This window comes from Poecilia mexicana, unplaced genomic scaffold (assembly GCF_051168715.1).
Source record: "Poecilia mexicana isolate PSO_F unplaced genomic scaffold, ASM5116871v1 scaffold_15, whole genome shotgun sequence".
Lineage (NCBI taxonomy): Eukaryota > Metazoa > Chordata > Actinopteri > Cyprinodontiformes > Poeciliidae > Poecilia > Poecilia mexicana.
In genome coordinates, this window is record NW_028263384.1 from 15900444 (window position 1) to 15972532 (window position 72089).

At 39.8% G+C, this 72089-nt stretch overlaps 1 protein-coding gene across 1 annotated transcript; it reads right to left on the minus strand.

The window, feature by feature from the left end:
- Positions 1–15563: 15563 nt before the first annotated feature.
- Positions 15564–51248, minus strand: pax2a (paired box 2a; the record flags this gene model as incomplete). Its single annotated transcript, XM_014970216.2, has 11 exons — positions 15564–19548; positions 21170–21256; positions 22527–22628; positions 24166–24381; positions 31061–31181; positions 34331–34506; positions 46530–46649; positions 46770–46855; positions 49932–50129; positions 50530–50550; positions 51043–51248. Coding segments are annotated over 11 exons (1455 nt in total), but the record flags the coding sequence as incomplete, so codon positions are not given.
- Positions 51249–72089: the final 20841 nt, after the last annotated feature.

Genomic DNA, 72089 nt, shown 5'->3' on the forward strand with positions numbered 1-72089 from the left:
AGAAGAATACTTTGATTCACTAATTTCAATCAAATTGTTTTTTTGTTTTTTTTTGTTCTTTTCATGCTTGTAGAACTGGAGGTGAAATTCACACAGTGGCTTCTAGGGAAAAAACAAACAAACAAAAAGTTCATTTTGAAATGGGGTAACAGGAGTGTTGCAGTGGACTAAATGCCACAATGAAACCTGGACTGTCTAAATGTCTGCAGCAGGTTTTTTTTTTTTTCAAAAGAGGTTTAGTTTGCATCTTTTATCTTTTAATGGTGCACTGTCACACCGGTTTGGTATGCATCAGGTTTTGGTGGGTTGTCAGAATGATTACATTAGGTGCACAATGAATTTTTTTTTCTTTTTGCTTTCTTTTACCAGGAAACTAATTTAATAAATATATATGTAATTTTAAATGATTAAAAAAATGCTTAAGATGGATTGTAAAAAATAAAAAAAAGGAGAGAGAGAACAACTTTGAATTATTTACTTTCCCCGAAACACTGCATGTATTTTAATGGACCTTTTGATGACCTCTTGTGATGGACAAGCTGCTACTTTTCAGTTAAATAGTTTATACTTAGCCAACATCTTAACTCCCTTAAGCTGAGGAGCAGCAGCAGTCAAGTGGTTTCCTTTTTCACAGGACACTTCCTCTTTTTCAAAATTACTCCTGTGGGCTAAACAGCTGCTACAGACAAACACTTTACATCAAAATAACACAAAAGCAGCATCGCATTAAATACACATTATATAGATTAGCTGGCTGAAACTGACTGTGTTTTTTTTAAATCTTTGAACAATTTTATGTCATATACCTTTGAAGCCTCTCTAAAAAAACAGAAGTAAATCTTGAACAAGATGAATTTGGGTCTGAACGCAGAAGCAGCTTCTCTTTCATGCACTACAAAGTTTAATTGTTATCTATTAGAACTGATTAGGAAAAATGGAAAGTCACTTTTTGGAACAGTAAAAATAATCTTCATCCGCCGTAGATGAGAACATTTCCGTTTGTTTTGCTCAAACTGCAGAACTTTTCGGTGGTGGAAAAATTCCAAGAGATAAGTCAGTGATCAGGAAAATAATTTCAAAATATTATTTTTCCAATATCACACTTCACAGGGCAACTTCTGGTGTGCCAGGCTATAAAAGCCACCAGGTTTTTTTTGTTCAACGATTGGATGTGCTGGAATTGGAAATTATTAAATAAAGTTAAACGAAAAGGACCAAAACTGAACAATTGACACATTGGTATGTAGATTTTGCTTTTAGATAAATTGAATATGAATACATATTTTATTGTATTGTAAATTTTTAGCTCAAAACAAAGTAAATGCTATTACATTATTATACAACATGTATCATAAACTAACATAAAGCATGCGAGTATATCAGCATGTTACTGTGAAGAGCTCTTCACGATATAATTTTCAGGGTGAATTTTTATTTTTTTTGCCACATTGCTAATAATGGGGGAACAAGGATGAAACGGCAACTGTTTTGTAATTTGATTGTAAAGTTTTGACACTAAATATTAGAACGTCAACAGTTTCAAATGTTTTGATTTATTTCGATTACTATTAACCTACATCAAATGAGGGAAGTCAAAAATGTCTGATATAACTGAGTCAAGGAAAGTGCAGCGATGTAGTAAACTTAAAAGCAAACTAAACTTAATGCGACATGTTGAGAAAGCTCTGCAGCTCACTCAGATTGTGTATTTGTTTGGCTTTCAACCTACAGATTGGTGATTCAATGTCACAAATTACACAGTTTTAACTGCATCAGGATCCACTCTAAAAGCAAAAAACACAAAGACAGGGTAACTGTGAGGGCCCATCGAGGCCCCCAGACCAGCAGGTTGAGATTAGAGGACATTTGTTCCACAATATTGCTGCCTCCTGGTTTCCTAAGGCTGGCGCGTTTGCACAGAAGGTGCAAGCAGATATTTGGGCAGCGGCCAAAGCCTTTCCTTGCTTGCGGGCGACCTTGCTGGAGCTGCAGGTGCTGAGGAGGACTCCCTACTGCTTCCTAGCGTGGTCTGTGACCCTACAGGCTGATGGAACAAATGCCGGTCTGGGGAAAATAAACTTATCTCATTTGGATGACAACACACAGCCTCTGGCTACCGTGTAGTGTTGCACCAGTTTCCTGGAGGATCAGGTCAGTGGGTCCTCCTCTGCACCGCATGTTTAACGGGGGTGAGACGTTTCTTTTTGTCTGTATCTCTTCCAAAGAGAAAATTAATATATTATCATATATAAATTTTAGCATTGTCTTAAAACATCAAGATGGGAACTCATTCTAACTTCAGGTGTAACCTTTTTGTTTGTCATAATTGGTATCATGTATAATTTAAGCCAATGTTTTTCTATTTATTCCTCAGCAGAAAAATTTAATCAAATTGTATAAAAGTTGTAAAACTATTTTGCTCAGTTTTAATTGCTGCGTAATTTTACTTGGATTTTAATACTCTTGACATTTATTGATGTACACATATTTCCAAATATGCTAGAAAATCGCACAGACTCAAATGCTGTGTGATAGGGTATGTTTGCTCAAAAATCATATATATAATTTTTTTTTCTTCATTATGTCAGTTGTCATTTTAACCTGTCCAGCATCAGATCTCTGCCCATAAACATGCACGTTCAGGTATGTCCAGCAATGAAATGTACAAAGGTTTCAAATGCGCAAAATCATGAAATGCCTAGAATAAGAGGGTAAAAAAATAGTTTTTTTGTTTGAAATATTTGCTGTATTGACACCAAGCCTTTTGTAGCGGTCACTGCATGCTCTGCTGTGGCCTGTGACATTGGACCGCCCCAGCAGATAAGAGGCAGACAACAGCCTCTACAGAAGGAGTCTCTCCTGACTGACCCGGCCCTGACCCCTGAGGTGAACCCCATCATGCAGAGGCGTTAGTATGCCACCGCACATGATGGATCACTCCTCGGATTCCTGTGATCTTATAATCAGGGCCAATCATCGGGACTCTCTCTGTTGCTATAATGATCGCCGATGATTCCTGCCTGGAGTATTCAGATGATGGATGGGAACTAATGCCGGGTCCTGAGAGAGGATGAGTCAGGCTTTCAGAGACTATCGAGAGTGTTAGTAGGCTGGGTGGTTGTTCACATCTTTATCATAATGAAGAGGAGATACTTGACCCTGCAGTGGGCCAGGGTCTCTTGGTGCCTTAATGCTGATGTTTAAGGTGACCTCCCTCTGGGAGACACCCACTCAGTGGATAACAGTTTTGCCAGATGATATGCTAATTCCAGTGACCCCAGGCTGAAGAGGTTACTCCCACGTTAAGTGTTAAAGCGGATGATTAACTCAACGCTGGTTGTTTTTAGATTTTATTTACCGCTCATTTGAATACGTGATCGTATTACATATAGGCAAAAACGTGAGTTGAATCACTGGAAAAGAAAGCGCAGTACTAAAACGTCTGAAGCCAGGCTCCGTTTCTCCGTATCACAACAGCATGCAGCATCTCTTCTCTGGCCCCGGATTTTGGGTAAAGGCTGTCACAAGCTCACATGAGTGCATGCATCACGGAGCAGGGGTACTCATCCAAACCCCACCCAAAAAACCCAGTTCCCCGGTGCGGGGAATTACTGGGCCTCTTCCAGCTCCTGGTAACCCCTTCATTATCCACACACCAATGAGTCCAGATCAGATTCAGCTTTACTGCAGGGTGGGGATGGGAGGGGGGAGGAAATGGAAATTGGAAGGCAAAGGCTGCAGTTCTCGCATCAGAACAATGCCTCAATGTTTCAAAGGGGGGCTTCTTCATCCAAAAGAGATAGCGCTCACTCGCAAGGGGTCTTACCTTCTATTTCTCTACATTGAGGCTCGATGCGCTACCTTTTGAAGTCTTTCAGCCTACTTTATCCTGACACACCAAACTATGTATATATATCTTGTTAGATGATTTAAGAAGATGTTTTGCAATTTCAGAAATTTGTGTCTCTGACACCACGTCCTCTCTGTTTCTGTCCTCTTTTCTCTCTGTTATGTCCTCTCTTCATCTTTAAATTAACCTCCAAATGGACCTCATCTGTCCTGAGAGAGCCTATTATCTAGTCCCCGTACTCTCATCCAGAGTCCCTGCTAGAGAGGGTTGCAAACCTATCCCTCTTTACCCATAAACCCATCCTTACACATCGGAGGACTTAAAAAAAAAATCCCAACCAGTTGAAAAAATGCAAAAGTAACAAAGGAATTGCATTATATATAGTTAATTACCTACTGGCCTTATATGGGGTGCAGAATTAGATGTTTTTAATTGCTTTATCACCTGGGCTTGTGAGGGCAGCAACTCAGCAATCAGCCTGATTCGTTTTAAATGAGCTGCCATGAGGATGTGGTGGAAGCTTGATGGTGTCTCTCTGCCCTCCGGCTCCTGGACCACAGAGGCCGAAAGGTTCCTGAATCGTAAATTGAATGTCTGTAAATGAATGGAAATCAACAGTGGCAGTCCCTGAAGCTCTCTAACATTTTCCTGTGACCAAAAAAAAAGAAAAAAAAGAAAAGAAAAACGAAAAAGAGGTTGGCCATAATGAAATACTGTGTTCAAAGGGCTCTTTTTATTAAACAGAAAAGCCCAATGCCTTAACTCCCTGAGGATGCTACAGAGGTGGCCTTGGGATTTGAACACCAGTGTTACTCAGACAATTAGCATATTCCTGTATTAAAGGAGGGAAGCGTGACAGTGTTTTCCAGGATGTCAGTATGTATCATTAAAAGGCATATTTTAATTAGGGATGTGTTAGTTCGTTACACTAAATGGATTAACATTGCTTGTCAAGGCTGGAGATGTGTTTTACATTCAGGTCCACTGGGGAACAAGGTCTCAGTTTAACAAGACATCTTAAGTTGAGATGGCTCTTGTTAGTGGAGACTCGGATTTGGCAGACAGTCTAATATTTGGAAAATGTGGAGGCTGATGTTTTGCATGAAATCAATTATTGAATTGTGGAAATCTGCATCATGAGTCGCTATTATTTGCAACACCACTGTATTAACAATGGAAAGTGTTTAATTTTACTGTGCCTTGCAAACATAAGCATACACCCTAAAAGTGTGTAAGTATGGCAGATCAGTGCATTTCAATATGATTTCACCTATATTCAAAAGAACTATGATAGTCATTTGTAGAATTATATATTTGATGTTGAAAGAATATGATTCACAATTTTCTACTTTTAAACAAATGTAAATCTTAAAATGTGGTTTTAATGTATTTGGTCACCCTTGGAATATCTCTTCCAGATTTTTACATCTTGACTGAACTTTTTTTTGCCCAATCTCCTTTGTAGAAATAGCTCAATCAAAAATGAATTAAAAGCATCAGTTAACATCAATTTTTTTTAAAGTTTTGCATTAAACATTACCAGTAAGGACTATGACTGGGCCATTCTAACTCTGGACTTCCGCAGCTTCTATATCCAGGGTTGATGAACCAGTCACAAGTCTTTATGCACGCTAACAGTTTCTTGTCTAAGATAAGTTTGCATCTAGTTCCACTCATCCTCCAGCCCTTTATGACCATGTTCCTACCCAAGTTCAAGATAAGCATCCCCACAGCATGCTCCCGTCACCACCATGCTTCACAGTGGGGACAGGTGTAGCCGACATGATGTGCAGTTTGTTTTTCCCCCATACAGCATCTTGGATGTAGACCAAAAAGGTTAGAGCTTGATTTATGTGACTCGCAGTGTCCTCTATGCTGCGTGTGGCAAACTGCATTATTTCTTCCTTTTTGCCACTCTTTCATTAAGTAGTGTTAGGAAACACACTAATTTCTATATATATATATATATATATATATATATATATATATGGTTGAAATTGATATATTGCCCTATAAATACTCCATCACCTGTTATCCCAACAAACAAATAAAGATTGTGGTTACAACATGTTGGAGTGTGAGAAAGTCCTAGGAGCACGAATACTTTAAGACGCCATGTAACACCAGTGAGAATGCACATTACGTCATGATGCTCTGGTTGTTTAAAGTTTTTGAGAAGAGACTTAAAAGCAAGAAGCTCAACTGTGCACTTTCTGATGATGCAGCGAGTACAGGTTCTGCATGACCGTTTGGATCAAAGAGTGGTTATCTCCCGTATTGAGCTGTTCTCACCTCTGTCTTCTCTCATTATGGTTTGGACAACAAGAATTTCCCTCCCATTAATCAGAACCTGATCCCCAGGTCAGCCATCACAGATCTCCTAACAAGCCAAAATGCAAAAAGAAGCGTGAAAACAAAGAAGGAAAAAAACAAAGAATAAAAAACAAGACAAGCATCTCTTGAATGTCATAGATGGCAGAGAATTGATTTCTTCCCTGTTAGTGGGGAAAATGGGTGAGGAACTACTGCTTAGCCAGAGGTTCTACTAAATTAGATTCACTTTGTGTGTTCAGTCAGCAGTCAGTCAGCAAAGTCAACTTGAACTGGGGGTGAAGTAAGCACACATTCATATTAATTGGCTTTTTTGCTTTTTTTTTGCTTTTCTGCTGTGAATGAAATAATCCTCCAACCTCACTGTCCCGGACACAGATCTGCATACATTCAGACAAGTTGTTTTAATCCATGTATGAGTAACACCTCGTGTTGGAGAGCGTGCTCACCGAGAGCCCTATAAAAGCACGCCGGAGGAATTTGTGCCCTTTAGGACGGTTGTTGGGAGGTGAACCCTGCAGCTGTGTTTTCGCACACACCTGCAGGGATTACGGCCAAGAGGATTTGTGGAGGGGGAAAAAAAAAAAAAAGGGTTTCTTGAATTCCTGACAAGCACTGTGAAGTTTTAAATAAAAGATTAAATTAAGTCTGACACGTTCAAATGTAAACACGATGACATTATGCCAAACCGAAACGGTTTTAAGTCCTGTTAAAACAGAAAACGTCTGCGAGCAGAACTTTAAAACGGCTTTCTGCGCTTTGCCACATTCCAGTTTAGGCGTAATGTCCTGCCCTACTTTGCCAGTTCTTGATTAAAATGTTGACTTTTTGCAGGGTAATAACGTGATTAATGTAATTGAATGTAAAAGGGCGTAGCTCAGCAGCACTGCTGATCACTGGAGATGGATTAGGAGAGAAGGCTTTCAAATTGAATACAGTTCTCCCTCCTCAGCTTGTTAATTGTGCCGTTTACCTCTACCTGAGTCAGTGACCACTGCTATTTAGTCTCTCTAATGATGATGCACAGTCGGACCCAACCACAGATAATTAAAAAAGCCTTCCCTGCACCCAACCTCCCCTACTCCCCATCCTCTCCCTGTCTAGAGTTTGGTGTTGCATTGACAAGCTGCACTAAGGCCAGATATTGAGCTGTCTGCTCTACAGAGCCTTAGCTGCAGGATCATGTAGCCCCTCTTACTGCTGTTATGTTGTGTGCTTTCAAGAAAGAAACCACCACACAGATTCTATTTGTCTGTTTGGAAACTCAAAATGTTCACTCACTTTTATTTGAACAAAGTGTTGCTCTTTTTTCCTTGAGCCAGCAATACAACTTTCAATGGGAGTGATACCTTTTGAAAAATGTAATTCATAGTTATAAATATTTTAGCTGTGAGTGGAATGATTTTAGACAGAGCTGATGAAAGAAATGTCAAGCACCGCTGTGCAACATAACACACACAAGCACAATCTGCTCCTTCAAACATGAAGTCCACGAAAGACACGACATGCCGGCCCGCACCCACAAGAAACTAACACCGGCGTCGTGTGAAGTGCGATGCGGCAGAAGCAGGTGAAGACCAGGAGAAGCCATGATGTAAAAGCTAAGAGGAAGAGAGAGCTTTTAGTGTTGCTGCTGCCAAATTATGGAATGATTTTCTACTACAAGGATAATAGAAAAGCTGGTTGCTGCTGATTCAGAGCTGCTTTACTGCATTCATGATTGTCCTAAATGTCACTTACTTTAAGCATTCTCTACAGATTTGCATTGAAATTTAGCTAATTTGTGCATAACTATCTTATTGAAGTGATGGTTTAAAAGGCTGTGTTGTTTTCTAGCAATAATTCAAAAGTAACATATTGGGTTTTTGGAGGGGATTAGAGCAATCTTTAAAGATGACTTGATTTCAGTATATTTATACATTTATTTAGTTGCCAGTGATGTTTTTGTCTAGCTCAACGTGGTTCAATAAATTAAGGGTGAGAAACAAAACTAGTTTGGACAATAACCATTTTTTTCACCTTCTTTCTTATATTTTCTTTGCAAAAGAGAAAGTTGCTCGTATTAATGCAAATAATTGAGATTTTATTTTTAAGTTAGAATTTTGCTTAAAGACACAAAATGTCTTTTACATGACTTAAACACCATTGCGTCCTTATGCATCTTTTCGTCTTCTACATCAGGGAGAGCATTCATTTCTTAAAATTTCCGTCTCTTTCAGGTTTATTAAATTTTTATTCTTCATTCCAAATCGACCCTTCTGAAACAGCCTCAGCCTGAGGAGCATTTTAACAGGCTCTAGAGGAGGAAAACCTGTGAATTACACAGCTTGCCGTCTCGAGTAAGCTGAAATAATTAGGGAAGAGAAATCTTTGGCTTGTGCAAACTTCCTTCCACCGCTGCAGAACAAAATAATAAAGAGAATGTGTGTGAGACAAAGGAACAGGAGACCCCCGTGGAGCCTGGGTCTCTGCTTCCTGTCATGAGTATTCCTGCGGGGTTTCACATGACAAAACGCAGAAAGTTGTTTTGTCCCCATGCCTGTCACCATCCACCCTCATAACCGCAGCTGTGTATATGTGTGCACATATGTGTGAGTGTGTGTGTGTTTGTGACTGTGCTTTTTTTTTCTTTTAGTTTTTTTTTTCTTTTTAGTGCAGGCATGTTGTCTTGCTGTCTTCCCTGTCAGTGTATAGCCTGGCACCTGCTCTCATGTTCCTAATTAGTCTCATTTATTTAATTATATTCTACTGCACATATCTTCGCTTTTTTAAAGACATTTTCTTCACATACGTTTCTCCCCAAAATAGCTCTAAAGGAGGAGACTGAGCTGCAGAACAGAGAGGCTTTAGGCAGCTTGGTTGTCATCCTCTCAGAACATACGCGTTGTAACTTTTTCTCCGGCAAAATTAGACACCAAACTGGAGGTTTTTTTTTTTTGTTTTTTTCCCCCTCCTAAGATAACCTGACAACCAGCTGACTCACAGGCAGAATCTCGCCAGTAAGCTGCAGGAAAACAAGTCAGGTTTCAAGGCTGGTGAGTAAACAGAAATCAGAAAAGCACTTTACCTGTGACAGTTGGCCTAAGCACCTCTTTCTTCTCTGTTAGCTCTTCCGTTCCATTTGTCAGGTTCACTTGGCCTGTACGCCACTGTTATCTATTAGGTGTGTTTTCACTGCGCTTAGCACTACAGTAAAGCACCAGGTGGAGGCAAAGCAAGGCTGAAGGAGAAAGGAATTGAGCTGAAGTGTTATGGGAGTCAGCTGAAGCATTGAGCAAAAGTCTTGAGTAATTTTTTTTTGTTACTTAGTAAATAGCTGAGTTTTTGTTGTTGAAGTACTAAAAAAAAATTCACAGATTTTTGCCTATATGTTGTCTTCTTTTAATCTGTTCCTGGACAATTTTCAAAGAAATACTATTTACAAAAGAAGTCTAAATTTAAATTTTGAGTTGAAATAATTTGTTTATTTTATGCTATGTTTATTTTTTTTATTTCTTTTCAGAAATAATTGCTGTTTTTTAGTTGCTGGTGTTCACTCTGTTGTCTTGATTTTCCTGCTACATCTGTTTCTGAGTTGCTTTGCATCTTTTGGCCATGTCATTCTGTTTAGCTAAAGTTTATCTGATCCTTCCTGCGTTTTGGGATTTTCCACTCAGCTCATGAGTCTCACAGCTGTTCCACATTCAATCAGTCTCACCTGTTCCCACTGCAATAATCATCTTCCCAGCATTTAAGTTTACCACAACCTGCTGGCATCTCCTGTGTACTTTCATATCTAACGTTTTTTTCCCCCTTAATTTCCCCTTTCTGGTTTTTTTTTGTAATTTATATTTGCTTCTCATTAAATTATTCATCCATATTCCCTTTTTTGCCCTTTCTCAAGAACACAGCATCTGACATACTGAGGCACTTTACATCTGGCATCTTGCCACAAAGACACAAAAGCTGTTCCAAAACATTCAGCTGAATGAAAAACCTCAAACACGGCACAGTTCCTCTTGTTAGACACAAGGCCGTGTTTTTGCACCGACAAGACCATTTTACTTAAAAGGTTGCTGTACAGTAGATAATTTTTATCCACTGAACAGGGAGACAAATGAAATTCAGTGAGGCTTTGTCACCGAGCCATCTGACCACCACCAGCAGACATGGATGGTTGTTAGACCTAAAATGAAATGTTCTGAGTTGTTTTGATTTTTTCCCCACTTTTTGTTGGGAAAAAAAAGTACTTCAAAAATGCCTTAATCACTGTGAATAGTTTTCTTAGGCAATAAATGTTTTTGTTTCACTTGTGCAAATTTGGAGCTTTTAATCACTGTACAATGCTCTTTGCCCTAGGTGGACTAGGTAATAAAAATCAGTAAAAAAGCTTCAAAAGCAACACGACAAACTTTCTAAAGTCCATCAGAGATCGTAGCAAACTGTTGGTCAACTATTCTTTCAAAGATCACAACCATGTGAACAAAATCAATAAAGAAAATGTTTTAAACATTTTCCAGAGTTTTACACTCCTTACAAATACACATTTTGATCTTGTGTAGCAAGAAACTTCCTTCTGTAATTGCTAGGATGCAATACCTTGGAAAAGTCTTCCTGCCTCTTGAACTTTTCACTTTATCGTGTTAAAATCTCAACTTTGATGGGTTTTATTGAAATGTCAACATTTTGTAGCACCACCACATCTTACCAACCCCCAAAGACTCGCATGTCTGCACATCTAAAAACTCTTTTTTTTTTTTTTTTTTGCCAGTCCTTCTTTTCAAACTACCTTTATATTGAGAGCATCTGTAAACTGACTTTTAGGTCTCACAGATTGTTGTATGAATATAGCATTTAACACCAACTGTCCTAAACCCAATGTTAAGTAACATGGAGGTGTGATAATCCCCCAAAACTATGGGGTGAAACTAAAATGGAGGCTTACAAGGTACATAAGCCCATAAAGAGCAACAGTGGAAACGGTGTTGGATTTCACTTCCTAACGTCAAAGAAGAGTAACAATCCATCGCAGGCAGCCTCCCAGCTGACCCTGGTCCCATGTTTTCCGCTGGAGGATCCCAAGCTTAAAGAAAAGACGCGGTAAATAATTCAGGGTTGTGACGAACACCACGCAGCTCGGCCACAAAAGATTCTGTCAAACTTTTGGCAGCGGCAGTGCCGCGGCGGCCCGATAGTATTTCTGAATGTAGCTCGCTGTACATCGACCATATGGACCCGATAATCACCAGTGGGATGAATCAGCACATTTTTGATCTGGAGCCCAAAATCGCACGACACCTTAATTAGTTGGTGCCGACATCGCCCTTCAGAGGACTAATTTGTCACCGCCGATAAAACAAATGCTGGCAAGCGTCTTCTTTTGAGGAAACAAAGGTTTCACTCAGAATCTTGCCACATTTCAGCCATCAGTTATGGCGAAGTAAATACGAGTTTGTCTTGACTAATGTATTCTGCCCATCATGAAATTATTTGGAGCCGTTGTTGATGCAGCTCCTTGTAAGGTGTAAATAATTGCTGCCCTCCTCGGGAGGTTTAACCACCATGAAGCAGCAAGTTGAAAAGGTCAGACGTGTTCAGCACGCCAGATCTAAAGTGGTTTATTAGCATCCCAATGACATATTCAGGAGATCGCCTGAGACATAATTACCTGGATAAGGTACAGATGAATACTGTATTTGGGGGAGAAGGCAAGGTTGGTTGGATATTGGCTTTGTCTCCATTAACCTGGAGCACGGTGTTAAAGGATCTGTTTGTGGAGAGAAAATGACAGGGACTCGGGCTGATGAGGCTGGACGGAGACAGTTAAAGGCCCCTCGCTGCATGGGATAATTAATAAATAAAATACCAGGGGAGCCCCTGCCATGCCTTCGTCTATGACAGGGGCTGTCTCCAGTGCGCTAAAGCATTAAATGACCAATTTCTGTCAGACTAACTTCCACCACGCTCCCTCTCCCTCTCTCTTACGCTTGCCCTCTTGTCTCCACCATGCTCTCTCCCACCCCACGCCCCCCACCATTCCCTCCCTCGCTTCCTCGTTTTTTCTGAAGTGGGTCTACTTTGCTCTCTTTGCACTGAGTTTTTCAGCGACTGATGGCTCTAGTTCATTTCTGCTGAATTAATTGGTCCCTGAATGAATTCTGTTGACAGGGCAATTCATCATGTGTTTGGCCTGACAGTGACTGGGTGCTGGGTGGGGTGGTGGAGGAGGCTGGAGACGGAGGAGAGAGTGTGTTAGTATGTGTGTGATTGTACAGGGGTGGGTTTGGAGGAGCTGAGGCGTAGTTGGGACAGTTTGGGGGAGCCAGTCAGAGGTTGTGGGGGTTGTCTGCTGTGAGCTTCCTCCTCTTCATTCCACGTCGCTTCTTCATTTTTCATCCGTCTTGAGATGCGGACGTATCGCTGCTTATGCTGAACTGTCTTCCCAAAACAGTCAGGAATGAAACAAATCGACCCCCTCCTTCCCCCCTCCACAGGATGAACGTCTGCCAGACACAACACTTTCTCTCAGCTTGAAGAGGGCAAGCAGGTCAGGGCCACTCTGTTGTACGTATATTGGCCCTTTGTTGCACCTCCACACACTTCCTCCCCAACCTAAAGTCCCTCCTTGCCACTTTACATGCACACACCAATAACACAAGCCTGCCTCCTCAGAGCTCTTCACCCATTCCTGAGAGTGACATAATCAGGTATCAGGGCATATTTAGTGCTTAATTACACTATGTGTTACTCGGTGGCCACTTAAAACGATAATTTAGCTCCTTGAAGGGAAATTGCTCTGCACTGCTGACTGATGTAACAGGGACAGGAATGGTATAATGGCACGTAGTTGGCAGATGAGGCCCAGGTTGAGAAAAGCCGCAACAGCTCTTGGAGTGCTCATTATTCTAATTGTGAACCACACCGAAGCGCAGGATGCACATGGAGTCTGAGAAGCCTCTGAGCTTGAACGTGGTAGGAGACCTCTTTAGACTGTGTTGAGTCAATCAATGCTCACTCATTACAAACATCACAAAGTCATGTTCCTGTCGCCTGGATGGTCTCACCCGCCAACTGGGAAAATAAGCTCATAATCAGGCTTGGACTCCTTAGTTCTTCCTCCGTGGAATGAGATGATGGGATTTTTTTTTTTTTTTTTTTTTCAGATAAGCATTCTCACAACCTAGCATATTGTTTTTTTGTTTGTTTTTTTTAGCTCTTTTAGAGACATTTTGAGAAATCTACTGTTCATTTGCTGGCTTTCAGTTTGAGTGGCCCTAAAAGGTTGGAGACTTAAAAATCTATAATTTATCCAATTTGTGAATGCCCCACACATAAGTGTTACAAACGCTCTTGGTTGGAAGAGTATATATAGTTAAGAATTCTCATTATCAGATAGGTGTTAAAAAATGAAGCAAACAGATGGAATAAGTTCAGAGGACCTGTATTACCTATGACATGTTTGTGGTTCGCTCAGGCTGCCAGCGAGCGAGAGAAAGCAAGACTTTGAGCATATAATGGAAAAACAAAACATAAAATTGCTCTGTTTGTTTTGGGAATACTGTTTCTCAGAAGGTTGTGTTTAAGCATGTAGAATGGCACACGTTCTTTTAGGGAAAGTGATCCAAGATGCTAAACTCCATCATTTTAACTTCATTTGAAAATATGAGTAAAACACTGTCTTGCAGCAACTGCTCTACAAAGAGTTGCATGATTTTGTCTTTACAAAATTAATGATTGCTCACAGCACAAACAATTTTTAATTTGGATTTTATTGCTATTGGAATTTGGCTAGAGTCAGGTTTGGCAGCTAAAGCTTTAAAAACAAAACGAAAAACAGAACGGAAATCTGCAACAAAACGCTAATCATCTCTAAACTCCTTGCATCTTTATACAGGGACAAAATCCAGAGTAGCTGCTCCAGGGAAGCTTTCACATCTTATACGCTCTCTTTACAGGAATGACAAGACGCATACATCTTTTTGATTTAAAGATGCAATGCTGGATTAATGCAGCACTTTGTCTCCCTAACACAAATTCATTTGGGATTAACAGAGTTAACGAAGACAGCGCTGTGAACAGCGCTGCTCCCGTGCAGCCACTAATTAAAGCTGCTTCTAATGAGGGCTCGTTGATTGACACGGGAGGGCTGGCCTCTCCCCTCACTTGCATCAACTATGACAACCACATGATGAGGCTGATGACAGGCTCCCATGCAGGCGGATGACAGGACGTCAGAGCCAGGCCACCGGCGGTCCTCGTCTCTGAACGGTACTGTTTGACACCACCAGACTCATCAAGTCTCGCACTGTATAAGTTTGAGCAAGGAACGATTGTTGTGCTGAAAACTGAAGCCCGGGTTTAAGTGAGACCTTCAGCTAACCAATGTCTGAAGAATTTTGTGAAGGACAGAAAGGAGTGAAATGTAAAGGTATCTGAAGAAGAGGTGGTGGGAGGCTTTCCCCCTGCCTTCAAAAACAAAATCTGGTTTGGGGAAACTTTCTGGAACAAGTAGTTTCTTGCAATATTCCTCGAACTTTTTGATCCTCAGTCGAATGTAATTTTACCAAATGATAAAAAAAGTTCCAGGAATATGAATAATTGATTTGTGAATGAATATGAATAATTGATTTGTGAATGGAAAGTTTAAAATGTGGAATGCATTTGCCACATTGAGCCCATGCATACAATTAGGTCTCAGCCACTCTAAGCTTTGATCAAAACCCCTATCCTAAAGTTTGTGCCAATAGAAGGTAAATCTCAATTTACATGATAACATGTTTAATAAAATTGGCTTTGTGAACTGCTGATGAGCTGGATGTCAAGATCCTGACCTGGAGACTGAGAAATTACCAAACCAGAGAATGATTCCTATTTACCTCATGTCTGAAAGTTGACTTTGCTCATAGTTTTAAGGCAGCTTTGAAACTTTTGTCTCCAAGTTAAATGATTTATACTTAATATAGACTCAATTCATTAATTAGCAAATGAGCGGTTCACCCATACAGGAGCCTATAAACTGGACTGTGTTCAGGTTAGGGGCATTCCCTTTTTGTTGTATGCCACTAAAGGTTGTATCCACCCAAATTTGTAAATACAGTAATACTGAAGCCAAATGGGATTTTATAGTGTATTTGTGTGTGTGTTTGGTACATATAGAGTCATGTGAATATATCGACAAACTTGTATGTAAATGCACCTGGCATGATCAGAGACACACTTGTGTAAATGTATAAGTTCATCCTCTAATAGGATGCATGGTTACTTCATAAAATTTTAATGTTGTGTATTTTCAAATGGAATTTGACAACTTGTCTGAATTGTTGCATATAGTCCGTTTCTTATATGATGCACTTCATCTTAATTTTTTCCTCCCTGGGTTAAGTTTTTAACTATTTTATTAATCTTAGGTGATTCAGGCTGCACCATATGGAATCCAGCAAACACTGGCTATCAGCTTTGATTGTAATTGGGCACATTCATATTTGCGCTTATCAAAACGCTCATTAATGCACAATATCTCCCTTCAGCAAATAAAAACTATCAAGTTACTAAACAAAGTTTGACCCAGTTTAGGAAGATTTAACGTTTAAAGCAGTCTTCAGTCCAGCCGATTGATGTCTGAAGCTTTTATATTTTCAGCGCTTTCCCCAAGACTGTTTCCACCTGCTAGCTGAGGCATATTTTTGCTGTATAAATTATCGGTGACAGACATGAATCACACCAGAGAGGCCAAGCTGTGGGGCATCAGCGGGCCAGGCTGACAATGAGGGTGAAGTGTTTGAGTAAGTCTTCCGCGTGGCCCCGTTGGCCCCATGGCAGGGGCCTCTCTGTGTCGGTTTGAGAAGCCCCGAGGATGACAGGTGCTTTTCGTAATGCCTAACTGATGAGAGCCAATCAGTGCGCCGCCTTCTGCCTGGTGTGTGTGTGTGTGTTTCCTCTGCTGTTGTTGTCATCTGGACCTGCTAAAGTAAAGATGAGCTTGACTGACAGATGCATCCGGGTTCACAGTTTATTGGTTTCTCAGAGAGAGCCAGATATGCCAATTTAGACAGGGTAGTGACAAAAAAGTTCCCATCTAAATGGAATAATTTTACCACTGGGAATTCTCAGCTGGGGGAAGAGGAAATGCATGTGTATGCGTGCCTGCGTGTGTGTGTGTATATGCGTGTGCGTGTGTGTGTGTGTTTTATCTTTTAACAAGCCCTGAATGACAAAACATAGGACAGTTAGGGGCTGACAGAAACAGCAGCTTTTGATGCTTCACGGGGGATCCATGAAATAAACAATAGGCAGAGGAAAGCAGAGAAATTGAATTACAACTGACTGCGTTTGTGCGTTTCAGAGTGAGAGTGCGGCTGCAGCAATAGCAGCGGCGGCAGCAGCAGCGGGCTATGGCGGGATGAAACCAATGCATCATTAAATAGACTGTAAGTCAGAATGCTCTCTTGCATTCCCAACTATCCTGCTTCTTTGTTTAACTCTCTTCTGTCAGCCCATATGCACATCCACGTCCATAAAACTATGTTGTTCTTTTTACGATTGACATGGGCTAATTAAACAGTAATCACCATTTATATTGTTTCTTCTCACTGCCTCACAAAAAAAAACACACACTTCAACATTACGCCATGAAACTTTGTGCATTTCATATTCTAGAGTAATAATCTATGAATGCATTGTTGGCCTGACTGTTCATAAACCCAAACGTCAATAAGCCCTGAGGAGAGACTCTGCATCCCACACACACACACACATGCACACACACCCACACGCACCCGCTTCAACCTTGATCTTTGAATCACTTCTTATGGGGTTAATAATGAGCACACATCAAGTCAACAATGGACATATAAAAGAATTTATTTCTCATGTGCACAAAAAAAAAAAAAAAAAAAAAGAATTGGAACAGAACTGAAAAGGAACAATGATTGAGGCCATGAGGCTTTCCTTATAGATTTTCATCAGATCCTTTTTAATGTCCGTGACACGTGTCCTGTATCATCTTTTACAGCAGCGGGTGACCCGGTCCAGCAGAGGTGCTTCACATCCGAGAGGAATGACCACGTTGTTACGTTTTCAGATATGCAAGTCCCAAGTGCAATTTGTGGAAGTTTGCTTTCAGATTAAGTGTTGTTCTCTTCTTTCCTGGTTCTCTTCCTGACAGCAGGTTTTAGCTTGGTTGCCCATTGTTAGTCCTATCGATGGTAGAACGGAGGGATGGCAGATAGTTTTGTGTCTGAGGCTTCTGCGTTTCTGCACAAGGAGATGATTACATCTACAAACAGCAAACAGGATGACATCTTGTGATTGTTACCCAGGTCTTCTTAAGTGAAAGGGAAGCGAAAACGATAAAAAAAAAACAAAAAAAAAAAACATTTCTCATCACGAGTTGTTTGAATCTTTTAGTTAACCTTTGTACTGTTCTCCATGGGGACCGGTTATTTTGAGCCCGACAACAAAACAGTGACAGAAAGCCATTCAACTCATTGCATAGTGACATAAAACACCATCATGACAACAAATCAAAGAGGAAAAAAAAAAAGCAAAAACGACAAAAGACAACCTATGTGAATGTTAGCATCTGAAACCTGCCACTGCTATATAGCCATAGGTTATACTTTCCTCAGAGCAGAACATTACACTGAGACACAAATGTAATGCACGTTTTTCTTCTTTTTTGTTTTTCTTTTTTTTTTTATGAGCTTCAGTGTGTTTATCTACAAAGGGAGCTGGTACATTAGTACGATACTGCAGCGGTGTTTCTGTACGATGTTATATATTTACAGAGACAAATTGTCTTCACATTATTCACACGTCTTTCTAAAAAGCAGCACTTAGTTTGCAGCTGTTGGAATATTAAGCCACTGGATTTCACCTTCCTCGCAAGGATCATGTCGTTCACCTGTCTCGGCGTTACGTGTTGAGTCTTGACTCTCTTATAAGATAATACTGAAATATTAAACTTACTGTAAATAAAATATTAAATATCCAACTAAGTCTTTGGCAAATGTGGTAGGAGGAGTACATTCACAGAATATTTCCCCCCAAAACAAACAGTCAAACAAAAACAAATGCTCAATTTCAGCCTCTGTGAAGAGGAAAATGTGTGACTTCTACTAAAGAGGTGTAAGTTTAGGTTGACAAAACAAGCTTGTAAGGCAATTACTGAAGCTAATTTATGGTTATTCTTATCACAACTGCATCATCTTTCTAACCTTTGCAGGGCATCTTGTGGTTTTACTTATGCAACTGAATCAGGAGGCTTCATTTAGCCAAAGAGCTCCAGGATGAATTGTTTGTGTGTTTAACTTAGCTATGCACTTTTAAACTGAGATTTTTAGGTAACTGTTCCTCAAAAAGATGATTAAAAAATCAATTAAACGGAGTTATTAGTGCAAAAAAGAGCAAAGGAACATGACAGAAAAAAAAACAAAACAAAAAAAAAAAACAATCCAGAAAATCTTTGATAAGTTTGTTTACATAAAAACTTTGACAGAAAAATCCCTCACATTGTTGAAGTATTTAAAATCCTGACATGACCCTTATAAATTCATGGTCACCACACTTTTTTTTTTTTTTTTTTATACTTTGCAAAAGAATTTACATTTTTACATCTGATTGTTTGCCACAGGTGCGACGTTGCTCTGGGAACGGAGGATCGGTAAACGTCGAAGGACGTGCTGATAGCTCAGGATGGGCAGGAGAAGAAGGACGACTGAACGAATTATGTCAAAGCACCAGAAAACAAAAACAAAAAAAAAGTTTGTTCTACTGTAAATGTGGAGAACCCATCTCTTTTAGGTGTAACAAGCAGGCCCTCAACACTGGCGTAAGTTGCTACATTATCAATCGGTGGGACCACCATCAATCACTCCTGGAAATGTCTCTTGAGAGCAGACAAAAAATACTGCAGTTTATTACATAAAGAAGTGTGAGGATTCATGAATAAAATAACAACAACATCAACGAAAAGACAAAAGAAAAAAAAAATTATAAATCCCACAAACATTTTTCCACATGGTATTCTTCACACGTTTTTTTTTTCTTCAGTTTATATTTGATAATATATATATTTATAGATTCTGTAGAAGTCATTCTGGAAATGTTCAAGCCTGTGAGGAATTTACAGGCTCCAAACTCCTTCAGGATTTCCCCCCCCCCTCTTGCTCTGACCCAAAATGCGTAAAAGCTAGAGCTGGGTGCGCCGGCTCCAGCCTCGTTCGTCCTTCGTCCTTATCGCGTAAGATGAAGAGGTCCCAGTGTTTCTCAGACAGGAACAACGTGGAGGTTGAAGCTCCGGCCCTGCAGTTTGAGCTGGTCTCCGGGGTGACTAGTGGCGGTCATAGGCAGTGGCAGCAGCGGGAGGCGCGGAGCCACGGGATGCGGCACTATAATAATAAGGGGAACCTGAAAGTTAACAGAAGAACGAGCCGTTGGAAACCGTTAGAAACATGATGCAGGACCACAGTCTCTGAAAGGAACAGTCACAGTCTGGTGATTTTAGTCGATTATAAAAGAGCAGAAAACACATTTAAATTTGATCAGTTACAGTGCCTTGCCTTGGACACTGTTTTTTTTTTTTAATTTTTTAACATTTTGTCTCATTGCAATCTATATTAAGATTTCTGAAGTGAAAGATATACTAGATCACAGGTATTTACAAATAAATGACAGAAAAGTATGCTAAACATTGTTCAGCCCCACTGTTGCACTACAGTTGAAAGTCTTTTGGGTTAGGACTCTACTTTGCACACGTGGAGAATAAAAACTGTTCAAATGTTTATTTGCAAATGTGTTTAGATTGCTTTAAAAGTCTTGCCACTGATTTTGATTTAGATTTTGGTCTACTCTAGACTTTGACTAGGCTTCTCGAACATATGAATGTGATTTTGTATGTATATATAATTAGAAATGGGACTTGATTAAAATCAAGTTAATTGCAGGGTTTGTAATTTATAATTCGTGATTCATAGCACTTTGATATATGTATAGCCAAAATTTTCAATAAAAATTTTTGCAGCTAAATTATTAAATAAATAGACATATATATTCAGTGTCTCTGCTTTCCTCTGTCAATTATTTAAGTCAATAAAATCTAACTCCTAATGGACATTAAGGAGTTAAAGTACCTGGCCCCATTTATTTTCTCTCTTCTTCTGGAAGTTTAGTCTCCATCCCAATCTATAGCCTATTGCAGCCTCCCAGATTTTTTTTTATATTTTAATGCTATCCATCCTGCCATCAACTCCACCTTTCCTGGCCTTTCTGTAAAAAAAAAAAAAAAAAAAAAAAAAAAACAAATCCACAGAATGATGCTGCCATCACTGTTACATTACTGATATAGTGTGTTCAAGATGTTTTGATCAAGGGGCTTTTTTAACCTCATGTAACCAAAGCTCCTTCTTCCACATGCTTTCTGTTTTCCTTGCTCGGCCTTTTAGTTTAGGTGGGTGACCAACCATGTATTGGCAGGTTTGCATTTGTGCCACACTCTTTCCATTTTCAGAGGATGATTGAACAGTACTGTTTTTTTGTTAATATACCATGCTCAATTTTAAAGGTTGAGATATATTTTTTTGTAATTTAAATTTATCTACAATTTTTTCTCTCATCTTTTCTTTGATGTTCTTGATGCTGTTTGATCACTGATGTTCTCTAACTAATTTCTGAAGCCTTCAAAAAAACTGATGGATTTATACTGAAAACGATTTATACACAGATGGGCTCTACTTAATTGCTAAATGACTTTTATATCTGACTGGATTTTATTTAGATTTTCCGATTAAATACATCTTATACATAAAAAAAAAAAATTATTATTTGTCGAAAAAATAGAAAACCATTTTTATTCTTGTACTTTCTGTCATAATTTCGCACTACTGTGTGTTGGTTTGTAGAATAAAATCCCAATCAACAAGATTTAGGACCATTATTTTAAATGTGGAAAATTGTGTAAAAGTTGAGAGTGTAAGGCACGGGAATGAAGACAAAGTCAGTGGATGTACCTACTCAGTAACGCTGGATTACTGAACCTCCAAGCCTCATTGTAGGTTGTGTATTGGGGATGAGAATAAGGGTTTCCAGAAAAGTCACCCCCTGGTGAGAAAACAGAGACAAGCAGTCATTAGTGGAGATAACTGTAAACAGGAAAATATATGTATTTTGCATTGTCCAACTCATATATGTATTTATCATCCAATCAAGTCACTTCCATTTTAGCAATCTTCTTTAAATTCAATTGTCTCTCCTCTGTCCTTTTTACTATACATCCAGGACTTTTGTCTGTCTGTTTAAGCACTGATCCTTTTCTCTGGCACGTCGTAACACATCCAGGTTCTCTCTCCGTCTGTCATGTCCAGTTCATAGGGATTCCCAGAGTGATGTCCAGGGTTTCTAAATGTCTCTTCCTTGTAGGACTATAAAACCTGGCTGTTCCATCAGCGGGCAGCTGAAAAATGGGTTTTGCTTTACCATTGTTTAGGGTCAGTCAGTAGACCACTCAGAAGCAGAAAAAAATCCATAGATATTGATGGTATTTGTATTTTACTTCTGAAATAACGAACATTAAATTTTGCCTCAATGTAATCTTTGATAATTGGTAATGCACACACTCCAGGTTGTACTGTAAAATCCGCAAGACTGTTTTGAGTGCTGCCTCCTGCGGTTTGAGCCGTGTATGTCTTTAAACAACAGAGGCGGTTGTGTCTTCAGCTGTTTGGACGACAGATTTACACACACTGGCTGCTCTAGCATCCTCACCGCTGCTCATGTAACTCGAGCTCGTCCCTGAGAGAGATAGTGATTTAAATATTTACAGGCCCTCTACGCCTCTGTGTTCTGACCCTTAACTGTTTGCTGTGAACCTGAACTACAGGTTAAGTAGAGGGGAAAGAGATACGCTCTGTAGCCCTGCGTGTCCGTGGAGGCGAGGAGACGTGCACAGGCAGTGTTTATCGACGGGGCTGGGGAGAGCGCGCCGCATGTGGAAACGGCGAGGGTAATGAGCGCTGGGAGCTGGAGTGTAACTGAGAGGAACTGTCCTATCTCATGGCCACTGATTGTGGTGATCGTCTATCGAGTTCATCTAATGTCCTCATCCACAGACGCTAACCGCACGGTAACCGCAGACTTCTAAAGCTATAACGAGCTCGCTTCAATCCGGGAGTAAAAGCTCTGCACTGTTTCCGCTGCCGCCTTTTGTATCTTAATGTTTGGCAAACAGGTGTTTACTCTTAAATGACCTCAAGCTCTGTGAGAGTCTTTGAAAGGAAGGCTCATTGTGCTTGCTAGCAGTACAATTATCATGATACCAGAAAAATAAATAAATAAATAAATAAATAAATAAATAAATAAATGCTTGACCTACCAGGAACCATGCCTGCAAGTGTGGAGGTGGGGTAGCTGCCTTGTCCTGTGGGGGGGACATGGGGTGGGTAGCCAGGTAAAGTGGTGCTCGCCATTTCTCGACCTGCAAGTACAAGTTAAGGTGTTATGACTAGTATGCTTGAATAGAGAAACCAATTAAACAAATTAAATACAGTATTTTTAGTGTAGTATTGCACATTTTAGCTGAACAAAAAGTCATTGTTTTAGCAAGATTAAGTCCCAATTATTAAAGAATATAAGCTTTCTTAAAATAGTTGTATAAAAATTTAGATTGCATGCACAAGAAGCATATTATGTATATAAGTGACACACCATTGTGAATATATATATATATATATATATATATATTTATATATATATATATATATATATATATTTTTTTTTTTTTTTTTTGCAATGCACACCAACAAACAATACATTTATAAAGTGAAGTACAGAGTTGGTACTGACATAAAGAAAGCTAATTTACTGCTGCAAAATTAAAATAGAAATGTCTTTCTGGACATTTGAGTGGAAATTGCCATCACCAGCCTCAGAGTGTTATGTTCATAAAATTTTTAGATGACTACAGGAGAGAAAATGTCATTAAATGAGTTACAACATGTTTATTACCATTAATTTATTACGTCTTTGTCTTATTTTGAACCCCCGTTTTTTAAGTATTTCAGTCTTTTCTGGCCTACACCTCAGATGATAGCAGGATTACATTTATTGGTAAAGTAAAATAAGTAAATAAATAAAATGGGGCTTGCAGCATTTAATGTCATTTCGCCACAAAAGTTGTAGTTGCAAAAAATCTGTCTTCACATATCCAATCAGCTGATTTTTAGTAAACGGTACTTGAATTCATAAACATAAATATTGCAGTTTTTAAAAATATATATATCTGTAATTCTAGATTCCTTTTTTAAAATTTGACTTAAAGTTTAACTTAATCCAAATCAACAGGCATAAATAAAACCCCTTGAGATGGCATGACTTTTGGTCTGGCCTGCAGAGCTGCAAAATCATGACGCTTATTCCAACTCTATTGGAGTAAATTTGTGTGAAACATTCGTGTTATAAATAATAGACTGCAACATCACATTAGTTATTTAAGCTCGGCAGCTAAACTGACAAGAACATTGTACCAGCGAGAACTATCTCTGCACTCTGCTCCATATTCGGACTTTTAATTAACAGTGACAACACCGGGTCTGGGTAAGTAAGGGTGCCTCAGGTCCAAGCCAATCCCTGGCAACAGCATCCACGCTTTTGCAGTCATCGCCAGCCCTCCACCCTTTTTGCACCTCCCCTGACCCCCCTGACTTTGAGCCTGTCACGAGGCTGGACCGACTAGAAGGTCTATTGTTAACCCAAGAGATGAGCAGGAGGTCAGAATTGGAGAGCGGCTTTGCTGAGAGGGGAAGAGCCTAGCTTCTGATAATGAGGGCCGAACAGTCAGTTCAGCTCCTGTATCCACAACAGCAGAGCCAAAAAGCAGCATGGGAAGGTGGCTGTTTTAATTTGGTGCGCAACCGAGAATTGCTAAACGGGCAAAAGTGAGCACAGAGGTAAATCAGCTGGACATTTTTTTCGTGTTTTTATTCGACTGTCGGGCCTCATGGGTAAGGCTGTACCTGCTATAAAGAGTTGGCTGGCATACTGGCTGTAGCAGGGGCCGTGGGCATGGGGAAGGTAGCTGGGAGTGGAGGCTTCTACAGAGAGGCTGGACTGGTGGGGTAAGATGTCAGCTAGAGCAGAATCCCCAACAGAGGAGGGGGTGAAGGGGGCAAAGGACGCCTCATGGGGCTCCCGCTTTACACACATGGAAGGCGGATATGACGGGTGAGAGTCTGGCAGGTGGAAGAAGAAGAAAAAAAAAAAGAAAAAACTTGATAGGATGCAGACATACATTGCCACACATTCTGTTCTTAAATTTGAGTCAGTCACACATGTAAGATGAGATGGAGGTATGAAAAAACACACAATAAGAGTATATGTTCTTATAATAGATTTAAAAAGACTATGTATCTTTTAGGAGTGAGGAATCTTACATGAATACTGAACAGAAAAGTAGCATTTAGTGTCTGATTTGTTCATTTACATAGCTTATGATAATAATCTTATACGCACCCCCGAAGTAATTCATCCAACTGAGTGTAAACATACACCAGTGAAATGTTGCAGGAACGCATCGTCCCTGATCAATCAAGCTCAAATGCATAAAAAATTTCCCTATGGTTTTGGGAAAACAAACAGCATAATCTCACGGCTGCTCTCTCGCAGCAGAATGAACAAACAATCAGCTCGCAGGCAGCTCAAAACATCAAGCGCCGATCTAATTCAGCTGATGAGTCCTGGCATCTTCCGGTTTCCATCCGGCTCTGCCTCTCGACCCTGTGCAATCAATGTGAGCTCTGTCTCTCTTCGGTCCCTCCGCGCCGCGCAGCAGAGCCCTACTCTGTTTGCCGGGGCCCTGAGATGGCTCTTTCGCCCCTCCCGACACCATGATAGCCTCATTAGCTGCTTTCCCCCATCATTGTTGTTTTACAACAGGACTGTGTGTTGCGATTCCTCATTAAGATAAGGGCTGAAGAGGGATTTAACACTGTCAGCTCTCAAAAGCAAATGCACGAGAATCCGGCAACACAGCTGAGTGCTTTGTAGCAGTTTTTCCGCAACCCTTTGAAAGCTCTAAATGTTCACTTGAACAAAAAAAAAAAAACAGACAACGGTTCACTATAGCCTAAGATTGGCTCATTAAAAATAGCTTATTTGAAATTAGGATGAACCATTTTAGAATTTAATTGGATAGACCAAAACTTTGTCACATGCCAAATCCAAGTAGGACATATAGTTTTCAGACAAAATGGCAACAACCTGGTGCTTAACTTTGCTCTTCAGTTAATTATACCCCCCATGCAACTCTGTTAAGTCTTCAAAGTTACAACTTTCAAACGCCTTGTTACCCTGCAGGCTGATTGTAGCACAAGACATTCTCAGCTAAACATGCAATAAAATCGCCATGCAAAGTTTGTGTCCCATATTCCTGATTACTCTGAGTTATAATTGTTAATATTGAGTTATGGCAATATTGTATCTTGGAACTTAAATGAGAAAAGGGAGATGAAATTAAAAGGAATCTTAATGTTGCTTAGCAAATTATCACCTGCAATTCAGACAGCCTGTTTAGTGAAGTATTGCGTCAGATTGTTGGTGGTTCAGGGCGTATTTGTTTCCACTATATTCGAGACCCCCAGCGTTTTCTACAGTTTGCTTCTGTTTTCTCAGTACCTGGGCAACCGTTGTGAAACGTTCGGTTGTTACGGAGCGTCAACAACTGATACAAATGCTGCGTTCAAGACCACTGAACTCTGAATCTAATCAGACATGGTGCTGCTTATTGTCCTGGAGACGAGGCAGCACAGGGGGGGAAAAAGAAGGGAGGCTGTCAAATCCCGGGGCCTGATGATGGAGATGGAAGATAAACTTGGAGTCCATGGGGACCTTTTTCCCCCTGCAAACACATCTCTGCGAGAGAAGAGAATGGTATAGAGTTCTCCAACATCTGTCTCCGCTCGACCACTGATACCACATCTACAGACCCCATCAACCATAGAAATAAACTGTTAGGGAACCTGTACCGATCCTCGGAGAGATGCTTTCAGACACACCAGCAACTGGCTGCTCTCAAGTGAGCGTCTTAGTTTTAAATGCACATAGAGGAACTTTAGTGTACATTGGTTGCTAGAGCAAAAAGTTTTCAACCCTTTGAGTTCAAACTTCTAGTGTGTGAATTCAGCAAACAGCAATTCACAATATGCTCTTGCTCACTGTAGATGTGACGATTTATGACTATTTACACCAAGAAGTTGAACGTTGCATCCATTTTTAGCTGAGCACAGACCGTTTGCAGAGTCAAATGCCCTCACAGTCCACAGTTTTAACATAATTCATTATCAAATGTGTGCTTAAAGGTTAGCATGAGTATTAAGGGAGGAGGGGGAGGGAAAGAATTAATTTCTAAGCTTGGGGCTGCAGCCGTTAACTGAGCAGCTACGAACCATTTGTCACCAGGCCACACACCAGGCTCCGCAGGTTAGGTAGCTGTGTATTGTTTGCAACTCAGCACAAAAAAAAAAAAAAAAAAGCGGGTGCTGCCAAGTCATAAAAAAGGAGCCTCTATTTGTTTGTGTGTGTGCAGCTGAAATGTCCTCTAAAGTAAAGCACTCAGCTCTTTCAGCTGATTGGGTTTACTGTTTGTCACCCAGTGTGGCTGTGAAGTGAATGCAAAAAAAAAAAAAAAAAAGACAAAAAAAGAAATGTAAAACTACCAGCTTTATTTTTAACATCTGCTGGAGTTCACAGGGGCGCCCATTTACACCTCGGCTTCCTGGAAGGCTCTGCTGAGAATGATTATCTAACCCAGCTTGCTCCTCGCTAAACTCTCACTAGTTCTATTCCTGTCAACTCAGAAAAAAAGTGACTTAAAATGTCATTTGTTCCATGTACTAAACTCTTGAATGGCTTATGAAAAACACAACCACATTTAAACACGGACAGAGTATCTGTGATGCTGAGGGTCTTTTTCCTTTTCAAAGGCCCTGGGAACCTTGGAAGAGTGCATTGCGACTTATCACGATACTAAAATATTTCAAATAAAAAACGTGGCTTATTTAACTAGTTAAATGAAAATAGGGTGGACAATGAGTTTTTCAACACAATGATAATTGGAAACAGGAAGGTTAATTAGCACAGAAATTATTCCAAAAACTGTTTTTCTTCATTCTCTAGATCTGGAGAATATAGAAAAACAGTGCAAAGATAATCAGCCAAGATCCCTCCAAATATATGCAGCTTTGTGAAATGTTGTGGTAGAAGACTAAGTGTTGTCTTGATGTCCTTGTTCAAAGCATTAAGGCAGCCAAGTATTGTGTCTCTTTATGAAAAACTGTACACCATATTTTTTAATGCAAAAATGGAATCATTTATGTTAAGGCCTTTTACACATATGTAAAAGACACTGCATTTGAATATTCTATTAATTGGATTAATTTGCTAAAGTGCAATGGTTTTTTATCATTAATTAATATATTGCATATTTTTAATAATCCTCCTAAATGCCATCTCTGTGCGTGTGCGCGTGTGTGCTAACTAACGCTGTGACATTGCTGCCACCGTTCCTCCAAATAAACTGCATCATTTGACCCGTTAGGGTAAACAGAGGACACAAAAGATGGCCGACTTTGCTTTCTCTATGGGGGCCCCTGGAATGCAAAACTAAGCAGTTCATTAATCATTCATCTTTAATAGATTATGCAAATTCCAGGACATAAAAATCAACAAGATCAATAACGGTATGCATTTTAATTGGAAGCAGAAAACATTTAAGGAATGAATATAATCTCATAGCTCCATCCAGTATGAGAGCATAATTTATTGATAATTGGATTCCAGCCTAAGTGAGGAAGGTAATTTAGCAGTTTCTCAGCCTTGGCATACATTCCTATTTACAGGGTTTGCTAATGGCATAAAAAAAATATATAATAATATTGCGCACTAACAACCTACACACTCCTTCATGTGTTCCTTTGCGTCATTGAATTGATAAAGTTTACTGGATATTACTTGTGAGTTTAATTTTGTTTGTGTTCAGAGCTCCCATATACATTTTTTTTAATTAAATGGCTGCACTGATGTGAACTGTCAAATTGCACTTCTTGAAAAGTTTTGCCTTCTCTTAATGCAACCTCTCTCCCTCAGAGGCATTGCTTTAGGAGGCCCCAGGCTCCCAGGTGGACTTGAAGGCCACCTGCTATGAGTTTGCTCCCCAGAGCGAGACCGCTTTCATAGGAGGAGCCCTGCATAAAAGACAAAAACACACCTTTCTTCTCATGAGGCCCAACTTTCCCGGGCAAAGCTACCTCCCACATGTTCAGGAATAAAAAGGGGGTCTTTCTTTTCCCATCACTCCATGCCCAAGACGGGGGCCAGACTAGAGGGATCATATGAGATGGACGACTGCAGTTTTTCAATCATGCTGTCCTCTTTCCTGACCAGCTCACACATATACACACACACACACACACACACACACAAGCTGACTTTGATTCCCACTGCACCATTGTGGGACTTTTATTAAAACCCTAGTGTATTTAGAGAGTCAGTGTGGCCCTCAGTAAACTTAACCTCTCCTGGGAGAGAGCTTCGGCCGTCACAATGAAGCAATATGTCAATTATCCAGGTGGCTATCAGCCTGGACCGCAGAGCTAAAGACGCCGTACAGCAATACAGATGCTACAAAAATACCTGATTCACTGCACCTACATGCCTGCTGTCGCTCAGATGAAAGTAAAAGTGAAAATGTGCCATAAGTTTGAAGGGAAAAAAAAAAAAAAATCTTTGCTTTTTGCCATTATACTTATGCGACTGTCTGTGGTTGTAGCAAGCTAACCAGCCACTGTCCAATTCTAGCTGCTGTCAGTCAAAGAGATATGATAGTCTCTGATGGCAGTGCGAGGACAGCAGCTGTCTCTCCTGAGAAACACTCACAGTCAATCTGTTAGCAAGCCATTCTGGGCAAACAGCAGCCAGTTAGGAGGCTAGAAGCAGTAATTGTGAAAGACCTGTAGGATCTAATGGGCTCTGGCAGTGAATCACCTCATTCTGTACCTCAAAGACAAAACACCAAATGCTTCGCAAAGTGTGTTGAAAGAGATTTTTCACTAAGTAGTATCGGACAATTTGTCTGAAAGACTATAAATTTGTAATCTATACATTATCTGCAGTGTCTTGCAAAAACACCTTCCGCAATTTCATTTTACAACCACAGAGTTGTTTGTTGGAATTTTATGTTATAGACCAAGACAAAGTAAGTATCAAGTGGAAGAAAAATAATTTCCGACTTTCAAAAACATTTGCAAAGTGTCATGTCTTTACTTCTACCCATCTTCCAGTCACCTCTCCCCAGTTTCCCTGTGCTTATTGAGGAATGCCATCTACCCAGCATAATACTGCCACCACCATGTTTCGCTATGGGAATGGTGTGTTCAGGGTGACAGCTTTATACCACACTTATTATTTTCCACAACAGGCAGCGAGTGTAAGTTCATCTGACCACAGCATCTTACTTCCCACATCTTTGCTGTCTCCTACATGACAGTAAACTACAAACTGAAATATGTATGTCTTCATTTTTAACAATAGATAATTTCTCGCCGATCCACCATAAAGCACAGATTTATGAAGTGCATTACTAATTGCCATGTTGACAAAGTCCCCTACCTGAGTAGCAAATATTGGTAGCTCCTCTTAGGTTCCTAATTGGCTCTTGGCAATTTGTTGGGTATATCTTTACACCCCAGGTAGCTGGAGAAATGACAACTTGATATGGGACTTTGCTGAGGCAACTTACATTTAGTAGTTTTTTATAACAGTGGATGCAACTACAGTACTAACAATTAGTAGCAAAATTCCTATTATAACTCTCACTATAAAGCTTAGCCTCATAAATATTACATTAATAAGCTCCCAGATAAGTTGGAGGGCCATGTCTTGATGGGCCTGCTGTTGTGTAATATTGATATGTCCAACGTTTAGAGTATTATTATATGATCTAAGCCTCATTTAAGGCGGTGATGGGGCCAGTAGAACAAAATCCTAACCAGAGGATTGCCAGTTCTGTCTGTCTCAGCCGTTGAGTCCTTGGGTAAGACACTTCACCCGTCTTGCCTGCCGTTGGGGCTCAGAGGTCCCAGAGGCGCCTCTGCATGGCAGCCTCACTTCTGTCAGACTGCCCCGGGGCAACTGTGGCTACAATGTAGCTCAACACCATCAGTGTATAAATGTGTGTGAAAGGGTGAATGGCTGACTGTAGCGCAAGGAGCTTTGGACTAATTAATGTGCTTTACAAGTACAGGCCATTTGCCATATTTCCCCTTAATGGTCATGAAGACACAGGTGTCCTCATGGACCCATTGGATAACATGTAAGCATTTTCCGCATGGCAGTTAAGGGGTTAAACTTCTCCACAAATTTTTGTTGGTCAACCACTTTTTATTTATTATAAAATATTTGGAAGTTTTTTCCTAATGTGACAAAATGCAAACAGATTTAAAGAGAATAAACACCAAGACAAGTAAAAAAAAAAAAAAAAAAAAGTGTGTTCTTTTTTTCTATTCCAAAATTTGGGCTGTGAAAATAAAACCCTCCAAAAAGGGGAAAATAACATTGTGTCCAGCATCTTGGAATCTGCCAGTGCTTCTCTAAATTTCACAGAGCTTTTTTTTTTTGTTTTTTGTTTTTTGTTTTTTTTATACCATGTTTATGTATCTTTTGACGTAGGAACTCTGGGAAGTTAGACTGGTGAATTGAGTCGAGGGAGGAGTTTTTAGGAAGCTAAAAGCACACAGAAGACATTGTTCTGCTGTGTTCCTCTCACTGGCTGAGCTGACCACCTCGGTGTAAGTGTCTTTCACTGCTGCACCTGCGCGCATTCTTTCAAGGCCCAGTGCAGCATGAATCAGATTGTACCTGTCACAACAGAGTAGCTCTGCGAGACACTGGAAGCGAGGTCGGAGCTGGCACTGGTGGAGAGGCTGGGCTTCACATCTTCCAGGCTGGCATTCAGGGACGGGAGGGAGTACTCGTTCGCCTGCAGACAAACAAAACGCACACACACATGAGCAGGTGGCAATCAAAGGCGTGCAGCTCTGTCTGCCTTCATTTAATTTCACATTCCACCAGATCGGGTCGCGATCTGATTAATATCGCTCATGCCCTGCGCACAGGCTCATTCTAGATGCCAGACTCGGAGCAGATATCCCAGTTTAGGTGACGTTACAGAGAATATGATTGAGTGACACCTCCTGGTGTAGCTTGGATTCTCTCACACAGGATATTTCCTGCAAATTCCATGAACATCGGCCCTGCCCGTGCTCCCCTTGCTTCACCGAGACCTGTGATGATGTATGCATGCATTAGGGCTTGTCTGAGAAGATGGCAGAGAGGGAGAGAGGGATGAGAGAAGGATTGGAAGAGGAGTGAAAGGACGGGGTGTCAGCTGGCTCTTTGTGCTCCACTGCAGTCATCCCTGTGACCAGTCAAGGGAGGAGACATTCAGGGCTTTGTTACAGGAGAGACATGTGGTGTTTTTTTTTTTTTTTATCTTTTCTATAAAAAAAAAAAAAGAAGAAAAATATGGGGGTGTACAACCTCAAATTCAGCCTTTGTGCTTTACTTTCAGGAAAAACGCATGAAAAGCAGATTTTACATTTTTCATTTTAGGTTTTATGATTTTTTTGTATTCTTTTTATTTGCTATCTACTGGAAGCATTTTATCTCAGCCGCCACAAAATCCATCTTTTGCATTTTACAAATCTCATTACGTCTCAGTGCCGTGATAGACACCCGGGTGTGAGCATATAATCTCTTGTTTTGTACACCTTAATCTCTGGTGAAGACTCTGTTTGCAGTTGCGATGAATCCTATTTGTTAATGAGATGACATTTCCTGACCCAGTTCTTCTTTGAAAGGATAAGAGTCTGCGAGTGTTTGTGTCAGAGTGTGTGTGTGTGTGTGCATCTGTTTGTCTCAAAAGGGTTGGGTTTGGGGCTGGGTGGGGGCGTACGGGGTCCCAGAGGAGAAAGCTGGTGACCCCAGTCTTGTCTGCCTCTATCCCAGATAAACTCTAATTGTCTGCTTACAACTGTTCCCTGGCACTAGGCTGGATGTTCCTCTCTGTCCCGTTGGGCCTCAGCCGCACAAGAGCCATTTTGTCATGCAGATGGGATGTGGGTAGGGGCTGAGCAGGGGCTGGGCGGAGGGCGAGTGGCGAGCGCAGAGGGGCCTGAATGACCTGACCACATGGCTGCCAGAAGTGTGGGAGGGATGAGGCCTATTCAGCCTGGCCTCTTCAAAATGGCTTTTTAATGCCCTGACGCAGACACCAGACAAGCCCCTAATAGCCTAATATCCCACCTTTTCACCAGTTTAAGAAAAGGAGGGGGTGTTGGAAACAGGCAGAGAAAAGGAGGTGCACGGAAAGAGTGGAAAACAGGCTGATTAATATTACATTAAATTAAAACTGATTTTTCTGGACCATTCTGACGCCGTTTCTCACCCCCCTACCCTCAGCCCCCCTCTCGCCTTTTTAATACCTTCTCCTCCACTCTTTGTGATTGCAAGTCATTTCCAATTCGTTTTGGTATTGATCTTGCCGTAGAAATCACTTTGGTAATTAGCTGCATTAGAGGCTGTAAAGCAGGCTGAGGGGCTGTCCCTCTGATTTATCGCCGCTGTAATTCCCCACGATCGCACAGAGATGAAAATGAACTCAATTAAGGCGCAGCTAAGGCTGTGTGGGCACCCAGATAGAGTTCCAATGGAAAAATTAATAGTCGCTTGTTGTTTAACAGTCTAATGAATGTAAATAAAGCTTATCCTCTGTAATAGGTTGTAGGTTTCAAGGCTACTTTTAGGCACCAGTTTGCAGTAGAAGGTAATGTCACTTTTCAACCAACAAAGAATAATAGCTCCCACACATTTTGACCAAAAACTAATACGCTTAGAGCAGAAAGTGTTGGTGTAGTATGTGGAGAAACTTCAACCAGATAAATCAGAAGTGGCTAACATAACATGACTTGGCTTGAAAGCAGGTAAAGCCTCAGAAAAGTGCATCTTAAAGGTTTTAGTGTCAATTTTGACATCTGCAGATTTTTGTAGAGGGAAATAAAAAGAATAAGATGAAAGTCTGTAGACTGAAAACCTAATTAAATGTAAAATTCAGAGCTAGGCCAGTTGTTGGAATGGATTTGCTACTGTGGAATCTGGGAACCAATTGGCCACAGTCTAATGACTATGACCCAATGTTTAAGCCTTTTCTGAATAACCGGTGGTGGATATCCAGGCCATCTCTCCCAGTTCAAAGTCCCAGCTGCCGTTGGTTCAAGCATTTGAAAAAAAATCAAGTCTTTGTCAGATATTCTCCAGAGGTTTAAGACTGAATGACAGTCGTATGTAAAAATACCATGTTATAATGGGGTTGCAGTTTGAAAACAAATGTGTAACATGAGCTCATTGCTTTAATTTAAAATGTTAAAGGGGTAGGTATTCATACTGTGCCCACAATAACTTTTATAATCTGAAAGATAGTGAAACAAAGTGAAACAAGGCAGCAAAACATAAAATAAGCATATGCAAAATTTATCTGCAGTTTTTATGTGTTTATTGCACAGAAAGTTAGCTGATTTTAGCTGGAGAAATTAGGCAGGCTACATTCTCTGGTAAAGCCTGTGGTTGAACAGATACATGGTTTATAGCTCAGCAGCAGTTTCACTCCTTATGATGGACTAATTTTTTCGGTTTTAAAAGAATATCCAAAACAACAAACTTGTCTTTGCTTTAAATATTGTAATGGTGTGGCTGCTTCCTATTACGCAGCTGACTGGTGGATCACAGCAACAGGTGGGGGAGAGGAAGTTTTCTGTTGCTCTCTGTTACGTAGAACAGGAGAAAATTCAATAATGAGTTTGGCATTGTCTATGGCATCTCCAACTTTCTTAAAATTTCATGAAAGCTGGAAGCTTTAAATATTTGTAAAAACATTTTATAGCCTATGTAATATATTTTTTCACACCTCTAATCTTTGGTCTTCCTGGACATTCTCTTCGATTTGGCAAACGAAGAGAACGTCGGGCATCGGAAAGTGAAGAACCTGCTTTGGATTTTGTCCTGATTGACAGCTCAAATACCATCCTCAAACAATCGAAAATGAAAACATTCACTTGGCAGAAAGTGACAAACCTGCTCTGGTTTGATGTGTTCTGAAGTGGGGAAGACATCAGGGTAAGAAGGCCGTTCGAACACGCGATCCAGGGCTTCCAGCTGTTGCTGGGTGAAGGCGTCTGCTCGCAGATGTTTCCTTAAACTCTCCACGCTGCCCTGAGAGTCACTGCCAGGGCCTGAGCCATCTGAGCCATCTAAAGGAAGAAGAGGGGGAGGAAGTGGACCAACAGGGAACATTACCAGTTTATCCACATGGGATTACTTTAAATAAACCATTTCTTTTATAGTGGCATATATAAATCAGTTGGGGACAGATCAGTCAGAAACTTGAAAATCCAATACATTTCCAATTAGTGAACCCACCATGTTCACTATGTCCTGCTGATAGCAACACTCTTCACTGTGAACACTGTTACAGTGTGAGGAAATCCAGGTTAGCTATACATCAAGGCTTCCATTTGTATACCCACTGCTGTGGAGAGGGCTGACGCTTATCTCCAGACATCACTGGTGCGAGGTGGGTAACACCCTGAATAGATCATTTTACGTACCATTGAGGCATGTGATTTTTTTTTTTTTTTTTTTTTTTTTTGTGGCGCTAATTAACTTTATTTATTGGTAGTGAGACCGAAAGAAGGGCAGAGAGAGAAGGGGAAGTCTTGTCAAACCGGGGGATAACTGTGATGACGACTGGACTCGGTGCGTTTGGTGCACCTGCTCTACCCCACATGGTGCTCCACATAAAGGTGTTCAACTAAAGTGGGAGGAGGCACAGCAATTCCAGAAAAGCTGTTTAAAATTGACATATTTTCCCGGCCATGTTGACACACGAATGAACTCTTTGGATCATTCCGGTTGTGAGAGGTGGCGAGGAATCCTGGTAGCCTTTTTTGTAAATCTCATAGTTTATGTGAGGATTTTGGTTCTCTAGATATAAATGTGAGAAACGTCCGTTTCTGTGATGTTAGACATGCTAATCCTGCTACTCTACAATGAAACATGGTAAAGACATATTAAGATATTAACTCTGTATTCATGTTTTTTTTTATTATTATTAACCATAAAACAGGGTTTTACTGTGACTAACACAGCAGGATGATGTTGCCTCAACTTGACAGGGGGGCTAAAGAAACATTCAGTGCTGTTTTAATATCTTTGTATATCATAGTTCTTACAGAGAAATCTGATTCAACTAAAGGAGACTTGAGCAGGTCAAAGCTGCAAAATGCAAAGTTAAAAAGCTCAGATTGGTCTAAATCAGGGGTCACCAACTCCAGTCCTCAAGGGCTACCATCCTGCAACTTTTAGATTCATCTCTGCTCCAAAATGTCTGAATTCCCTCACCAGCATTCATTCCTCTCTGCAATATCTAGGTGTGTTTGAGCAGAGACGCATCTAAAAGTTACAGGATGGTAGCCCTCGAGGACTGGAGTTGGTGACCCCTGGTCTAAATTTTCTTAGCTTCACTAGACTGAGAGGGGTGGCTGGAAAAACTGTCATCTCCCTCTTTGTTTTTCAGTGACTTTCTCTGGCTCTACAAACACAAACACCCGCTCAGGCTGCGTTTGCCCCCCCCCGCCGCGCCCTGCCACCAGCGCCCCACAACCCCACCATCAGCACGGTCATCATCTGATAGGTCTGTGGTAATTGATGGATTACCTTCAGTGCAAATATATACTTGTAAGGGAGAGCGCGTTTCAGGAGAGAAAAGTAGGACCGCCGATTACATACAGAGCCTCTCATTCTGCCACTGGGAAATAGAGAGCCATTATTTAACTGAACTATTTCTTCCTGAACATATTACCCGCACCTCTTCTCTCTTTCCATCCCCCCACATATTGCCTGTCTTTTGGAAAGCAGAACAGAGCGAGGATGCAACATTCAGGCACCGAACGAGGATGGGGGCGTCGAGGGCAAGCGTATGCATTTCCTCACTTGGTCACACACTATATAAACAAATGAGCCTATGCTTTCCAGGTTCCTCTGATCTCTGACCTTATCAACCCAGGCAGGGAGCCTGCCGCCACCACTGCACTTCTCCCTCTGCTCACTCATCATGTCCTGAGCTCTGAACGAAGACGAAGACGAAAAAAAAATCTTAAGCTAAAACCTCCAGCCCAGTATTCCAGGAACCTGCACTCTCCTGGCTGCCTCCCACCACCCTCCCTTTCCTTCTAACACTGCGCCACCAACAGCGGATGAGGGCTTCAGCTCCCGTACAAATCTGTCATTCTAAATTTGCAGCAGATTATGTTCTCTCCTGGGCGAGGCAGCGGTGATATATGATATGCAAGGCCGCTATTGATTGCCTGATCCGCTCGCAGAGGAGGGAGGCGAAATGAACTTGGAATGAACATCATGCCTCAACTCATTGTGCGTATAATACTCTACTTAATCCCACATTTTTCTGTGCTATGGAATTCAATTGATCAATCATGTTCCACTGATGGTACCATTTCAGGGGCGTTATTGCCATTCTGCTCGGCTGCTTGACCTTTTTTCAATGGCTGAGGCCAGAGGATGAACCCGATTCGCTCCGAGAAATAGATCCATTGAGAGAATGGAATAGAGGACGGCAATTGGGAATGAGTGGAGTGTAGATCAGAGGGCTGCGGCTAAAATACAGTACTTTGACTTTATCCTTGGGTAACATTGATAGAGGAATAGCATTTTTCCCCACAATGCGTGTTTTTCCAACCATGAATTAACAACATATTTTAGCTCTTTTCCATTTTCCCAACAGCTCTGCGAGAAGGAGCACGGTGGTGTTGCTAAATGAAACTAAGCAAGTCGTCTCTGGCACGGAGGGAAACGGAGAGAGTAATGACGTAGTTCAGGATTTCTGAAGTGAGGCTCTCTGAGAAGGTCATTAGCGGTTAATATCTTACCTGCAGTAGATAGCTCTTATACATCTTTACTTAGAATACATTTAAATAAGGTGGAAATAGAGAGAGAGTCCAAGATGGATCAAGACCAAACGGACCTTCTATGGGCTTAAACAAGCTTCAGTGTAAAGCTCTAAAATTCTTAGTGTCAAAATTATTGACAGGAAAGCCCTTTGTTTATTTTTTAAATGAGAAAAAGGAGGTGGGGGTTTGCCACCAGTGACCTTCCTGAGTGTGATAAGTGCCGAAGACAAAATACGTATACCATTTCTGATCCATAAAAAAAAGTTTTTTGGATCAAGTGAAGTAATTGATTTTTACGCTGGCTTACTTTTTCTATTAAGAACTTCTTTCTGGATACCGTTTTGCCTTGTTTCCACTGACAGGTACGGCACGGGTCGGTGTTATTCGGTAGGCTGTTTTGTCTGTTTCCATTGTTAAAGCAGTCTATTCAAATGACCAGCACTGCACCGTTCATGGTGCCCGCTCTGTTATAGGTCCATAGGACAATGGTACAGTTTGGCTAGAGTGGAGCGACTGGCAATACACAACATAGATTGGGAGAAAGAAATACATCACTGATTATGACAAGGCTGAGTCATACTAGTGTGTTAGAGTTTGGGTTTAACCTCACCTGCCCAGTGAGAGTCCAGCTGCTAGTGGAAATGCTCTCCTCAATATGTTGTACCATAAGCTAGTGTGCTGAACTGCATCAACCCCTCAATGCAAATGAGCCGTTACCGTATCTTTTCTTTGCACATTTCACTTAGAAAGATAATTTGAGGTTCATAGGCTCTTACCTTCTGTTGCTTTTTAAATAATCACTGGCTTCTCTGTAGCATAAATTGCCAAAACAATTTTGAGACTAAAACTGTTTTAAGACAGCAGAGGTCCAAGGTGTTGCCACCTCTTTAGCTAGCAATAAGCTACCGTGTCTGAAACCAAGTAATTTATGCAAAATGAAGACACTCACAAATGTTATTTTATGAATCTCAAACCTTTTGTCATTATCTATCAGGCTGATATTTACAGAGAATTAGTTGATTAGTTACGCAGAAGAAGATGCTATAACGGCTCACCACTAATCACCGTCCTGTGAAACCAAAAGACGTCAAATATTTGTTGATCTAATAGCGAGGTAGTGTAAACAATCAATAATCTATCGTTCCCCAAAACTACTATTTTTGCTTTTTACACTGTGTCCAGAAAAGATTTGCATGTTTTCCACAAAAGAAAATCAATCCCTACTTTCACTTCCCACCAAGGCAATCATTATCTTATCTGTAAATATCATGTGTCTTTGGTTTAAAATTAAAAAATGTATCTGAATAAATAGCTATAACAGATTTTTACCTTTTATCTTTTTAGGGTGGTTGAAGTGAAAATCCTTAGCTTCAGACATAAGAACTAACTAATCTGGATTCAAGATGCAAATAGACTTCTGCAGGAAAGGTCTTTTAATGGAAGCTCACTTCAAATATTGTGAAATATTAACTCTGTATTTAATGGTATGAGTCAACCATAATCAATAGACAATGTTTATCATTCAGTACATAGGCAGCAATTTTCTTCAAGCCTTTTGAACAAATCTTATTTTTTCTTACACTATTTAAAACTTGGCTGCACAGTGGTGAAGTAGGAAGGTCCTGGGTTCGATTCCCGGCCCGGGGTCTTTCTGCATGGAGTTTGCATGTTCTCCCTGTGTATGCATGTCTGTGTGTGTGTATGTGTGCATGGTTGTGTGTCCTGTCTGTCTCTGTGTTGCCCTGCGATGGACTGGCGACCTGTCCAGGGTGAACCCTGCCTCTCGCCTGAAATTTCTCTCTGGAGATAGGCACCAGCACCCCTCCCGACCCCACTAGGGACAAGGGTGTAAAGACAATGGATGGATGGATGAATGGATGGGTGGATATTTAAAAACTTAAGCAAATGTAAATAGCGTAAGGATTTGTCATTTTATTTTAAAATCCAAGCTTTAATGCTTCTAAAATTGGTCATTAAAAGATTTCTGTTTTACATAAAGAATGAGATAGGTGAAATAAATCAGACCCATCTTTTGACAGTCAGTGTGTCAAGTGGAGTGTGAAGTCTGCCTGTCAGATTGCGTCTGCGTGCGTGCGTATGCGTGTGTGTGCGTGTGTGCGTGTGTGTGTGTGTATGTCTCATTGGTTGGCTTGTTTCATTTTCTTCTAGTGTTTCTTCAACCCCTTCGGGTGTCTCAGCAGGTATTCTCTTATCACTCCCAAAGCACCAGCTGACTGCATCCTTTTGTTTTAACACCGCCGTGTGAGGAGATAAAAACAAGAATCTCCCACAGTGACGCTCACACGTTTTAGATCCGGAACACGGTTTCTTTGATCAGCTTAAAGTGATGCTTTCTGACCTTCGTGTCAACTTGTTTCTTGATAAGAATGTCAGGGCATTCATGAAGATTTTTTTTTTTTTTTTTTAAGTTGGCGTGGATGTTGCGCCAACAAGTCAAAAAAAGCGTCACAAGAAAACTTAAACACACACTGCTCATATGATAACAGTTGCAAGTACAAAATGGACTTGGTGGAGCACAGTGGTACTAAATGTCCTTCTTTCATCTCTCCTGTTCCTGAGATAAGATAACTCGGAGAAGACTAGAGGAGGAGGCTTGTTTGAAAGGCAAATGAATTCCTACACACGCCCGGCACGCTCCATAAATCAATGACATGTGGGGTTTTCCCAGATCAGAGGCTGCGAGCCAGCCCTTCGCGTATTGGTCCTGCACTGATAGGTGAAATGATGCTATCACAAATTGTGGATCATTTGTTGATGATTTTTAAAATGCTGTTGAGCTAAGGAGAAAGAAAAAAGAGAGAGCAAGCACAAACAAACCGGTATGCCCAGAGGGTGAACACTCCTTCCCTGTAAGCTAGCTATATTTATGAAACCTCTGAAGCGGAAAGGAGAGAGCTGGGTGGGGTGGTGATGGTTGGGGGAGGAGGAAAGCAGAGAGGCAGCAACACTGCCATGGCTGTTAAGATCCTGTTATGTTGTGGCGTGTTTAAGAGCTTTATTAATTCGATTTAGCACCACCAACCAATGTACTGACAGTCAGCAGGCACAGCGATGTCGACTTGATATTTGCTCTCACTGCAAGGACTGAGGAGGTGTTGATAACATTTTATTTAGACTTTATCTTTTGAAGATGGCTCAGAGAGTTCGAAATAAACGGAAGCATGCACAGCATTCTCTCTAATAAGACCCGGGAACAATTCACACGTTTTGATCTCAGTATCTGTTTCCCAGAGGTGAATCACTGATTGCGCACTTCCTCCTGCCTTCAAATCTCTTGAAAAAAAAAAAAAAAGTCTCAGATTTTTACATGGGATTTAAACGCAGGAGCAGGTCTCCATTTGAAACATGAGAATGGTTTAAAGTTTCCTCATACATATGTGGGTTACATTGTACTTTTTTTATTTTGATTTGTCTTTGAACATGTCTTTTTAAATTAAACCCTGTCAAAGGTAAGATTCTGTCCCGTCTTGGACAAACGGTAAAGTATTTGTCAAAAACCGTGTTTGCGTGAACCACAGTGACATTTTTTTAGACTTATTATATGATGTAAAAAGTCCCTTTCGGTATTGGCACCTCTTGGACTAACCATTAGCTTCACCCTCCATTAGCTTCACTAGCTAATCTGGTTTTGAAATAAATTCAGACATAAAGAGAGTTATCTACTGCAGGTAAGACATTAATCGACTAATCTTTTCGCAGAGCTTCACTTCAAAAACTCCAGTAAGAAAAAAAATACAGTTAAAATTTACATCTTTTGCTTTTTTTTCCTACTTCTAGTAACAAAGCTAGCAGTTAGTGATATCTTCAATATTACCTTCAGTCAACATTTGTTTTTTGTGCTGATATTGGCCTGCAAGGTAACTGCGGTTTTGAAATCTGTTTGAACCGTAAATACTTTAACTGAGTACTTTCTGGCTAAAATGAACTGAAGAGCGAAGCTGGGTGCCAGTATGTTGCAAAGTCTTTTTCATCCAATTAAATCTGAAGCTTACAGTTTAAGTAATTTCAGCTGAAATCAAGTCTTCAGAATGACTTATTTCATGGATCTAATCATCTGTTCTTGTTAACGTATGTGTTACTATGAAAAGTTTTAATTGCAAAAGGTCCTGAAGCTGAACTTGGTTTCTGGATCCTTTTGTCCAAGTGTCCTCATTGCTAAAATGTAAATGCCATCGAAGGAATAGAGAACGCACTTGTAAGTATACAAACATGTTTTTGAGTTCAGTTGATTTGTTTTTTCCGAAATCTTAATCCAAGATTGAATTAAAGTGAGAATGGTTCGCTAACAAGCCCAATTTTGCACCCCTGGCTCGGTAATATGACTCGTTTTTCATCTCCGATTCTGCGTTTTCGTCCTCTTTTGCTTTCATCTCCCTCCTCCGTACCAGCCTGTCGTTTAGCATTGCCATCCTGCATGGGTGTGTATTTCTGGAAATGCAATTAATGAATCCTCTACTTTTCCCGTGCCTTTTTCTCCCCTTCTTGTGCGCAGCAACGCGTCGCTCCATTAATTCTCAGCATTGCTACCCATAATTGACTTTTCTCTGACATGATTCCTCTCCACCGAGTGAGTCCCCACTTTATTATATTGTATTTTTCAAACTGATCTCATTGTGTGTTGTTTACAGCGATACATGTGGTCCAGAGCAGCCGTGCCGTTTAAGGACAGATGAAGAAGAAGGGACAATGGGAGAAGAAATGAAATGTTGAAGAAAGGAGGAGGGGGAGGAAAGCAGTGTGGACCTCTTTTGTGCCTCGTCTACTGTCAGGGCCCTAACAGCTTCTTGTCTCTATGTTACGCTCCGTGGCCCCCTCTCAAACCTGCGCTTTTCTCTTTCTCTCCCTCTTTTACACACTCACACACACGCGCACGCTATCACGGCCATTATGGCGCTCATGATTCCATTTTTTTCCCGTCTCAGTCTGGATGCATTTATTTTTTAAAGTGATCCTCTATTGACTCATTGTCATGGAGAGGCTTGACTAGTCAACCGGTGTAGGCCCTGGTTCAAATTTGTACACTAACTGATTTAAACTCCACAAATGGGTCACATGTGTTAAAAGATTCACTGCAAAAAAAAAAAAAAAAAGTCAGAAAAAGCCAAACATAAATGTGGACAAATCTAAATTGTATTTTTTTTTTTCTTTTCCTCAAGGCTTTGAGCGATGTTGATATGATTCAGGTAGCTGACCGTGATCATTCTTTTGTCATAAATGAAGAGGCTATATTTCTTTCTCAGCTCTCACACACTCATCAGCTCCCCTTCTGCACTCATCCCACACCCACGCTACAATCACAAGTTATGACCTTTGCTTTCTCAATATAATTTATCACTGTAGCTCCCTGCTGCCTGTCCTCCCAGGAGCTCCGCTGGGCTCCGTCCAGCCATGAGAAGAAAGCGCGCCGTTGGGTCACATCAACCTGACTGCAAACGGTGCTGAGGTCAGGCGACCAGGAGAGCACTAAATTTACATTAAGCTGTTGCTGTATGGGTCAGTAATCAGAATTTAATCTGAAGCCCATTGTAAGTGTTCAAGAGTCAGGGGAGGTAGATGAAATTTTTTAGCCATGGGGAAAAACAGAGAGATGTACCGGTCTTGTTTATTCCTGAAACTTGCGGATTAAAACTTTGACCAAATTTGGTTTTCTTTTAAAGAACTATAAAGCAGAGAGAGGAAATATGTGCTTTATATTCTTTGATAGAGGTAATTGTTTCATATTTGACAAAAGAAAAAGTGGAATTATATAAGACTATCCATATTTATGACCTGAATCTTTGTTTTTTAAATTCAACTTCAGATGAAAGTGCTGGAGCTCTTATTACCAAATACTGAAAAATTGGATTTTTCAGCATTTGCTATGTTGTTTACTGATCATAGCTGATCAACAAAATTTGAGTGTAATACTGGTGCATTTCTATAAAAATCTATTTTTTTGTCACTGATTTACTTAGAAATATATAAAAATAAATAAATGAATAATTAGCATTATATTTTTTAAGTTTTTCCATTGTATGTATACATTTACAAATCTGTCCATTTTTTTTTTATTCAAGTCTGCTTTGGGTTCAGAGGTCAGTGGGGGCCCTGTTAAATCTCAAAGCCGGCTATGACTATATCCATTTTCTTGAAAAAATTAAATGAGACTTTGAGTCTGGAAATGGCCTGGCACTAAATCCTGAAAGTCTAACTGAATGGGAGAAACTTTTATGTATTTATTTATTTATTTATTTATTTTACACTCAGCAGTTGTCACCCAATCCTCTCTGACTTTTCTTGGCTTCCGCTACAAGCTATAGGTTTAAATGACTGAGGGAGAACATGCTGTACAACAGGCTAATTTCCTCTACTTTACTATTAATGCATTTGGCAGGAACATCATTCCATTCCCCGTAATGAGATACACAAATAAATCTGGCTATGGATAGATTCAGAGCTGGGTGGTGGCGATGATGGTGGAAGGGAGGGGAGGGTGCAAAGGAAGGATGTGCATTGAGACGCATACTCCAAGCCCTGGCATAATTGGTATCACTGCTTGCAGACATGCAAACCAATCTCTCCATAGATAGGGCCGAGACTCTCTTTTCCCCCCTTAAGGCTATTTCTTTTGTCTTTTCAATAGCTTGCACATCCAAGATAGAGGGAGGGGACTGGGGTGTAAGGGAGAGGGGGGGGAGGTGGGGGGGTTAATTTGTGAATTAATAGCTTTTCTCTGCAGAATTGCAAATTCTTTTTAAATGTCACTGTGTTGTAGATGCGAAGAGCATCTGAAGCCACAAACTCTCACACAAACACATTTCCAGGCAAAAGGTAGGAGTCATACGCATCCACAAATCCTAAAACTAATCCCTGCTCTGTTATTATTGAGTCTGCCAGGACCTACCTTATCCCTCCTTTCCTCACAAAACATTTCTTTTTTCCTTCTCTCGCGTGAGCTGTCCAGTGTAACATGCTACTTTTAATTTGCAATAACACATGACAAGGACAGATTAATAGCTCTTATGGCACCCGCGTCCCTGAGGCTCATCTTACGGGGGACCAGGTGTACATAACGCGTGTCACACTACATTATCTCTACAGCCCTGCAGTAATGGGGACCTTTTTCTTCCTGAAAGGGCAACTGCTGACTTCAGTCACACAAGGAGCACTAGCCAACGACATCGTGACACAAGCCGTACAAGGAAGGTACAACTCTTTCTTATCAAGAGCGCCATCAGGATTTAAAACATGCAGAGACAATCATATGACACTTTCACATTTTAAAGAGCTGTTTGTTTGTTTGTTCGCAAAACACACCACCAACACCAATGTGCCAATAGTTGTAACGAGGTATAAAAAAAATTAATAAATAATCACTTTGTTTTTTTTTGGTTTTTTTTGTTATTTATAGAACTTTATCTGTTCTTATTTTTACTTATCTGTCTTGTAGTTTAATACTTTCACACTTGATTCAACTAGTTTTCACGATAAGCTCAGTTTGCAGCTGGGTTCTTACCTCAATGATTTTAAAACTTAAAAAAATCATGAATTAATTAAAAAATTAATCTTAAGTTAGAATATGGCCACAAACTAAAGCAGTTATCATGTTCCTAAAGACCACAGTTACAATGTAGGGTACAACTACAAAATGCATAATTATTTTTTTTTTTTTTCAAAACAAAAGAAAGACCAATGTCGTCTGCATAAAGTTGTAACAAAGTAAAAAAAAAATCTTTAATTGTTATTACTACAAAACATATCTCCTTCTAGGTATTCATTAAATTGTATTTTGCTGAAAGATGTTAGCTTGTAGCTTAATGCATTAGCATATAATTTAAGCAATTCAATTACATTGTTGAGAGCTTTGGCTAATAAAAAAACACTATTTTAAAAAAGTGAGAATATGTCCAAACATAAAAACTGCACAATACATATGATAATTTCAGGATTTAAACAATTGCTGAGAATATACTGAATTTTCTCATTCTTTATAAACTTAAAAACCTCAGCTATCAATTGTTATTAAAAACCCCAGAGAGTAGATTAGTATTGAACTGTCTGTCTTTAGATGGAAAATACTATTTTCCACAGTAATTTTACCTTAATATTTTTTAACTTATTTTTGGAAAAAAAAACTTTTTTTCCTTCCACACTTTGTGAGTAAAACCTGAATAAGTAAAGACATAAACTGCAGGTAAGGGGAGAGGATGTGTGGTTTGATTGATAGAGCAAAGCAAAAAAAAAAGAAAAGAAAAAATAAGGTTGTCTAACTTCAACTTACAATGTCCTATTTTCCTTCCATCCAAGTGGTTGCCACTCCAGAGAACTAAAGAGACAGAAACATAAAAGGAAAGGAAGTGGCCTGTTTTCATCAGTTCTCTCTGAGATCATTTTTAACCACATCATCCCAACCAGCAACCTCAATGATGTGCCCACACAAACACCCACCACACACACACAAACACCCACCACACACACACACACACACACGCACACGCACACACACACACGCACACACACAGCCCCTGCCCTGCCTCCACCGGTCTGTTCCTACACCTGTTCAGGCCTCCACCGGGGACATGTTAATTCACAGGCATTAAAAAAAGCCAATTGTTTGCACAACCGATAATCTATTAGCCCTTGGGCGTTGTGTGTCCACTTTCCTGCTCTGCCCAGGAATGAAGAAGAGAGAGAAAAAAAAAACATCCTGGCTTGGACTGGAAAACCTTCCACATAATCTTTGAGTGTATCTACATCTGCTTTCTTGCCAATTCTCAGCTTTTGTTTGCTGTAAAAATACATGTTTTATTTGCCTTTTTTAAATCAGAAAAATAAAACAATAAAAAAAAAATGTCCCTAAAGTTTTTATGTAGTGCTAAATATTAAACGACTAGAAGTTCACTGATAAAAATCAAGATTGCAGAGGAGATTATTTTTTTTCTGCCCTTTGTGACTTTATGGGGATAGAGGCAGCAATGCTGATGACTCGCCAAGGGGGATTAGAGTTGTAATGACAGCTATACGCAGTGTCAGTGGTATCAGATAGAGATGCTGCTCTGTTGCCATATATCTGTATGGCAAAAATGAAACTGATTGGATCACAGTGCTGTTTTGAACACTCGGGTCTGCCTGATGTAACAACATAAGTCACTGGAGGCAACACACAAAAACACTCTCTTGACTGCAGAACTGTCATAAATGTCAACTTCTTCACACACAGAGGGGGGGGGGGGGGGAAGTAAGAGAAGAGAGATGAGATGAATTAAAAAGGATGAAAAACAAAAGGGGATCTTGTGCTTTTCCCTTACCATCATCCCGTTTCCTTTTCTCGCCGTTGGAGCGGGGAATACCCAGAATGCCGTTGATGGAGTAGGATCCTACGGGATTGTTGGAGGCACTGGTCACGGGAGGCGAGGCTGTGCTGGGCACTGGTGTAGAAAGCTGTGTTAGTGTGTGTGTGTGTGTGTTTCGTGTGTTTTCCGAGTTGTTTTGGCAACAGCGATTGTCTTATTTGACTGTCCTCTAATCTGCTTTATTCATTCGCTCACCTATGGTGTGGCCGGGTGTGGAGAGCGGCGTGACGGATCCATCAGGGGACGGGTGGAATTGCTGCTGGACTTTGGTGCGGATAATCCTGATAAAGTGAACAACAGACATGGATCAATCAATGCTAGTTTCCACGGCGCGGAGATTTCACATCAAACCGGCCCCGGCCTCGGACGCTTAAACACGCTGCCTCACGTCCACTTTATGCCTGTGCATGTACAAAGCGCTCCTGCCGATTGTGGGCCTGCTTGTATCCTCACATGCGGGCCTGTCCCCGTCACAAATAGCCAATCTCTGGGCTTTGGGGCCAATCTCTCTGCTCCTTGTGTGGTGCTGAATAAGGGCTGGCCCCTGGAGATTGTGGATTCAATCTAGCTGGATTCTGAGGTAAGAAATATGATAAAGTCCCCCATACAAGTAAGATGTGATGTGGCGGGAAAGTCTTCATTGCACTTTGGTCTGAATGATCTTGCAAACAAAGCATGAAATCACATCAATTCACCTCAATGATCAGCTTCACTGGCTCTACCTGGCCAACTCTAATAATCTCCCTCTCCTGCACACCACACACTCTCTTTTTCTCTCTCTCTCCCTCCATCTCTCAAAGCTGATCTCTCCTCTCCATCCTCTTTTCTCATTTCTCCTCTCTTTTCTCTCCAGCGCTGCCTTACTGTACCTCATAACGACTGTCTCTCAAACTCCACTTCTCCTCGCTTTCCTTTATTTTTCTTTCTCCAATCTTCTCGTCCATTTCTGTATCTCTGAGCCATAGTTTTTTTTTTCTTCTTCTTCTTCTTTTTACAAGCTAAACACGGGACTCAGAAGTTCTGTGTGCTCAGAGCTTATTGATTGGAACTCCCAGAAAGAAAAGTTGACGACAGATGCTGGGGGACAAAAAGCACGTGCAAATTGTGATCCACAAATCCAATGTGACAGGTTAGCAATAGGATCTCAATGGCTCAAACGGCATCCAACACCACATCCAACGTTGTTTTAACCTTTCCTGCGCTTTGGAATAATAACAAGTATGAAAGAAACAGGCAGAAAATGTATTTAAACTGACAAGGAAAAGGAGAAAAACTTTCACCAAATCATGCTGCCATGGTGTAAAGTCTGCTTTGACTCTTCTGAGACATGATCGCATTAAACCATGACTATGGTAATCTTTTGATAGACAGGAGAACATGAGATAATTGATTAACAGACAGCGACATAAATCCCACATGGAATTACATCTGGCTGCAAACATGTGTCAAGAACAGACTTTAACGGGTGCAGATGAGCTGACTGACACACACACACACACACACACACACACACACGCACAAAGTGACCAGGAATCCATTGAGCTAAAGGGTTAAACTAAGACTTTTCATTCTCCACATTATCTCTCTATGTCCTCCAGCACTCTCTCCTTCAGGCAGGGCAACAAAAGGCAAGCAGCCTCCTCCTCCTCCTCCTCCTCCAGAAAACTCCACATCAATATTTTATTTGAATTTCCAACATCTCACCACAACAGTTATCTGACCTCATGACTTGAGGGAGTCTCGTAAATTCAAGGACTTAGTTTCGAGTTGTGTGTTGTTCGTATTGAAAAAGCAATCTGGGTGGTTGAGTTAATGACTTCGGTGTTTGGCTCTTGTGTAAAAAAAGAAAGAAAGAAAAAAAAGAGTATATCAAACAAAAGAAGTATAAAAATGGTGATCAATGTTGATGGAAAGCCTCCTATTGGTGCTTTTCTCCAAAGGGGCATTGGACCACAAAACAAAGCGAAACCCTGTCTTAATGTAATCTTTTATAAATCATAGAAGAAAAAAAAGAAAAAAAAAGTGCTTAAAACTGAGCTCTGTAGTCAAACAGCAGAAATCAGACCACCACTCGGGGTTTTGTTTTCTATATCCTTTCCTTCATGCATTTAATTCCTCCTCCAACAATCTCCTTACAACACCAACTCCTATTCTGCAACGTTACCATTTCCCCTGGAAATGGTTGCATGCTTTGCAATTCACCTTTGTCGTTTTGATGAAGCTGAAGCAGGTCACACGTTTTATATCTGAACACATCAGAGGACTAAAACTCAGAGTGAATTCTCAGAGTTGTTGGGCTGTAACCAGTGGTGTTAATTATTAACGTACAAACTGGAAAACAATTTCTGTGGGCGCATTTTTCTCATAGCAGCCTATCACCAATGCTTCCAACAGTAACTTAAAACAGAGCAACAGAGAATTATACTTCACTGTAAAAACCTGTTGAATAATCTCCAAGCGTCGTTTTCTTCTTTTCCTTCATTATTTTCATCCTTTTTTTTTTCTTTCTTGAATTTAGCTGGACGTGTTATGAGACTCTTTTCAGCTCATTAAACTGTAATGCTGAGGACCAGCTCTCTGGAACAGTGCCTCCTAAGTAAAGTTCATCACTGAATGCACGACGGGACTTTTTTCTTTAATTCTGTAGCCTTCTAGTGGGTTTTTAAACGGCATCCTTACATCTAAAAATATTGTGTTTTATTCCCAAAAAAACTGTCCCGCAACGAGGGAAAAATAGGTATCTAAATAGGTATTTAAGAATTTAATCATTTTTATTTGTGAAATTATTTTCGTATTCCCATTTTTCAATAATAATAATAATAATAATAATAATAATAATGTGAATTTCATAGTTTACATATATTATGTTGAACGACGTGGATACTGACTGGCAGTGAGGATGCTGCAGCCGCCTCCGTGACAGTGTGGTCCGTGTATTGAACGCCTGAGTCGGGTATTTCCCTCCGCCTCTGGATCTGGTTACGCAGGTATCGATCGGTTTTTATCGAGACAGATGTGATCCTTCGCGGCCCCACGCTGCCTCCGTGTTGTGGAGGGCCGCGCATTGGAGGGATTGAATTGCACATGTGAGACCACCCTCGAACAGGGCTCGGCATCCAGATATGTGCAGCCAGAGTATATGTCTTTAATAGTATTTCTTCTTCTTTTTTTTGTTTGTTTCTTTGTTGTTGTTGTTGTTTTTTTGTTTGTTTTTTTAAGTCCGTTGTTTCTTTTAAAACGTGCCCACCAAATTAGAAACCATAAATTTGACTGACGATGAATTCACGCACTTTTGGGGTAAATTGTGTCACCGACCGAATCCTCTAATGAATTCAAAAGAAACAATTTTTCGCCTACCTGTTGATGGATGAAACACTGGGTACTGTGTCGTTGTCGCAGACCCCTTCCGCCAGGAGTCGGTCTCTGATCTCCCACGCAAACATTGTGGGATTCTGGCGCTTGTACTCCGCGATTTTATCCACCACTTTCGGCGTTGCGACCTTTGGTTTGGAGCCCCCGATGACTCCCGGTTTAATACTGCCGGTCTCGTAGTACCTGCATGGGGACAGAGTGAGCCTTCCTGAATGGATCCCCGCCTCCGTTCAACTTCAAATGTTATGCTCAATAAGAAAGGTGGCTTTTTAACATGTTATCAACGCTTATTCCATCGAGTTCTGCAGTTATGCACATTTACTGCAAACAATTACCCACAAATAGGATCTATTAATTGGCCTGGGAGCGTTTGGGGGCTAATTGAGTGTCAGCTGGAAGGCGAGCAAAAAAGGAGTGTAATTAAAAATAAAATATGAGCGGGGCAGACAGAACAGAACAAATGCTTTAAGAGCACACTTTTAAATTTCTAATTTTCACCACTATCAGCAGCATGCACCAAATGCCACCGTGACCTATTGGTAAATGTTGGTGACAAACATTCAGTGTGTGTGGAATGAAATACCTCTGAAATGCCTTCTGATAGCTGAAAAAAATATATGTCAAAAAATTATTGGTGCCCTTAAGAAGAAGCTGATTTAGATGTTTGCAGGCGTTGTTTTCCTGCTAGTATTAACTGTAAAAAAATGTCTGAATAAAATGTAGGCTATGTGATACGATTTCATTTCTAACACATTCTAATTTTTTTTTCGTAATTATTAAAGTTTACTCTTCACTTTTAAGAAAGTCTCCAGCTATTTTTTTTTTTTTTTGACATTATGTTTTTCTCATGCGAGGTGGCAAAATCCGCCAAATATTTGGAGAAAAACAACAAAAAATAAAATAAAAAATAAGAAAGGCAGGAAAGAAAAGATCTGCCTCCGTCAGCGATGGCTGAAGCTGAGACAGGGCGGGAATGTGCATTTAAATACTCTAATAAGATGCTGGACACACTCATGCGCGCGCATTCACACACACACACAGACGCACGCACTCACTCACGTACACACACTCGATGATGGGCCCCCCTCTCTTTTACCTGCCGAGGATTTTGCTGACACAGCCGTGACTGACCCGTAGCTGTCGGGAGATGTCGCAGGGCCGGACGCCCTGGTGGGCCAGCTCCACTATCCGCTGCCGCACCACGTCCGGGAGGGGTCTGCCGTTCACAAACACCCCGCCGAGCTGGTTCACACCGCCGTGCCCTGCGTGGGATACAACAGCAACGCGAGGGGGGACATAACATTACATACCTGCAGACAGGACACACACTGCTGTGAATCCAGGGGCCGTTTCAAAAGTGAAAGGTTTCTATTAATGCTAAAAACTCAAAGAACGCACATATTTTTTGACACTAATTAATCACCAATTTAATACTACTGCTAATACTACTACTAATAATAATTATTATAATGAAATTCCTGGAACTCTTGCCCTAATAATTGGACATTTCAATGTTTATTATGCACATATTAATAAAATAAAAACATATCTTCTTGCAAATTAGGCAATATTTTCCATGAGCATCTCTCCCTCTGCAGCTTAACACATGTCGCACGTATCACATTTCCAACCTGTTTAATTTTCCTCGCTACAATTATTGTAAATAATTAAAATAAGCTTTGATAACTCATATTACCAACGCGGATTGTGCGAATGAGAACAGATTAATAATTTAGTCCCAGTCCGGGTCTTCTTTTACCCATATCATATGGAGTAAAAAAAAAAAAAAAAAAAAAAAAACAAGAAGAAGAAAAGAATGAAAAAAAAAATAATATACGGGACAGCTCAGTTTTACTTTGAGCTCACTGACATTTTAAAATGAGACAAATGGTGAATAATGGGACACGTTTTCGTGCATTTACACACAGAGAGATCTCGTTTGCTCACAATGAGGCTGATATTGCCCCAGGTAATAAAAAAAGCTCTGTATTTAAATCGAGGTGTTCATAATTCGTCACTTCACCGGGGAAGCTTTACAACCTAGCTAATTTTAGGATAATAAAAAAAACTCTTGACAAAATAAAATAGAAACAAAACGCCCACATTTCGGCAAATCTTGAAAATTCTGTGGAATTATTACAGTTTTAAGATTACCACCTGATTGATGTATTTCAGTTGTTCAATCCCGGTTTGATGATGCAAAATTATATATATGTACCGTATAAGCCTATATATATTTTTAGAAGAGAAAATAAAAACGCAATTTGCAGAATCTATTGTTTTGTTTGTTTGTTTTTTTGTGTTTTTTTTTTTATTTATTCATTTATTTTACTTGTGCGCTTCTAAACTCTAAAATAAGTTTACTAATATATTTGGAGCCATAATCGGTTTAATATAAATGGGCACCTTTTTTCAATTGGTGTAAATCGGCTAAATGCCGCAGATAATCTAATCTGAGTCGGAATGAAAGCCACATCACAGAGATGTTTCGCTCTATAAACTAATTCAGCATACTCACGGTGCATCGCCGAGAAGGGGTCTGCTTTGCAGTGAATATCCATGGGATAGCAAAGGAAAGAAAGGTAATCGACTGAGGTCGCCGTTTCGCCTTTGTGGTGCAGCTTTAAACGAATAAAAAAAGAAATATAAATTTGTTTTGGTGTTAGCAGTCCGTGTTGGAAGGAGTCCGCGGGTGTTCTTCAACTTCTTCTTCTTCTTGTTAAGTTCTCCTTTTACAAACAAACAAACAAAAACAAACAAACAAAAAAAAAAGTATGGAAGAAAGTCTGTCAGGTGCAGCGCATGACCCACGCGTGTGCAGAGCGAGCCGGCTGCAGCAACATTTGGCTTAAAAACTCGTGTCACTCTGCGTGTTTGGAGGACATCGTGAGGAAAAACCAAACAAGCCGGTATATAGCTCTGAGCCTCCACTCAGAAGAAGAAGAAGGAAAGGAGAAAAAAAAAGAGAAAATCCCCCTCTCTCCTCTGACAGCGTGCTGGACTGGCGGGGCTCTGCGCTTCAGTCAGATAAGGGGCGGAGATGACAACAACAACATGGACATGGCGGAGACAGAGCAGCGCGTCCACCCTCAACCTCCGAAACGGGGCTGTGCCTGAGCGAAGCTTTGGACTGAGAATGAAGCCCCTCTCCTCTTGTGTCTGTTTCTAAAAGCCGCAGTCCCACAGATCGCACCCCACCATCAATCCCCCCCCCACCGCCCCCACCAACCGCCACCCCCACTCACACCCCCTCCTCTCCTCCTAGCCTACCTCCATCCCGCAGATCCCCTTGCATAGAGATGGATGACTTGTCAGACAAAGGCAATAGATTCCAACACTTTGTGATTCGCCCACGTAAAAAACCTGCAGCTCAAATGAGGAGGTCCCTGCATCCGACAGCCCGGAATGGGAGGGAGACGGAATGGGAAATGATGAGACTTTGGGGTGAAGAATCAAGGAAATTAAAGGCACGGGGGTAGAGGAGAGGCAAAGCGCTATCAGGACGTGTTCTATTCCGATGTTTACACGGAGGCTCACGAAAAGAAACACTCGGGGATGCCTGCTTGTAAGACTTTTGACATGGGACTTTAAAAAAAAAAAAAAAAAAAAAAAAAAAAAAAAAAAAGCTACTTCACTTTTTTTTTTTTTTTTTTTTTTTTTTTTTTTACATGTCTGCATCGTGGATTCATTGCCTAACTTGTTCATCTAAATTATATATATATATATATATATATATAAAGTTCACCAAGTTAAATTGTATATATATATATATATATATATATATATATATATATATATATATATATATATATATATATATATATATATTATTTGCATATAAGCTGCTTCTGTTATTTGACTGAATGTGTTCAGAGGAGAAGGTAAGAGAGAGTCAGTCAGTAGGCCGTCATCATCATCATTACCATCATCATCATCATCATCTGCCAGTTGCCTGTGCCTGGTTCTGCTCTGTAGATGGCGCTCATACAGTAGGATAGACCGCCCCGCTGTGCTGAAGCATGCATGCATGCATGCCGGTGTACGGGCATGGGCTGCTGAGGCCGGACGGGTCAAAGGTTGATGCTGAGACTACAGTGAATTATGTGCTCCTAATCTCCCCCGGAAGTCAATAGTAAATGAAGAGAAAACACTGGGAGCGCTCATAAATGAAGAACGTGGTGACAGGAGTAACTTCTGCACGTCTGCACTAATAAAACACTGTTAGAATTTAACCAATGAAACTCATATAACGATTTGCGAGGATGTTATTTATTTAGATTGATTTCAGTGTTTCTGAATTGAAAGGATGCACCTTCAACAGCCAATTTAGTCTTGAATAATTAAGTTAAAAAGACAATATTTTCAACTGTGCTTAGAAACTAACTAAAATGATCCCTGATTAATGTTTGGTAATTTTTTTTTCTACAAGATATAAAAAGAAATGAGAAAGATTAAGAACAAGTTTTTGGACCAGCCCATTGATAAAATGTTAATGACAGTAATAGACATTTTAAATCTGATCTAACAAGGCAGTCTATAACTCTTGTCCCTGACAACCACAGCCAAATGTGTCACTTTCTTTATAGGGTTAAGAAGTTCGTCTTTACACTAAAAAATATTTTGGTGGGTCTTAATTATTGATTATTAAATTCTGAACTGTGTTAATTTGTAAATGTAATGTCCAATGATAAGTCAAAATCCAACACCATTAGCTTTATTTATTTATTTATTTTTAGACATGTCGAAACATTTTGATTGCATTTTAATTGATTTGCAGATTTGCTCAACTATTGTGTGCAGTACCCAACAGACCACAGCAAAACTGATTTGGTTAATGGGGTTGTATTAATCATAAATATATCAACTTTTTATATGTTACAAACTGCCATTATATTCGTGTTTGAGGAAGTCTGTCTGCTGCAGCAAAAAGTGAATTTTGCTTCCTGGTGAAACAAGTTCAACGACAGAGCTAACGCTGAAGTCAAATAGGGTAGTAAGCTGAGGTGTTTAACCCTAAAGTGGTCATTATGAATAAACATATATCTGTCCTGGCTGTGGTTTCCAAGGACAAAGTTTATATGGCAGCTTATTGTGATATATTTATAATGTATTATTATTTCAGTAATATCTTTAATACATCCTTAAAAACTAATATATGGTTTGAACTTCCATTTGATTAATAAAATATAATTGATACTGTATGTGTATCATGTATCTTAATACACACACAAATCTTTATACTTTAAGCTCAACTAAATTAATTGAACAATAAAATAATAATAAAAACAATTGGCCCCAATTCAATTGATTTTGCCAAGTAAGTACATTTTCAACATTTGTTGGAATTTAATTTATTTTAGTACTACCAGGAGTTACATCTCCATCAGTTCTATAAAAAAATGATGATAAGAAATCTAGCTACTTAAATATCTACAAATTGTTTCATTACCAACAAATCCAATCGGTTTGCTTCATCAGTGTAAGAACTGTGTTGTCATAATAAAGGCTTTTAAGTTTAGCCACATTTTATTGGAAATGAGTTTATGGATTCCAACGCAGTAACTTTCTGAACAGATTAAATTAACGTATTGATAGGTCTGTTTTTATTTCCACCATGTGTCATGCTTAACAGTGCAAATGTAGTATGTATTTTTTTTAAAAATCCACCATAATAAAAAAAGGAAGAAAATACATTGAGCCACCCGTTCAAAACTCTCTGAAGATCTTTTCAGGTTTGATGATCATAGCTTTTATTGAGCTGATATATTCATTCACGATACATGCCAAATAAAAAAGAAAGACACTTTATTCTCTTTTTGATCCTGCACACCATAAATAAAAAAACACAAATTAATTGAACAAATTATGTTCAAAATGTTAAGATAGAAGTTATCAAAATAACATTTTCATTGTTGCCATAAATTAAGCTGCATTTACAAAACCAACATGCTTGATTTCTATATAAATAATTTTATTGGTTTATATTTGATGCGCTCCAAAATTCATTTTTGTAGTGTACGCACGCAATTTTCCCCAGTCCGAATCCATGCAGTAACATTTCAAAGATGTTGGAGTAAAACCATCACCCGAACAAACTTTAGTTGTTATTTAGAGCTTTATTGGACTAATGGCTGCTCATTGCGTCCACGTACCCCTCTGGACAAGTTTAAGAACGATTCCTCTTGTTGTTTCTGCATTTTTTATTTTTTTTTTTTTGAAAGGGGGTGGAAAGGAGCTTCTGGTACAATATGTAGCACCATCGGCTGTAATTTCACACGTGAGTGCACTTTTGCCCTAAAGCTGCTGCTATTTCGCCCACAACAGCCCTATTTGCCCCCCGTATACCTCTCCGCACTGCTACAATGACGTTCCCGTGTCACGGCGCTACAGCAAAACAAACGGCGCGATGATTAAGAAGCTGTTAGTCCTGACTTCATCCCCCCACCCCCACCCCTCCTAAAAGAAAAAAAAAAAAATAAAGAAAAGAAATCCGGGCCACTGAGGGGCCTTGTGGGATCAGTCTTTTCGATTTTTGTGCATTAAAAATCTCCGGTACAGTGACTTTAAATGCTTCAGACACTTTAAATAGTTACACAAATTTCCAAAATTAATAATGACTTTAATGTTGTGAAAAATGCATCCACTGGAGACGATCTAGAAAATAATGAAAGCACTGATGAGGGGGGAAAAAAAAGAAGCTGAAAGATGTAGAGGAAGGGGAGGATGATGAATTTCCATGGAGGAGCAAACAAATCTTTTACTTCCGTTTTAAAAACATATGGCCTGTGACGCACGCGCGGAGCAACGATCGATAAGGTTTACTAGTTGTCAGCTTAACCCATACACGAATCCCCAACCATCTACTTTTTATAGGATTAATGATAATTTATTAAGTATTTACATTTTGATATGCATGCAATTTGGCCTGAACAACGGCTGCGTTTGTAAACTTTAAAAAAAAAAATATTATTATTTATTGCACAGTTAAATTTTTAAAACTAAACACATCTTAAATCCCACTGACACATCTTGTATCAGAATACTGTCATACATATGTTTTTTTTCACAAGATTATTTTTAGCTTATTTGACAAAAATCCAACACTGAACTTTGAAATAGTCGAGTAAACTTGCAATCAGTAACGATGAAAAGTCAATAAAATCACAATATTCCAGTCTATGTCCCCCCATCCCCTCTCTCTCCACTTATTAGTTAAAACATCAGCATCATATCAGGGGTCCCTCGCAGCATCCCACAATGATTTGGAGTCTCCTGACACACCCGGAGCCATATGGGTAGGCTCTGCCACACTGCAGGATATCAGCTGCGTCCTCAGATTGCCTATTCATGCGCTCTATAACGGGAGCAGATGGATATCAATTTGACTCCATTCTCGACACCATCCCAGATTGATTTTGTACTTGCTTTTAATTTTGCCATAATTAATTAGATCATTACAACTGTTTTCCCATTGATCTTTCCCAGCTTAAACTCCACAATTGAGAGGTGAATTAGGTACTGATCTATTCATTCATTCATTCATTCATTCATTCATTCATTCATTCATTCATTCAAGTCACAAACAAATAAACTCGGAAGACAGATTACTACTACTACTACTACTACTACTACTAATAATAATAATAATAATAATAATAATAATAATAATAATAATAATAATTTGTCTTACCTTAAACATTGACATGATTTCAATAAAAGAAAAAAAAGGCAATCAATTATAAATATGATGTTTTATTTTCCCAATAAAATAAAAATAAAAAATCCTTACATTTGAATGTCCAGACAGATTATAAACAGGATGTCTGATACCTGAAAACAAATGCTTACATTAGTGTGAGGCAGAGAGGCAGAGATCCTTACCTGATCGACCCGCGCTGTGAGGCATGGCTCTCTCTTGTCTAATGGTGCGTCTCCCCCCGACGCAGCCCAGTAGATCTGCCCGGCCTCCCGCGCTCCCTCCCCGGCCGGGAGTGCGCGTTTCTCCCCGCTGGTTGTCAGAATCTTTGACCGATCATCCAAAACTAAACGGTTTAGGCGACAACAAAAAGAGGAAGCAACCCTGCTCCAATGAGCTACGGACTGATAAAGGAGCAAGTAGGGAAAAAAAAAGAAGAAAAAAATAGAAATCAAAGAAACACACGGTGCTCCTGAATTAAAAGGAACCGCAAATCTCGCCTGTAATGAGTAAAAAAATAAGACTTTAGTTTGCATACAGCTGCACCTTCACTGTTGAACTCAAAACGATAAAAATGCGTTTGTCCTTTATTATCATGTAACGATCTTAGCCATACTCAATGAATTTATTTTTTTTGTATGTGTGTGTGGTTGATTTAGTTAATTTAGCTCTCACAGACATACGTAGAATGTTACACAATTATCAATCTTTTAACTTTAATCTAACACCAGTTTTTTTGCTTTTTTTCCCCATCATGCTGCAGAACCGAGCAGTCAGAAAAGCTGCATGTACATGAAACTTTCTTTGTGTGTTTAACAGAGTCCGGGGATACTAAAAAAATGTATAAGAGAGAGAATAAAACTTAGTAAGTGGAACATTAACAGATGAATAACCAGTAAAAATGCAATATTACAATATCCACAAGAACGGCAGAGCGTGGTGAAGCCATAAAAGCCAACATTAAAAGATTATAGCTTTTCTATCGGCTATTTAACAAACATTTTGTGTTATAAGACTCTTTACAGTGCTTGAAGTTCAGACATGGCTATAAGGCTGCCACTGGACCAAGGACCAGTAATGGATATTGTGGAGCGCTTTATACTCAGATGGAAGTGATCTGTTCCTTACTTAAAATGTCATTTAGACAAGAGGCCCACTTTTCTGTCAGCTTTTGAAAACATTATAACGCCACGGCGTGCTGCACAGCTAAATTAGTTACAGGGATTTAAAGCTACAGAAAAGATGTTCCTTCACACACACAAAAGTAAAAATAAAGAAAAATCCTCATCCAGGATTTTTATTTTTATTTTTTTATGTGTGAGATTAAATGAATTATTTCACATTATGTCCTATGTAACTCAGTTCAAAAACTGTGGGGAGTTTCATTTTATGTTTACTGGTTTCTAACATGTGTTATAAACTTGCAATAGTTTATAACACATAAAAACAGTTTCTAAAAACTGTTTTTTAGTTTGACTCATAAAAATATCTCGTTTAATTCAACTGAATATAGTTTTTTTATAAACTAGAAGACAACAAGCCTCAGTTATAAACACTTTACAAAACAGTCTAAATTGATGTCCAGATATATAAACAAATCACTATAAATCATTCAAATTAAATTATTTTGTGAAATTCAGATTCAGTTAATTAGATTCATCTTATTTATTCAAGGCCACTTTATGGCAAATTTTGTCTCACGCTACCATACAAGACAAACAGATCCCCTTTCATATGCATTCAATTTTAATAATGATGCTGTTCAGTCAGTTGATCATAAAATGCGGGACACAATTGCATTAAGCCATTGACTTTGCAGCAATTCTTCCTTGATTGAGCATGTGGCGACAGTGGGGAGGTACAACTCCTTTTTACTGGACCGAGTTCAGTAGCAACCTCCATCTGCACCAGAACAAAACTAATTGAAGCTCTGGTCCAAGAGTGGAATTAAACAGAGCATTTATTTACTTGTTTTTTATTATTATTATTTTTATTATTTCTTAAGAATACGCTTTTTGGTAATATGTGGAACATTCATAAATTTATCAGCAGTAGTAGCAACATTTTTCTTAGAGCCATACATGCTACATTTGCACATTATATGGACAGGAGAGGAGTGATGTTGGCCACTGGGGGAAGAAATGTTTACTGTGGTCAGCAGTGTCTCTGAGACGGCCACCCGGGTAGGCAGGAAAGCAGTATTTGTTTGAAGGCTGAAGGTGATGTTAAGGTGTCTCTACACTTCCTACCTTCTCACCTGCACATTCACTCTTTGTCCTTAAAGCTCCACCCCAGCCACTTCTTCCCTCTCCAGTTTTGATTTATTTTATTTTTTTAACGGTGTCCCACTTGCCCATGAGCTGAACATTAAACACACCACCTACCTCTCACCCTGCCCACTCCCCCGTCTCTCACTGGCACCACCTCTTCCTCCTCGCTCTGGGATCAGTGTAACTCTGTCCACAGCTTTCAGAGACACATTAATTTCTGCTCCTTGTAAGGCAAAAATAAACAACACATCTCTGTCGCATCTAATGATGAACGGTCCCAAATTCTGTCACTTCTACACTCAATCAGATATTCATCCACTTCCCTTAGATGTTTGATGGAAAGCAAACAAACCAATGAAGCAACTTTTAAAGCAATGTTTTCAAAAAGACAATAATAAAAAGTACTGATCTTGACAAATATGTAAGAGGTTTAAAAGGTTGAAACACTGTTTTAAAACAACTGTCACTGAGGGAAAAAGTCCTGATTTAACAACTCAATGCTGTTTTCTCCTTGTGACAGAATATCGGTTTTTGAAAAGCTGTGCTCTGATGATAACTATTCATATTGAAACAGAAATGAACGAATCCAGTCCTAAATATATATTTAAAGAAACAATTACAGAAAGAGACCTTTTAGTTAGGATCCTACACTACGAATCAGACACCAACTTTGGAGTTATTTGCCTTTGATGAGGTACGAAACGTTTTCTTACAGTGCTCACTTTGTGCATGCCACAGGTGCATTCCCCATTTCCCCGAAATTGGACATGCAAATAAGTAATAAAAAACTTTTTAAAATGCAAATGACAGCACTTCTGAATTCGTTTTCCCCTATTTTTATTTATTTAAATTGTTTGGCTTGTTTTTGCCTCGTCGTGCTCCCCAGATCATGACGCCCTAGGCAGAGAGCCATGTTGCCGATGTCAAATCCCACCACTGTTTTCCCATAAAGTAAAAATAACTATGGCAAAAAAATTTGCTTCTCCTCATCTAAAGTCAAATGGATGGGCTAAACTAAGACAACAATGGAACAATATGCTTCCTGCCTGGTGTCTAGATGGTTTGTTTGAAATCTGGGCTGAGAGACAGCCAGTATCATCATCATCAACTCTTGCCAGCTTTTCATATTTAAAGCCAGCAAGGGTTTAATTACCAAATGATGACAGTGTCATATGGCACCATGATGGCACAGAACGAGTGTTTAAAATGTGTGTGCGTGTGCATGTGTGCGTGTGTGTGTGTGTGTGTCTTTTTCTCTGTTTTTCTCTTGCTCTCTCGCTCTGTCACTGTCTCTGCTTGGTGTTTAGTTGTTTGTGGCAACACCTTTGTGTGTTAACATCCTGATAGCGAGAATAGCTGAAGGGGGCCTGAACTGGCAGACAGACAGATAGACAGACAAAGGGGCAGGAGCAGCAAAAGAAAGAGGGAGGAGGAGAAAAAGAAGAAGCACAAAGAGAGAGAGAGAGAGAGAGGGAGAAAAAAAAACATCTGTAATTTGTGATTCTCCAGCATCCAATGACTGCTCATGGATTAAAGATTAAAATCTATTGTCTTGACAGATGGGAGAGAGAGGATGAGAAGACGAGGCACACTCATGCACATCCCATTTCCATTTGTATATGAGCGGCACAGTTTGGCTAATCACGGTGGAAAAATAAGCTGTCTGCCTGCCTCACTCTGGGCAATACCACCATGAGCCTTAATTCCAGCTGTGGAGACATTAGAGTCAGACTGAGCGCTCACTCTACATCGGTTTGCATTTGTTTATGAATATTCTAGTGAGAATTAGGTGCACCAAGAACAAAATGGTTTTCAGCGTGCCGATAAAGCAGCTTGGTCCGATTTCAAGGATTATCTTTGACTTTAAAAAAAAAAAAAAAGTCAATAATTTAAAATAGGCTGCATGAATTTCTTGTTTAGTCTGTGTGGTCTACAATGAGAGAGCTTTGTGTGTGTGTGTGTGTGTGTGTGTGTGTGGGTGTGTGCGTGTGTGTGTGTGTGTGTGCGTGGGTGTGTGCGTGTGTGCGTAAGGGGTAATGGTCTGGTCAGTGGAGTGAAGCAGACCACCTGAGAGTTGTTTTTGGGCATTAGTGTGTGTTCTCCCATCGCTCGCCCTTTCTTTCTTTCTGTCTCTGTGTGTGTATGCGTGTGTGATATATGACACTGGCCATCTGAAGGAGGTACCATGCTCTCCCTCTCTATGCTGCATGAAAGGGAGCCGAGAAGCCCGATGAATTAAAGCCTCTCTTCAATAAAACATCAGAGTCTTTCAGTAACACACGCTTGAGATGCCCCAGTAATTGACTTTTTGGACTTTAGGATTTACATGAACCCTCCAAAAGCAGCTTACCTGTGCAGTGATGCCCCTTGAGTCTGCATCCGCTCCCTGCCGATGTGGATTTCCATAAAGTCGCACAGCGTTTTCATTCATTTATTCATCTTTTTTTTTTTTTTCAGATGTGATAAATCCAAAACTACCCACTGTAGATAATTTGAGGGATTTATTAAGTGCCTGAATTTATTTATTTTGACTTAAAAAAAAAAATCTTCATCCATAAATATTTGTCAGGATTTTCTTGGCCGACTCACAGATCCAGCTCAATTAACTTCTATTACCCTCGTTTTTGTTTATCTTTTTTGAAAAACACATGCATTTATAATGGCTTGAGATATTTTAAACTAGTTGGAGCTATAAAATCCTGATTATATGTGGCAAGAACATAAAGAGATCAAGTCATAAAAACATCTTGATCCCTGTTCACTAGTGGACAACTATATCATACTGAAAGGTGAAAAGCTCAAAAGTATGACTGTTTGTTTAACCAAATATTCTTTATTGCTCAGAAGCCCAAAAAAGTTTTTGGGATATTTTATTTCTCTCACAGTCAGAATCCAGAAACCATTAAGTAGGATAAGGATGATATAGTGCAACAATCTAGAAAGATCTGGATTACCTTTTGATACCTTTACTTTTTTTTTTTTTTACGTCACAACCACAAAATTTTGCATATTTTGATTCTATGTGATGAACCAACACAAAGTAGTAAATAACTGTAACAGGAAACAAATCGGAAATATGTCGATGTTACACATAAATATGATCTGATCTAAAACATGCAATTGTAACAGCAAGTTACACTCCTATACACTCAAGTGTTTTGCTGTCTCACAAACGTCTTCTCCCAGGACTTCTCTTCACTCCATCCATGTTCCCCTCAAAGCACACCATGTTTCAGTGTCACGATGGTGTGTTAAAGGCATGTGCAGTGTTAGTTTGGTAACACTTTATTTGAAGGGGGGTGAATAAGACTGTAATGACACTTTCATAAACATAACATAACATCTGTCATGAACATGAATAAGCCTTCATGAATAGTTGTCATAACGACATTTTGAATCATGTCAACTTCGTATTAAAAGTGTCATAATTTACCGAATGACGCTTTATGACAACAGTCATAAATATTCATGAAGGCTTATTCATGTTCACAACAGGTGTTTATGACAGTGTTATGTCAGTCTTATTCAACCCCCTTCAAATAAAGTGTTACTGTTAGTTTTTTGTAAATAGGCCAGAAGTTCAGTTTTGTTGTCATTTGATCAGGCCTCCTTGCCTTCTCTCTGTGCGTGTCTTTCTGACAAGCTACAAATGAATAAAGTCCACTTGTGGAAATAAAATTTTAATAATAATAATAATAATAATAATAATAATAATAATAATAATAATAATAATAAACAATAACTGTTGTCTTTGTTCTCAACAGTAAAGGAAAATGTTGTAAAAAATGTCAAGAGGTATGCACACATTTGGAAAATGCTGTAGCTTCTAACCATCTGAGCTGCTAATTCTTGATGCAAAGAGTGGAACGATGGTATCACTCATCAGGACGCACAAGGCCATTTTGAAGATTGTAATTGGAAGCAGAGCTGCTGGACAAAGCCGTGAGTCCCGCACAATATGCAGTATAATAAACTCTTTAACAAGAAGGCAAAAATAAGAGTGAAGGAAGATCTATGGGAGGGGCAGAGGAGCTTGGCAGATTTAATTAATCACCGCATATTAAAATGTTTGTTTACAGAAGTGAACAGCTACAAGAGGTCCGATGTTAATTAATTTAAGGAGTACTTCCCCCCCAGTCACAGTGATATGTCACAAGCTGCAGAGCTGCTCCCTTTGGCTGGGACTCTGCGTCTCATTGGATATCCATCAATTGCTATGAGGTGTGTAAGAAACAAAGAGGCGCAGAGCACAAATTAGGCCCAATGTTGACAGTATTGTGCATGAAGATTTGCAATTAGCAGGCAAAAGGAAAAGGTGAAGTGGTTTAGAAATATGTGATGCATGGGCGATCGCTACGGCAACCCAACAGCTGAAACATTTTTTTTTTTCTTCTTTTCTTCTGCACAGGGTCTTTTGTCTGGAATCAGAGAGTTGTGTTAAGTAGCCGCAGAGCATTTCCACAGCACTGACAGGTGCATTGGCTGGACAGGGTGGGACTGCTTAGCACATGTGCTGTTTCTGTAAGGTCCCACAGGTTCCTCTGCGGACAATGATGTATCTGACTCCCCTTCGAGGTCAGCTGGACAGAGTCCAGGACATCACCTGCAATCAATAGTGTTGGTAAAGTGGGCCCAACTGAATGCATGTGAGGGCAAAGCCTCTGCTCAGAATCCCAGTGTGGGGCCTGCATGGCCCATTGCCTTGTTAAAACCACAACATGGCCAGGCTGGGCAGCGGACACTCTAGTGTCTTAGGAAGAGAGGCAAAAAAAAACAAACAAAAAGGCTCCAAATAAAGCTTAAACTACTCATGAAAACAGAAATGAACACACACACACACACACACACACACACACACACACGCACACACACGCACACACACACACACACACACACACACACACACACACACACACACACACACAAAAACATAGTAAAACTAGAACTGCACATGATATCAAGCCACTTTCAACATCACAAAATCAGTGTCTGTAACAAAGCAATAATGAAGTCTGTTTGAATAAAGTATTTTTAAAGCTACTTTATTTGAGATGGCATGAATTAATTAATTATTTGACTAGAATATATTTGCCAAGTTGGGAGGATTTTACTGCCCATAGTGCCACTTATTGAAAAAGGTCTTTGTAATATGGAAAGTGTCAAAGTAGTGGGGATATCATGATAATAGAAAAGAAAAAAATAATAGAGAATATGTACTACAGTTGCATATTTTCCTCAAATTGTGCAGTCCAAGAAAAAACCAACATGCGCTTCATTGAAACCAGGCTTTTTGTTTGTTAGCGCTCATCTATCTAAAGATTCAACATGTGCAGTAAGAGACCTAGTAAGGAGTTGTTGATTGAGGTCAACACCGAGGGCATTTGAGGAAATAATTAATTGCTTTCCCTGCTTCAGGAGAGCTCCATCCTGCTCCTCTGTCAGCAGTTAAAAATCTACTTGGAGGGGGTTAATGGTGCAAAAGTGCCCCATGAACAACTAGCACACATGCCCCTCAAGTTTATCTCTTGCCTTATGATAATTGGAGGAGTGCATGCTACAAGTCATATATACGTTTATATGTGCTGAATTTTCTACCTTCCACTGTTGCTTTTCTCAAAAATCATATTTATTGGAATAATCACAATAATCCTTAAATGCCCAGTTTTTACTAGGATGACTATTGACTTTTTGCGCTATTCAGCTTGATTCAAGTCTCACTTCACAGCAGAGTCTGGGCTTTCTCCTATTGACTTTGATTCCTCTGGCATATTTTGTACCTGGTCAGTCAGCGTACAGAAGGAGAAGTGAATGACGTAGATTTTCTGCTCTGTTTTAGAGTGGTAGTCTGCCCGTAGTTTTAGTAGTGGCAGAGGAGGAAGTGAACAAAGCCTTTCAGTCCTTGTTGGCCGCACTTCCTAATACTGAATTAACATTAACAGCCATCTTGTTTGGCTTGGGTGGTGGTTGTTTCCATGGAAGTCATTTTCCAGTAACCTTCGTAGAATCAAAATGGAGCATTACATATGTCACTGACAAATGTCAGTGATTTTGTAATGTTTAAAACTTCAACAGAGTCCACGCCTCCAAGAAGCAATCGTTTCTCAATATCCGAGAGTCCAGACCCTCTGGACGAAGCAAATAGCATTGAACAAGTTAGCATGGTTTCCACCAGGCTAGCTTGTTATTATAAATGCATCATCACCCAGAGTTGCCATTTGTGGTTTATGTGTTCTATTACAGATTTTTTTCTTTTGAGTTTTGGGACATACTGGCTTTAACAATTCTCAGGCTAAACATTTGGACATTTAAAATAGCTATGCATACATTTTAATAACTTAACTTAACTTCTTTCTATCTACTCTATGGAAGCTCTTTAACTTTTGGGAATGCCACAAAGTAGAAAGACAGTCTTATCCAATAAACTGTTCTGTTGTTAAGCTCAAACAGTCATTTTTACTCTCAGCTCTCAGATACTGACAGAGCGTCATCTGCAGACTCCACTGCTGCTGATCCCCAGGAATCGGAGAAGTGGCAGATGTTTCTCAGCGCACAGTGTGTGTGTTCGTGTGAACTCCTTACTGTAAGTGGGATTTGAAGAATTGGCACAGTCATCTGAGCAGTGCGCCGCATCTCTTGCAAACAAATGACGGCGCAGAGCCTTAAAGTGAGATTGATATCTCTTTCTGAACTTCACAGGGAATAATCTGAATACGGATAGGGTTTCCACCCTCCCAGGAGATCCGAGGGGTACAGCGTTTCTCCACTTCTCCCCACCTCCACACCAACAAAAACGGGGGGGAGCGGGGGGGCTTTGGAACATCTTCGGTGTTCATCAATATTCACTCATTCATCATGGGTGTACTGGCAGTTGAAATGTCGACAAGCACGGGCCTAAAATCCACTTTGTCGTGGTGCCATCAATGTCTGAAATTGAGTCTGGAATTAAAGTGGAACAATCTTCTTTTTTTCTTGCAAAGTGGAGGCACAGCCATACATTTCACTTAGTGACTGAAAACTTTTCAATTTGAGCAAAGGGTCTTCAACAGAGCACAGCCATTAAATAGGTCAAGGATGGATGTATGCAGGCTATACAGTGATCTTTGAGTTAAACAAAGAATGTTGATGAAAAAAGATTAAAAAAAAAAAAAAACATAATATTTTTCTTTTTGAAAGAAATGCTTGTAACACAGTGATTTTCGGTCATTCTAAGCTTAGTTGTTTGATTCAAAACATAACATTAAATTAAAAAAGTGCTTTCTGATCTTGTTCATAGATTAAGTAAAAGTTTAAAACGCTGTAACAGAAGCCATCTGAAAGCATCTCTTGTTATAGACATGACTTGAGTCTGCCAAATCTAAAATGACATTGCAATATGCTGTTATTAAAGTGTAATTATTAGTGATCTGACTGTCATTATCATGGTTAAAGACCACAGCAAAAAGAAACTCATGGGGTCAGTAAGTTTCTTGCTTCAAAAAAAAAAAAAAAAAAAAAAGATTTGTTCTTGATATTTTATCCAATACAAAGTCCTTACATTTACTTACAAAAAAGCTGCAAAATGCAGAAATATTTGTAATCAGACTGTATCACTGTGACTCTTTCATGGCTTTGAGTGAATGTACAGCTGAATCTAAAACCCTCTTGAACCCATTTAATCCCTCCTCTCTCTGAGCTACTTCATAATGATCTCCCCCTGAAAGGTAAATCAATTATATAACCGCGACAAAGGAACCGTTTTGTCATAAAATGGTAATTAGTTTGGGTCCTGACCTCCCTCTTGGCGCCCTCTCTCCCCCAGCTGAGGACCGGGGCAGGTCCGCGGTCCACACTTAACGATAGAAAGGCGTAACACTCTGGCTGTGCATTGTGGGGCTTTTGTCTTCATTCACGGGGAGATGAAGTTCTCGGCGCTGCGTTTATCAATCATGGAGGGGCTCCAGCTGTTCCATGGGCTTCAGCCTGACTTCAACAGCCGGCTTTACAAATTGTCTGAGAATGGCGAGGAAAGGGGACCCCTACTCAAATACACACACGCACACGCACCCGCGCACGCACACACACACACGCATACATTTATAAAAGCAAAATAAAATCCTGAGTTCTACATTGCTTAATCAGGTTTGCACACACGCATCATCAACCTCTGAAAGACACGTACAGAAGCTTTTATTAGGCCCAAATAAACAATACCGGCAATTGTTCACATCTGGTGACAAATGTTTCTCTGCTGCCTTTTCACAGGCATGTCCAACCCTGCAATCTGCTTGGTGCAATTACAAGATGGATTAACGGTTCTTTCAAGCATCTTCATCATCACCTTCCATGCCTTGGAGGAATCTGAAAGTGTTGCACTCCTGGATGAGAATCACGTCCAATTACAGCTTAATGGATGAAGGGGAGACTTACAGCCCAATTTAGGTTGATTTAACCTGCTGCAAATTAACTCACTGTGTGGTTTTAGGATTATTTTTCTTTGCCTGAAAAATACATATCAACATGCAAAATACTAAAAAAAACCAACAAACAAACAAACAGGTTGGTTCATAAATTATTTGTGTGGAATGACAGGAGGAATAATTATTGAAATTATGAAGTAAAAGAAATGCAAAATGACAAAAAGCCCACAAAACTGAACCTCTAAAATGTTCTGGTGTTTAAAAAAACAAATCTGAATCTCATATCTAATTTAGTCCTAATTAATAGCCTATAAAATTTTTGTTATACATAGACATCAAGCAAGAAGCATGGCATAATAAGAAATAGCTCCTTCAAGACCTTCTGAACCATATTATATATTATATCACATTGTAAAGAACCATTAATCACTAACCAGGTGCTCCTTGTAAAATTTCTGACATAGAGTTCAAAATAATTGTTAAACAATGAAGTCTCTCTAGCCAAGAAAAACTTGGAGAAATCTTCACACAAATATTAATATAATCAACCATAAAGACCTCCATTAAAACGCATCACATACAATCTCCCTGCTGAAGAAAAAAAAGTATATTGGAGCTTGTTTGAAATCCACAAAAGTTTAGGAAAAGTAAAATATCTACAGGAGGATGCAGTCTGATCAGATTAAACCAACATTTAACTAACGATTTTTAAACGTCCCCCTTTCTCATTATTACGCAGATCTTATTATCTGAACTAACTTATTTTGATTTCTTGGTGTGCTTGAATTACTTGGGTTGCTACTGACATCCAGTGTGAATTTCACATCCACGGTCCCATTAGAAATAAACTCACAGAGAAAAACGACACGTGTGGTACTTACTCTCAAGGCTCTATTTTCCAAAGTTCAATGCAGCCTTTGAGGAATGACAGTTTGTTTGCATGGATGATCTGTTGGCCGCTGCTGAAACAGTTATACATGTGTCCAAAATATAGATGGATGAACATCTGAATTAGCCGTTCTCCAAGGTCAAACGGTGATTGCTTTGTAACTCTCACATGCGACGACGTCAAATGATCTGCCCACTCGCTTTTTCATCATATTCTACACATCACAAAAACAGCCGGAGGATGAAGTACAGGAAGAGAAAGAGGGAAAGAACTCCACACACAGGAGAAAGAAAGAGAAAGAGAGCAAAACACAAATTGATCGTTTAGTGGTGAGATCAGTCATAGTCATCCCAGGCGGATGGATGAATGTCTTTGATGGCGACGTCAGGTTCTAGGAGGGACGATGTCTGAAAACAAGAGAAATTGGTTTGGGCACTCAGGAATGGAATCAATGTGCGAGGGACATTTGAGTACTGTTGTTTTTTTGTGGAGTGGTGAGAGTGTCGTCCAGAGTTTAAGCATTACTGCCTGAGAAAGCTGATAGTTTTATTAGATGGAGGTAAGAATCAAATCTTGATTCAAAGCTAAAATGTGTAAGTAAAAGGTCTGAACCAAAGAAGAAACATTTTTGCATCAGATCAAACATCAGAAACAGAAAGCAATGGAGTCATAAATCAATACATTTTGGAAATAACATTGTGTTAGCTGTTGTGTTGTGATATTGATCTTATAGAGCTGTCGGTGATACTTCATCCCTGAACATTGTTCATGTATAAACTATTCAAAGCATGCTACTGTGTTTATTGTAAGCAAACCTAAGTAGGGAAATATGCTAATATTTCAAAAATCATATGTGAGTGAGTCATTGTGATCATCCAGTTGTTGAACATAAACCGTGATCATCGGTCAACTTGAGCAGATGTCACCTGGAGAAAGCTGGGCGGCTCGGTGGCTCCTTTCTGCCAGGCTGCAGACAGTCTACCTCTCATACATGTACCTGTGATTCACTAGTGCATCTAGCTGTGAAGTGGGAAGCAGACGGTACTAGACGCAGGGCCATTACTGAGATTTTCAGAGGCCCACAATTATATTTGCTATTATATATTTTTGACTAATTAATATTCAATTTGAAAACTATAGAAGTTTTTTTTTTTTTTTTTTGGACAAACAAGCAATTAGTTTGCAGTTGCCCTTCCTGCCCTCATGTGGATCTCTCCCTGCCTACATCCAAAGTGGTTACTGAGTGTGGTAACACTTTATTTGAAGGGGTCTGCATAAGACTGACATGACACTGTCATAAACATGACATAACACCTGTCATGAACATAAAGAAGTATTTTTGAATGTTTGACAGTTGTCATGAAGTGTCATTCGGTAAATAATGACACTTTTAATGCAAAGTTGCTGTAAAAGTTGCATTAAAGTCCATAAAAAGTGCCAACTTTGCATGATTTTGTAAATTATGATAATTTAATGCAAAGTTGACATTTTTAATGGACTTTCAATGCAACTTTTAGAGCAACTTTGCTTTAAAAGTGTCATTATTTACCGAATGACACTTCATGACAACTGTCATAAACATTCAAAAAGACTTCTTTATGTTCATGACAGGTGTTATGTCATGTTTATGACAGTGTCATGTCAGTCTTATGCAGACCCCTTCAAATAAAGTGTTACCCTAAGTGTCATAAAGTCAGTGCTTTTGGCATGGCCATCACAAAGCTCTGATCTCAATCAGAGCTTGAGATCAAGTTGTAGATCTGAATATTTGTGCACAAGTGATGAGGTCTACAAATCTGACTGAGTTATACCAGTTCTGTTTGGAGGAATGGACCAGAACTCCAGCAAGCTATAGTGAGAAGGTTGTGGAGGGGAACCTAAAAGGTTTGATCCAAGTCATACAGCTTAAAACACAATTATCACTGATACTAACCAAATGTACATAAACCTCTGAATTTGAAGAAAAATATCTAAGAATGTTCTTGAAAACCTTTCTGGGATTTAGCAAAAAGAAATAACTGATAATTTTGACCAACCACAATAAATCTAAAATATATTGATAACGGTGTTGGCAATATTCCCATCACAAAAAAACAAAAAAAAAAAAACACTGTTTGGAATGCTCTAATTGTCAGCTAATATAAGCTATGAACTTGCATTTTACATAGTAGTATAATATTTATCCAGTAGGACAGAGTTTTACGGCAGTAGATGCTCACAAAGGGACACAAATGACATGCAAACTGCAGTAACACACACAGTGATGGAAGCACAGATCAGATAGAGAGGGAAGATAAAAATAGGCATTTTTTAAAACTGATATTGTCATTTCAATATTTACCATTATTGAGATTTTCTAATATCATGCAGTCCTAATTCAAACCAGAGTTTTATTTGTCCACTTTTTAACAGCAATACAGTTGATGTCTGACTGATGAGCTGCATAGCAAACTACTAAGGAGGCAGCAAGCTAGCCAAGCTGACCAAATGAGGATGAATTGAATGTGGTGTTTGGGGACAGAGGCTCAGCTGCAGAACTTTCTGCAGCCCAGGATCCTGCAGGAAACAGCTACACCACTGTTTTTACTATCGTTTGTGCCTTGGAAAACTGGTGATTTACAACAGCGAACACAAGACTGATATCTTCATTAAGTCCTCCTGCAGCACCTGCCCCTGGATTTGTGACAAGTGCTGCTCCCATTCTAAATTCTGTAATATCTCAAGAATGAAACTAAATCAACGATATCATCTTGAGAAATCATAAAGTTTGTTTAAGCTGCTATATTTTTGTTCTGCTGTATAACTTGAGAACTCAGAACCAGTCTCCAGTCAATCACCATGCAACCATGCTTGCGCATTCTCAAATTAATGGACATATTAGAAATGCCATCC